The sequence below is a fragment of the Neolamprologus multifasciatus genome, chromosome 15, assembly GCF_963576455.1.
Source record: "Neolamprologus multifasciatus chromosome 15, fNeoMul1.2, whole genome shotgun sequence".
NCBI lineage: Eukaryota > Metazoa > Chordata > Actinopteri > Cichliformes > Cichlidae > Neolamprologus > Neolamprologus multifasciatus.
The window spans coordinates 15,385,227-15,446,174 of NC_140453.1; the positions used below are offsets into that span (position 1 = coordinate 15,385,227).

General features: G+C 40.3%; 1 long non-coding RNA gene across 1 annotated transcript; it reads right to left on the reverse strand.

Annotated features, from left to right (window-relative positions):
* Positions 1 to 14,759: 14,759 nt before the first annotated feature.
* LOC146501813 (uncharacterized) lies at positions 14,760 to 51,349 on the reverse strand. Its single transcript, XR_014869649.1, has 2 exons — positions 51,136 to 51,349; positions 14,760 to 51,102 (listed from the first exon to the last, which is right to left on the reverse strand). It is a non-coding gene; the product is annotated as an uncharacterized LOC146501813 (long non-coding RNA).
* Positions 51,350 to 60,948: the final 9,599 nt, after the last annotated feature.

Here is a 60,948-nt window from a genome sequence, read left to right on the forward strand (position 1 = left end):
AAAAAGCAGCTAATACTTTCATTACCATGTAAACCACGCTGTTTCTTTCTTTTTTTCTGTAACAGCAGCAAAGTCTGAAGTTCATTAACAGAGCCCTTGTGCCCAGGACCACAAATAATGAACCCAAGACTTACTCTGGGGTGCGCGCACACACACACACAGACACACACAGACACACGCACACACGCGCACAAACGCACGCACGCACGCACGCACACCCGCAGGGATTTAGTTTTTGTCCCCATAAGCAAAACACGTCCCTGTAATGTGGCACTATCAAGACATATTGGGCCTCATAACAAGAGGAAAACACACACACACACACACACACACACACACACAGGGGTTGCATGTTTGGCCCCATAAGAACAACACGTTCCCATGATGTGATACTATCAAAAGATATAGGTCCTCACAACAGGAGTAACACACACATACAGGCACACTAACACATGCACACACGCATACACACACATGTACCACAGCAAAGGCGCACAGGCATAAACACTTATTCTAGAAAGCGGTTTCCAAATTCACTGTTGAATAATAAATACCGGCACGCATATACAAAAGCATTGTCACACCCACACTTATTTTAAATGCTTTATACGAATTCATTGTTGAATAATACATCAAAAGCATGGTTTAAGGACACAGAGTAGAAAGCAAGGTCACAACCTCACTGCTTGGTTATCTGTTCGTGAATCATTAAGAGCTACATAAATTAGAGACAGTCTACCCTTATTGCGCTGTACTGTACATTAAAACAAACGTAAGAAGCAGAATACAGGATAAATGAAGAAAACATGCTCCTCTTTAATCCTGAACACTGGTCCACTGGAAGTCACCGACTGGTTTGTGTGCAGTTGAATTCTGCAGATTCTGTGCAAAAGCATTTTTTGTCTCTGTGTTTATTTTATTTTATTTATATGCCAATGTTGGATCAATAACATGTATTTTAATGTATCCTACATAATAATCTCATTGTTTTCATTATATTCACGCACATTTCTACAGGTACAAGAGCTCATTTTTTTCCTTTTCATGCTCACGCTTGAGAAAATCTAAATATTGACCCTACTAATGGTAAAACAAGCTCAGCCCTTATGCATATTTCTAGACATTTTAAGGAACAAATAGCTCCACAAGCATTTAGCGTGCTTGCAAGTATATAGATAACAGCACCTTTAAACAATATACTTTAAACTTTATATTAACTTCATGTTTTCATTGAAGTTGATAGAGCGCAAGATCAGTAAACATTTCAGCTGCATTAGTTCTATATGATTTTTCTGGCTGTATCAGGATGTCATTTTTGCCACTTTTAATCTCACCTACAATAAAAAGGCTTTTGTCTTGCTGATTCTCCAGCCAAGAGAAACAGCCATTAATCACCTGTTTGATCCCGTGAGTAAACAGAGATATGAACAACAACTAGTCGGAAAGCAAGGTTATTGTATTTTTCATCACAGAGAATAAAGCCGCACAAAAATACTATATGTTAGCAGCTGACTTAACGACTTTAATACATGTGGTAAACAAAGGGAGCTGTGTGCTAAATTACATGTTTAAATGAATAATTTTTCTACCTCTAAAACAGCAGGTAGAGCTTGACAAGACTGTGCTTCTCTGCAATCACTCATGCAGGCAGCTTTACTCACACTCCAGTTATTTGTCATGCATGTGTCTGCTGTTTCATGGTTTATCATATCATATGATAATCTGAATAAAGAGAAGACAGTTCTTCCTCTTTATTGATCATAATCAACAGACTGTCACTCATTTGGTAGGGCACCAAACGGAGACAGGCTATGTTTGGACAGAATCTGATGGGATTCACAGGCCCTCGCTTGGTTTTGTGTGCTCGAATACATCGACACATCTCTGTTAATAGATTTACTTAGCCACAGTTAATGTAAGCCGACATTGACCTTAACCAGGAAACAAAGCTGTGGGCTGTGAACTGGAACAGACAAAGGGAGAGAGATGGCAGTGGATAATGGAGAGGAAAAACAGGAAAATAAAGAGATGGACACACTGGAGTATTGGTAAGGAAAGAATAATCCAGAGGGGAATAAAGCAAAGCAAATAAAGAGGAGAAAACAGCCTGGAGGACAGATGGGGTAATAACACATATGTCCATACACACATGGATTGGTCTGAGGCTTATTTCCCCTTAAATTATTAAAGAAAATATAATAACACAATACGGATTCTTTAACTTCCTGTAAAACACATTTCTGAATTAGAGTATATCCTGTTTTACAAAGAACTAAGTCCAATCAAAAATAATTTGAGGGAGAAGCCAACCTTACAAAGCTCACGATGTTAACTATAATAGCTGCATCATAGATGAAGGTGTGTCAGTTGGCAAAAAATCTGTTGGTTTTTTAAAACATGAAGCCAAGGTTAAATTTATTCATCTCTTCCATTTCCTGATCTAACGACAAGGAGTTTAGTCTTCCTGTGTGCGTGTGTGTGCGCGTGTGTGGAGTTGAACGGTTGTGTATTTTTCAAGCCACATCCACTTTTGACTGGTCCAATCCACTCATAGGGATTTGATTTAAATAGAGTTGCAAGTTGGGATAAGCCATTTCAGGCACCCCTGGTTCCAAAAGTAAAAAATCCCATCCACTTTTCCCATAGAAAATGTTTCATGACTCACAGCTTGCGCACTCATACACCTTGTATAAGCATTAACCACAGCAATCATCAGACCAAATTATTAACAACTGTGTTCTAAAATATCTAGTTATTTGATGGAAGGTCCAAGGTAAAAACTTGTGTGCATAACATTTTCAGGGAATGACTCACAGCCCTTTTTGCAAAGAAAGCATGCAGTGAATTGCAAATCTTTCAAACACATCAAATGTTAAACTAAATCCTTTGTTTTCAAAAAAATCTATTCTTATTTCTAATTTGATGGCAGCAATGTGTTAAAAAAAAGTTTTTACAAGAGTAACAAAAAAATTGTAAAAAGTTGTGCAGCGCTAAAGGAAACCGCTTGATGGAACAACAAATGAGGTTAACTGGCAACCAACTTGTAACATGACTGGATATAAAAAGAGCATCCCGAAGTGGCCGAGTCTTTCAGAAGTAGGGATGGTGAGGGGTTCACAGGCTAGTGAAAGAGCATGGGCAAATAGTTCAACAATTAAATAGTAATGTTTTTCAGCATAAGGTTTTGGGGATTTCATTATCCATACTTAATAATATCATACATCATAGCAGAGAATCCAGACAAATCTGTATGCAAGGGAAGAGGCAGAAAACCAGTGTGTGTGATCTTCAGCCCCTTTTGCAGGCTTTGTGTTTAAAACAGGCACAACTCTATGCTGGAAATCACTGCATGGGCTCGGGAACACTCCTGAAAATGCCTTGTTAGTAAACTTCCACAAATGCATATTAAAACCCTACCATGCAAAGTAATGAAAATGAGAAAGTATAAAACAAGAGCCAAAGGCACTTCCTATTTAAAAGGAGATACAGTGGAAACTGTCCTGTGGTCTGACAAAACAAAATTTAGAATTCCTTTTGGAAATCAAGGACACTGCTTCCTCTAGTTCAAAGAAGAGAGAGAGCATCCAGCTGGTTATCAGCCCACAGTGCACAGGCCAGCACCCAAGATGGTATTGAGGGTGCATGAGTGCACATAATGTGGGTGACTTGCAAATATGTGAAGCCTAACTAATGCTGATTTATATTTACAGGTTTTTGAGCAACATGCACAACTCTGCTGGTTAAATCCAATCTGCAAGCTTAAAGTTCTGTGAACTACTAATGCTGAGAGCCGAGTTTGATGTAGACTAAAGTTAATAGTCTTCATCAAACTAAGAGCACAATCTACAACTTAAACAAAAGTACTTTTAAAATCTGGGTCAGATATTTTTCTTTTATTCTTTTCCTGTTTGTGCCAAAGCAGTGTTTGGGCTGTGGCACTGAAGATTTGGACAAAAATGACTGATTTAGGCTGCTCTGCTGGTCTTCCATAGCCAAGATTCTATGCAATTCCCTAAGCACTGAGATTGTGAAGTTAAAAGTGCCTTTCGTGCCGCTGCAAACAGCTGAACGTGAACTATTTTATTTTTTTGATCTATTGTATCTATGCCATTTGTTGTCACTTACTACTTGGACATCTGGTTTTGCATATGTTGGTATGTCCTTTAACACACCATCTTCTTTACCTTTATCTTCTGTTAGTTTATAAGGAACGCTGTAAATGCTGATGTCAACAGAATCTGCTGCATAGAACAAGTCTTTCACTCAAGATTTAATTTAAAAGCCAGAGGTATAGCGATACTTATTCACAAGGAGATTTTCTTTGAAACAAAGGAACTTATTACAGATGTGGGTGGTCTGTATTATCCTCTGGCTAGCTCCTTAATAAACTGGTGACTCTGCTAGTATCTATACCCCCAACTGGGATGATGAAGCCTTCATTTTCTCCAGATTTTCCAGTTTTGCAAACACCTATCCAGACTCATTCAGCCACTGGAAATTGTCCTCTGCCTTAAGCATCTTTATTTCACAAAATTGGCTTATGTGACCCCTGGTAGTTTAAATATCAAGAGAGTTGAGCTTACTCCTTTTTCTCTCCTGTGAACCAAATATTCTCCTGTATTGAATATTTCTTTATTAGTATTACACTAATTTCCCTCAGCTCAAAGTATTATAGCATGTGAATATCAGATCATGCTCTCCTACATAGATTTTATTTTTAAAGCACTTATTTCCAGTGACCTCTGAAGTGGTGGTGGAGAATGTATTTGATCAAGTGTGCTATACAAATAAAGTTGTATTGCATTGTACTCTTTAAAGAGGAGCAAAACAAGATGCCTTCTCCCCCCCTTGCTTTTTGACTTCGCCATTAAACCATTAGCAATTTATTTATGCTGGTGTCAAACGTTTTGACAAGGATACAGCTTACAAAACTGCCTTATATGCTGATGATTGCTGTATGATTGCCAGCAATCCCATGTCCTCAACATCACCAATCCTTAATAATATGAGATCTCTTTGAGTAGCTATAGAGACAGTTTTCTCAGTTCACAAGTCTTTATTGCGCTCAAGGAATTACTTGCACCAGCAGATCTCAACAATGCACTATTTCTTGAGCTGATGCAGGGTGCTGGGCAGGAGTTCATTAGGAGACGGGATAGAGTGATTAGTCCAGGTGAAACTGTTAGGAAGTGTTCAGAGAAATGCACCTAACATGAGAGAGCTGAGTGTGAGAACTGGCTTATTTGTATTCACTAAGGCAATGTCTCTGGTGATGGGCATTTGTTTGCTGGCAGTGGGTGCCGGAGGTCATAGGGGTAAGGCAGACAGGTAATCAATGCAGAGAATGTACTGATGAAGGTTTCCAGGAGGAATGAGCCAGCTTGGTTTCGGCAGGTAAGTTGATCCATCAACGGGGCCCACTCCTTAGCCACACAGAAGAAAGTAGAATGCAAGAGAGAAAAAAAAGACATTAAGCTGAGAAACTAAAGGAAATGCAGGAAAAGCATGGAGTTTGATTATTGGTCTAGGTATGCAGACAGTCTGGTGGGAACTGGATGCAGGAACTGGAACTTAAATACAGGGAACAGGTATTTAAGATCCAGCAACAGGTGTGGAGGCCAAAGAGCGTGAAATGGCAGCTTGACCCTGAGGTGAAACAGTGCCTGCCCAACCGAAGCTGGTCCTCAGAGCAGGAGCAAAACACAAAACACAAGCAAACTAGTGCAGACCATGACAATACTCTGCTTTTGCCTTGAAGATATCAAATATCTCAAATATAACCCAACACCTGTGATCAATAGATGAAAAGAAGATATAGAACAGCAGTGCACAATGGCAAGCTGCATTCATTTGATCAAAATGAAGGTAGTTCCCAAATTTTTATACTGCTTCCAAAATATCCCCACTTTTCATTCTAAAGAAACCATTTGGAATAATTGATTAATTTTTAGATTTATATGAAATGGTCAACAACTACTGGTCAGCAGGAGTTTTCTGGAGTCAGAAGGAGCAGTGTTGGTCAAGTTACTTGGGCTGAAAGATCTATTGCTTTATCACCTATTCAGGTTGTAAATCCTGTTTTTAAAAAGTAACTAAGTAATTAACTAATTACTGATTACTTCCCCCCAAAAGTAATCCCCTTACTTTACTGATTACTTCAAAAGTAATTAATTACTTAGTTACTTAGTTACTTTTTAAAAACACAATTTACAACCTGAATAGGTGATAAAGAAATAGATCTTCCAGCCTAATTCTACTTTTTCTGCATCATCATACAAAATGTAATCAAATGGAAAAGTCTCTTTTTAAAATTTGTTTTATTAGTTTTAACCTTTTAACTTTATGCATCAAGCAAAAATTTCATTATATGCAACATTCTCTGACTGGAAGAAATTTGTTTAACATTTAAACCTATTTTCTGCACATTCCAGCACATAAAATAAAATATTTTTTGTGTTTATACTCACTCTTTCAAATAGATGCAAGTGAAACACAGCAGAAAATAAATAAAATCAAAGACTAGCGGTCCTGTTGCTCTATTTTCACCTGTAAAGCAGGAGTAGGGTAGGCGGAGGTTTACCCTGGTGCAGGTGTGCCGCAGCGGTCAGTTGAAGAATCCGTGAGTTTCTCTGTGAATTTCCCATTATGTCGTAGCGCACTCGGTGCTTGCTTGGAAGTTTAGGAATTTTTTTTGCTGTAAAAAGAAGTTTTCTTCTCACGCACAACGGACACTAATGTTTTTGTCACTTCTTATGGAATCAAACTCAAAGTAAGGTCAGTACTTCCACGCTGAACACTCATACTCTCTCCCGCACTCGATATATTATCCATTGTTGATCTGCACACAGCTGTTGTCACGAACGTCGCACTCGCTTATGTCACTGTCATGAGACATTCTCGCAAAAAAATTAGCAACGCAGTAACACAGCGTTCCTACGGGAAAGTAACGGTAATCTAATTACCGTTTTTGCAATAGTAATCCCTTACTTTACTCGTTACTTGAAAAAGTAATCGGATTAATCGGATTACTTGTAATCAGTTACAACTAACGCGTTACTGCCCATCTCTGGGAAGGAGTGCACTCGATCTCTTGTAAAATGTTCAAAAATGTTTCTTCTGTGTGCATCGGAATATTAGTGAATGCATGTCAGACTGGGGTACAGTGGAATCACATTACTGTTCTATTCATTTGTTAGTTTCTGCTCCTTTATGATGCTCAGCAGAGGGCTCAGTCCATTTGGTTGCAGTTCAGGAAGCATTTTGGATTGCAAAGCCCTTCTGTAATAGGACCTATCATTTTCATACCTGTTGGAATGGATGTGGCTTTCTGTGCCTGGCATGATTAATAGCATACATCTGATTTGGTTTTTTTTCTTTTGACAGCATATCCACATCCCTTGAACAGCTTGCAATGAAATTTAAACTACCATGCACCAACTTTTTAGATATCTTCCAACTGAGAAATTTTGTCAAGAAACAATATGGCTCTTTTCCTAACATGTCCCAGGCTACTCCAGTAGAAAATTCACTTAAGAATAAGGTTATTATTCCCCACGTTTATGGATTAATTAGTGAATCCGGTGCATGTCTCATTGGGAACAGGATTCCTTTCAAATGTATCTAAGTGTTGCTCTTTTAAGACTGTCCCGCTATTACACTAAAGCTAAATTATGCTAGATTCAGTCTAATTTCACCCTATATGTGACAGATATTAAGTTTCTCATGGTAATTCAGGTGAGCTAGATCCTCTGATTGTCATATTTAGCTGAAACCTGAGACTGCTACCCGGTCAAAAAATGTGTGTAATGCTGTTTGTTTTGCTTGCCTTCTAGTTTATCATCTTAGTCTTTTAAACTGGAAAGGTTTTAAGTCGCTCTCCTATGCCAGATGTCTGAAGCATGTCGTGTTCCCTTAGAAAAGGTTAGAAAATAATAAACATGTTCTAAATGGAAAGAAAAGTGAGTTCTGTAAGATATGAGCTCATTTTTCATCATGCTGGACTTTTGTTAGTGGGATAGCAAATTAAAATCATCCATAATAAAGTCTTCTTATCCAGTTCTTGATAACCACATATGAGTCGCTGTAAACAAGTGTTATTTTTTGTTTGTTCTTGCTTTGTTAAGGTAAATGTGTCATAAAATGTTAGGGCATATAGGGCACTTCTAATTACTTTTCAAACAATTTGAAAGAAGAGATTATAGGGAAGGGGATTCTACATTATATTGTTCTTTATGTGTTGCTACCATATGATTAGCACTGTGTTATATTACAGTGGGTCCATATTGTAGAGGTTTAACATTCACCTAACAAGCAAACGATACCAGGAGGAGATATAAATCAACCATATGGAGCTTTCTGCTGGGGCGATCCACTGTGAATAAGGGAGCAGCTGAAAGGAACTCTGTATATTATTACAAAGTTTAATAAAGAGAAGTGTGTGTGTGTGTGTGTGTATACACTTAGTTTCACACTAATTACAGTGAACAAGACAGTTAGAACTCGTGTATCGATTCAAATTTTATTAACAATGGAAAACAGATGCACATACACTCACAGGGAGGTACGCATGCATCATGCTGTTATAAGGCATTTCTCATGGGAAACTTGAGCTTTTGGTTTTTCCAGTGACAAATCTTTTATTTTTGACTCAAATTAAGCTCAAAACTTTACTTTGTTTGAGATCAACAGTTGCTAATTATCATTTTTACATTGTGCAGACATACCTGCAAGAACACCAGATGACACTTTTTCATTGACCAACCCAGCCCTGTCTGCTACCTCATAAAACATTTTTAGGGATCATGGGCAAGTCCTTATCACCAAATATCAGTTTTCAGCCTCACTAATGCTGAATGGGAGCAGATCACCGCAGCCAGGTGGCCAAAATATTGTGGAAAATGTCGATATGGGCTGCTGTGCAGCATACCACAGATGAAAAATCAATTGCACATAGGGGCAATATGGGGGTGTCTACACACTTTTGAACAAATAGCAAGTGCAAAGGCAGGAAAGTAGGAAGAGAAAGAAAGTGTTAAAGACACAATGTTAAGAAGAGGAGGGATACAGTGGGGCAAAAAAGTATTTAGTCAGCCACCGATTGTGCAAGTTCCCCCACTTAAAATGATGACAGAGGTCAGTAATTTGCACCAGAGGTACACTTCAACTGTGAGAGACAGAATGTGAAAAAAAAATCCATGAATTCACATGGTAGGATTTGTAAAGAATTTATTCGTAAATCAGGGTGGAAAATAAGTATTTGGTCAATAACAAAAATACAACTCAATACTTTGTAACATAACCTTTGTTGGCAATAACAGAGGTCAAACGTTTACTATAGGTCTTTACCAGGTTTGCACACACAGTAGCTGGTATTTTGGCCCATTCCTCCATGCAGATCTTCTCAAGAGCAGTGATGTTTTGGGGCTGTCGCCGAGCAACACGAACTTTCAACTCCCGCCACAGATTTTCTATGGGGTTGAGGTCTGGAGACTGGCTAGGCCACTCCAGGACTTTCAAATGCTTCTTACGGAGCCACTCCTTTGTTGCCCGGGCGGTGTGTTTTGGATCATTGTCATGTTGGAAGACCCAGCCTCGTTTCATCTTCAAAGTTCTCACTGATGGAAGGAGGTTTTGGCTCAAAATCTCACGATACTTGGCCCCATTCATTCTGTCCTTAACACGGATCAGTCGTCCTGTCCCCTTGGCAGAAAAACAGCCCCATAGCATGATGTTTCCACCCCCATGCTTCACAGTAGGTATGGTGTTCTTGGGATGCAACTCAGTATTCTTCTTCCTCCAAACACGACGAGTTGAGTTTATACCAAAAAGTTCTACTTTGGTTTCATCTGACCACATGACATTCTCCCAATCCTCTGCTGTATCATCCATGTGCTCTCTGGCAAACTTCAGACAGGCCTGGACATGCACTGGCTTCAGCAGCGGAACACGTCTGGTACTGCGGGATTTGATTCCCTGCCGTTGTAGTGTGTTACTGATGGTGACCTTTGTTACTTTGGTCCCAGCTCTCTGCAGGTCATTCACCAGGTCCCCCCGTGTGGTTCTGGGATCTTTGCTCACCGTTCTCATGATCATTTTGACCCCACGGGATGAGATCTTGCGTGGAGCCCCAGATCGAGGGAGATTATCAGTGGTCTTGTATGTCTTCCATTTTCTGATGATTGCTCCCACAGTTGATTTTTTCACACCAAGCTGCTTGCCTATTGTAGATTCACTCTTCCCAGTCTGGTGCAGGTCTACAATTCTTTTCCTGGTGTCCTTCGAAAGCTCTTTGGTCTTGGCCATGGCGGAGTTTGGAGTCTGACTGGTTGAGGCTGTGGACAGGTGTCTTTTATACAGATGATGAGGTCAAACAGGTGCCATTCATACAGGTAACGAGTGGGGGACAGAAAAGCTTCTTACAAAAGATGTTACAGGTCTGTGAGAGCCAGGGATTTTCCTTGTTTGAGGTGACCAAATACTTATTTTCCACCCTGATTTACAAATAAATTCTTTACAAATCCTACCATGTGAATTCATGGATTTTTTTTTCACATTCTGTCTCTCACAGTTGAAGTGTACCTCTGGTGCAAATTACTGACCTCTGTCATCATTTTAAGTGGGGGAACTTGCACAATCGGTGGCTGACTAAATACTTTTTTGCCCCACTGTATATCAATGAGGAGGGAAGAGGAAGTCTCTGTATGGAATAGAGAAACAGCAGAAAAAAAGCAATGGATGAAAACACGTAGGTGATGCAGATGTTTACATGTATAGATAAAGGGAAAGCAGAAGGAGTGACTATAGGCAGTGTGTGGCCCTGAGTTGTCACAGCAGACTGTGGTGCTGGGCAGCTGTCCAGCAGTGGGGAGGAGAACCAATCCAATCAGCTGTAATGGAGTCAAAGGTCAGTGTTCACTCCTGCAAAATTGCTGTGGCCAACTGCCTGAGCAAGACACATACACACAAACAGATCACTCAGTCTCCCAGCAGCTGTAGTATATCCTGATAACAAGAAGGGAACATGTGGGCATGTGCGTGCCTTTTGTCCTTGTGTGTTTCCATCAAATATAACGAAAAAGAAGCGGAAGAGAAGGAAGGGGGTTTTTTTTATACCTTTTGCCTGCCCACTACAAGCAGGCATTGATCAGATTGGTAGTTAAGGAAAAAATTATATTAAACTTTCTGCTCCTGTAATAAGTATGAACTATTCCAGTACACAGGAAAAAGCACTCTGGCATGATGATTTTTAATCTGTTTTACTACAGAATTAGGGAATTATGCAAACAACATATGATGCTCTTTAAACAAACTTTAAGTGGGAACAGAACGATTGCTGAAGTTTACAAAATGCTTTCCCATTCTTGCTTCTTATAGGGTTTGAACTGTACAAAAGTTAGAGGCCTTTGTTTTATTTTTGCTTTAGAGTGACAGAAATGTTTTTAATGTGCAAGTTTTTTGGACAGCAGGCAGTCTAATTTAGCACCTGGATGAACTTTTAGACACCAATCAACACTCAGCATCTCTAATAGGTCTAAATAATTTAAAGTTTTACCACATATAGCTAATCTGCAGTAAGCCATTCATGATTATTTGGTTCTTTAACTTTGTATTTATGAACTGACCGACCAAAAATAAGGGAATGTGTTTATTTTTAGCAGCGAAATGGAACAATTCCAAGGTTTTTCCTAACTCAACATAGAACAATCTGCGACTGCTGGCTATGAGGCAGCGCTTGACAACAGTGAAAAGGAAGAACTAACTTTTTAATAGGAACTCTCTCCAGTAGAGTCAGACTCGACTCGGAGGGTCAGCAATCTGCTGCAGCCAGTTGGTGGGTGTGGGGGTAACAGAAGACTAGAAAGGGGAGCAGAGAGTTCCTTAGAATGGTTCACAAAGAACTAATAGCCTCCAAAATTCCCAACACGTTTGGGGTGCTCAAAACAAGTCTGATCTATGGAGGCCTCATCACACAGCCCACAGGACCCGAAGGATCTGCTGCCAGCTTCCCAGGACACTTTGAGATGTTACTTGTCCATGCCCACACCAATCAAATCTATGCTGGTGGCGCTAATGGCAGAAATATTAGTCAGTTTTAATGTTGTGGTTGGTGAGAATGACAAAGTTGTTTTTAGTGAGATGTTTCTACTTTAAAAGAGAGAGAGAGAGAGTGAGAGAGACAGATTGCATTAAAACTTAATAGTTAAGCTGTTACATTTTGGTCTACATTTGAACTAACTGACCATTGTACTGCATTCTTTTTCAGTAATTAGAAAAAATTGGACAGCTTTACAACACCCTCTGATCCACAGGGCAGAGGACAACAAGAAAAAGCTTTTATAATAATACATGCGATATAATCATTATGCTTCCCCTTAAGCCAAATTGCATTGCAAAAATAACCCTTGTCGATAGTCCCTGGCCACACCACAGTATCTGTTCTCATTCTGAGTAATGATCACTGAGCTGCAGTGCACTAGAAAAATCATACTGTTCAAACACTGAGCCCAAAGGCGTGAGGCAGCGGGGTGGCTGCGCTCGTGCTGCTCTCATCCACTTTGCCTCTCAGGGTCCAAGAGTCAGAATTTGTCAAGTAATTAGATACTACACTCTGGCATGATGTGCGTCTTCTCTGATTATTATCTGGACACCCCTTGACAGCCTGATTAATGCCTGGTTACACTGCTGCCTTTGTTTCACATGCTTTATCTGTGACTTTGTTGACTTGCCCACTCCTGATTGCATCTTCGGGTAATCTCAGAGTGCATTCCGTGCATGAAATACGGTCGCTTTATTGTTTTTAATTAAAAACACATTTTGCTCAATTTCCCCTCATTACCACATGTAGCGAAGAAAGGAGGAGAGGCGTCGTTTTCTAAAGAGCAACCAGGACCTTTCTGCTCAAGGGTGTCAATTTGTGGTGATTTAAAACTACTTTTGGATTAATGGGGAGAAAACAACATTAGAGGGGTTTTTTTATGAGGCGCTTAAGGGACAAATGGTCTGTTATTTTCAAACTGTCCTATCATTTAGTAGAGAGCAATAGTCCTTGAAGTATCTCAGCAGGGCCAGTAATATCAGGCCTCACAACAAAACCTTAAAAGCCCCTTTATAAGATAGGAGCTTCAATGTCATCTGCACCTCATGAATTAAACTTTTGGAAATTAAAAATCCAATAGGGTGTCTAATTGATCATCCTTTACTGACCTAAAAAAAAGATGCTCAGCATTGCTCATAGTATAAGTGGAAGAGACAGCCAGATGCCCAGTGAGAAGTACTTGGGATAAAAATCAATAGGTCTCAGCATCTATTACAGCGAAGGAGATGGAGAGAGGTGAGAGAAAGATGGGCAAGAGGGACACAGACAACTCAACAAGGCACTGAAAGCACAGGCAATAAGGCTGACACTATCACAGGAGAAAAGCAGGGAAGCTAGGGTTCATAATGAACACATGTATTGTGCAGGGATGCTGCAAAGCCACTGCAAAATGAGCTTCTCTTTATTCACCTCGCCAGTTCGAAGGATAGTTTTAGTCATGAGACACCGAATAAAGGTTAGACTCATCAAGGGATGTTATTGATTTTTCAAGCTCACTAATATCCAGACAAACTACAGTAGTAAAAACAGACAGCAGTGCTCATGATTAGAAACATTTTCATGCGCTGAGAGTGTGAATGTGAGTATTTCTGCCTCTGAAGCAGCCATTTAGCATTCTGAAATTAATAGATTTAGTTAGTGTGAATTTGTGGACCGCCTGTGATTTCCCAGAAGAGCTAAATGAGTTCAAATTGTGGCTGAAGGAAACTAGAAGTTGAAGAAAGGTGACAAAAAGATTAAACTATGCTTATTATGGGTTTCGCTGCACTCAAAACTAACTTGCTGCAATTAAAACACTGCCTGCTTTATCTGCCTACCGAGTCTACTAATAAAAGAGATGGCGAGTTTGAGCCCCAAATGAGATCTCTCATAACAGCTAACATCATTGACTTTTTTCCTCATTTATATTTCAAATACAGAACTGGAAATACCCCAGGGTTCTGTCAATGCTTTATAAACATGAGTGGGACACCTTGGTTGACTCTTTGGCTTTTCTACTATGAAAATTAAATATTGTTGGGTGTTATTTATTTTAGCTCCAAAGTCATCCTTCTCATTCAAGCTTCTATTACAGCTCTGCATGTTAATGAGCGCATGCTTTCAGTAAAAAGAAGGCACGCTCTCCCACATGCAGCTATTTTACTTATGAAATAAGTAAAATAGATGAGTGATTCGCTTACGCTTACGATTCAGCACAGGAGGGAGGGGGTTAGTGAGTCCTGAGTGATTCGTTCGCTCTATGATTCAGCACAGGAGGGAGGGGGTGAGCGAGTCCTGAGTGATTTGCTTATATATATGAAATATAATGACAGTGAATAACATCTCTTACTCTACAACTCCAGCCTTATCTAATGGTTTATCATATGAAAATGAATTGTAGTTTGTTTTATGTTTAGCTTTTAGAAGCATTATCTACTAATTGGATGTCTAGATGGAAAGAGATGGCTTCTGCTCATATTTTGCTTGAGGCCGATGTAAGGTGAACCCTATGGAAAATACATGTGCTGGTTTGTACTGAGATGAGGGTATTCATGTTGTTTGAATGGGCAGCTAAAAATCCGCTTGTTTCAGTACGCTTCACTTTTGAAGAGCTCGTCAGAATTCAAAACCCTGCAATTACATCTTGTGGCCACAGAGGTCACTGTTGCCACTGCTTAACAACATATATACTAGGGGTGCAACGATACTCGTATCGATATTGAACCGTTCGATACAGTGCTTTCGGTTCGGTACGCATATGTATCGAACAATACAAAATTTTAAATTTATTTTATCAACTTTCCTTCTGACGGTGCTGTCTGTGTTGAGCGCTCAATGGATCTGCGCTCGACAGTGCAGCCTAGGCAGAGTAGTCGAACGCAGATTCACTGAGCGCAGGGCAAGCTAGCGATACAGAAGTTAAGCTCTCCTTGCAACATGGCAAATTGAACCTCCCCCACCCTCATTCAGATCTGGCGTTTGGAACTATTTTGGTTTTCATGTGAAGTATGACCCTGAAGGTAAGCGCGTCATGGACTAAAGTAAAACAGTATGTTGGATGTGCCAGCAATACTCAATTACATGGGTGGGAACTAGTGCGTTAGCGCAGTTAGCTCGTTGACGTGTTGGCCGTCCAGCCCCACGCACGGGGTGATCCGCGGTAGCTCGTTAACGGAGATTTGCCTTGTTGTGGCTTTAACGTCATTTCAATGAGATTTACGCTGACAGCACTAGTGGGAACACAACGAATATGACTGCACATTTACGCGACATCATCCTAGTGCAAAGACAAGTGGAAGCAGACAAAAACAACAAGCACACATGCTACAAACTTTACCCGAGTCATTTAGACAGCCGTTAGCACATGATTCTCCTTATGGGGACCTGATATGTTTAATATGCTACTGAGAATATAGCCCAGAAGAAGCGTATAGTATAGCTTTTATTTTGGAAAGAGCCATTTCTCTGTAATTAACTCTCTTTTCCAAAGATGAGTGATTCCTCAATCAGATACAGGGCTTGCAAAATCGCTAGCCCGATGTCCCAGGGCTAGCGATTTTTCCAGTCGGGCTACCAAAATCTATCTCTGCCCTGCCCGTCGGCCTATCGTAGGAAGGAAAAATATATGTCAATGCTTTTGCATTCTTTCGGAAATGTAGCTGGGTAATTATGTCATTGGCATCGGTGAGCCACTGTCAATATGTGACATATTGAAATCGCGTTTGAATTTGCGCTTGTTTTTTGCTTTCACTTTGCAATCGCGCGAACTGTGTATAGAGAGCGACAGCACTGATTGGTGAGTGATGATAATTTGCGCACCAATTCCTCTGACATCGTCTTATCAATCATTAGCTTACTATGCAAACATGACAAGTGAAATCTCCCGCAGCAAGCTTAAACATGTGAGAGGTTGATCGCGCAGAATCGCTGAGCGTTATGTGAGTGCGTGTGTAAAAGCAGCAGGATATATATTTTAGTTCTGCTGAGCCAAATAAGACAGGTCAAGGTGAAGAAGTGACAGCCAAAGAAAAGCTTACCACAAAATGGAAAAGTTATGACAAATCAGACTATGAGGCAAAAAGAAAGTGCAGCTTTATGGTTTCATGGACAAATGAATTTCTGTGGCTGCAATATGACAAGGTAAATAACCAGGGCTGCACATAAGTGGTCCGCAGGAGCGCATTCGCTGTCAAAATAAAAAACACGCACAAGATAAGTTGCAACGCGTGTTTGCGTACATAAGATTTTCAGGAGGAGGACAGACATTTGTTTAGAACTCTTAAAGATGTCGAAGAAGCTCCTTTAAGCAATTACTGTGATGTTCCTCCACCTCCAAAGAAATGTCAAAAGGAGTCCGAACCACAAAAGAAGCGCGTATTCTTGGAAAAGTGGTTGCAGGAGGTGAGCTGGCTTCAAACAAATGATGAACGCAGAGATGTGGTGCAGAATGTGCCATGAAAATTTAATAAATGACAAATTAAAAAGGCATGAACATTTTTTTTGCATTGAAAAAATATCGAACCGTGACACCAAAGTATCGACCGAACCGAACCGTGAATTTTGTGTATCGTTGCACCCCTAATATATACCGCTGCTTTACCTTTTTTATCTTAAAGGCAGTTGTCAATATATTATAATAATCCTCATCATAATGTAGTGACAGCAAATATTTTCTTAAATGTTAATGGACACTTTCAATACACTAGTACTGAAACAAGTTAACAGGCTCTGAGTACAATAGAGCACTCAGAGGTTTGGCCCCTCTGTACATCTCCGACTTACTCACTGCATATAACCCAATGAGACCTCTCATGTCTTTAGGCTAATGTCTCTTAGCTGAATCCTGAATTAGATCCAAGGCTGGTGAGAGTGATTTTAGTCACTGTGCCCTTGCTCTCTGAAACTGCTCGCTCACCCATCACAATCGTTTTCACATTGAAAAGCAAACTTAAGACCTTCCTCTCCCAGTCCTATGAATAATAATTGTGTGTATATGTCTGTGAGTGTTTCCAGAATTAGTAACACATGTGGTAACACAATTTTAACTCATGCATGTCGTGTTAACTGACTTGTCGTGATTGTGCATTTTCAGGCATTTTAGGTTAAATGTTGATGCCACTTTTTCAAAAGTCTAGCGAAAATTAAACCTGCTTGCAAAAATATCTGCAATATCCATACAATTTCTTCAATTTCATTCAAACCTTTCAAGCAGGTTTTAGTGTGTCAGCTCCAACTAGTTGGCAATCCAAGTTTAGTTGAATTACTTTTCACCTTCCTGAATAAGTAAAAACTAGAGTGACATATTTTTACGATGCTGTTTTATATTTTGAAGCCAATGTCAGGCAACGTTACACAAGGTAGACTCACATACCTTTAATTGAGGGAATGTGAATAGCTTGAAGTAAAACACGCTGACACATACTCGAAGTTTCCAACTGAGAAAGCAAGAGAGAAAGACCCTAAAATTATTTCACACAGAATTTGGGTTAACTTAGCTTTCCTTTATTCTATTATGTATTTAGTAATGATGCAAACTCAGAGATGTATTTTTAGAAATTCAAAGAAATAGTTCTGCGAGTTTGAATAACAACATTAGTGCATATAATGACTGACCAATGGGGAGCGAAGTGGGGTTTAGCAAGCTGAAAACATTGAGATCATGAAGCATTTATTCCGTCTTGGGTTCTGAGATGGTGCTACTTGTTCTTAGATCCTGGAGCTGTCTTATTGGATTATTCAATTTTTCATAAGCCAAGTCCGTCTAGTGCATAAGCAATATAGTGTGTTCTTTGAGAAAGCTAACAAGAGACCGTGACTGTGTGAGAGCAAACATTCCCTGCAGATGTAGCAGGTAAACCACTAAAGGTTAGAAATGCTGCAAAAAAGGTCAGCTCCCTCAGTAGAATTGTGTGCTCCTGCTGCTCCCCGCAACACTTCAGTGACAGCCAGTTCTCTCTGAGGTCAGAATACAGCCTGGGCTAAAATCTGGATTTGTGCATGAGAACACGTGTGGCTCTGTCTTTTATCACCTTTGAGCTGTGACTATGTGTGCCCTGTGTTTGAGTGTTTATCCAGTGCTGATGGGGGCATATATATGCATATGTGCAGCAGGTGAAGTTGGACATCAAGTCCTTTCCCAGCTTCCCCATCAGCATTCTGTCTTCCTCCCTCCTGCCACCCCTGTCAGTGATCACCGGTGTGCACTGGTGACATTTCAAGCAGCCTGAGGACAAAAACCACACATCACGCTTCTCTGTCATCCCCATGGGCGGGGAAAAGGAGAATATCTGTTGTTATTATTTTTCCGGTTTTCACTCTTCCACAAACACTGCCTCCCTTCATTTGAACAACAGCCCTGCTGGGGCTACCTATTTGGATGGCGCAAATACTACACTCAAAGATAGCCTCCATGTCTGGTTGATTCAGAATATCAGCCAGCCATGACATTAACAAAGTCTGGCTGAAATGTTTCCATGGCAACAAAAACAAGGTGCAATGACATTTAAATCAAGGCCACTCTTTATTAGCCTCCCTTATGTTTTCACTCCAGGAGATAATAGAGAAATTGAAAAGTGTCCACAGGCCTTCAGCTGTTTACAAGGTTTTTATTACACAAGCAAAAAAAAACAACAAATCTTAGCAGATGTAAATGTAGCAAAGTTAAGTTATGGATATTTGCAAGAAGAAAAAAGCTTTAAAATTATATATATATCAGTTTTAATTCACATGTGTTTGCCTAAAACAAGAAATATATTCATCTAATTTTTCTGGTATACCAATCTTGTTCAGTTTTCTATGGTTTAATAAAATTAAAATGTTAGAGGAACTGCTGGGTAAAAGATCTGAGTTCATCTGGGTGATCTGCACTACTGTCATAAAACAGAAAGTGAACAAGGAGTGGTGCCAAAGGTGGCCAACAAATTTAACACACAACAATTTCAAATTTAAATAAAATTTTAAATGCGCTTTTCTTCTACAATAGAAAGCATGGTTCATACTGGTAAAACCTCGTATACCAATTTTAAGGTAATGCAGAGTAATACAGCATATATAGTATATTAATTTTGTGATTGTAAATGGCCTGTATTTGTATAGCGCTTTTACTTAGTCCCTATGGACCCCAAAGCGCTTTACACTACATTCAGTCATCCACCCATTCACACACTGGTGATGGCAAGCTACATTGTAGCCACAGCTGCCCTGGGGCGCACTGACAGAGGTGAGGCTGCCAGACACTGGCGCCACCGGGCCCTCTGACCACCACCAGTAGGCAACGGGTGAAGTGTCTTGCCCAAGGACACAACAACTGAGACTGTCGGAGCCGGGGCTCGAACCGGCAACCTTCCGATTACAAGATGAACTGCCAACTCTTGAGCCACAATCGCCCTTGTAAAGGGTACAGGGTCTGGCAGGATTCACCAGAGGTAACATTTTCGAGTAAGTTACACTTTAAAGAAAAATGGGTATTGCTAGTGTTTGTGCACCATCACTTGTATCGGCTTTGCAATATAATTTCTTTAATATTTTCACTCATAATTGCTTAACAGAAGTTCCATGAACTGTTACCACAATTAATATGTAGTGCTAATACTGCTGGTTCTGAAAGGTGTTGCCAACACTTCAGATACCTAAAACTTCAGTTCTTTCTAATGGCCAGCAGGAGGCAACCCCTCTGGTTGTAATAGTTTATTTTCCCTTTGTGGGGTGTGTCTGGATCTGTCATAACAAAGCTAAACTCTTACTGATGTCTTTAGACTAGAGGAAATTAGGAAAGAAAGAAAGGGATTGCTGGACTGATGACTGTCCCTGTGTCACCAAGATAGGTGCGATCAAATAGGTGGTCAACTCATTTCCTTTGAAAGATCTGCGAGAAAAAGCCATCCGCTTGGTGATCTCTTTCAAGAATGACTCAGAGCTCTCAAAGCAATTTCTCACAATACAACAGTAATAAGAAACAAACAGCTTAATAATAGCTGTACTTGATTTAAAAAGGTTAGTTGTATGTTGCGAACAAATGGACGGTGCTATTCCTGACACTAAACCCCACCTAAGGGGAACCTACCCATGCTTGTCATACTGTTACAACACTGAAAACTCATAATGAGTATGACCAAAACTTCAAATAAATAGGTCAGTGCATGATATTATAAATTTATCATTTGGTCTCAGGCATATAGCTGAGCAACCCCGTCCCCTCACTTCCTGACTGGGCTGCCAATCAGAAGTAATTTGTCTTAGAAGGAGAGGGAAGTGAGCTAAAACTGCTTAATTTGGACACTGGATGAACGACAGGGCATCCTGTGATAAATAGGGATTATTATGAACTATATGTGTATATGAGGGGTAAATGGGTATAATAGGTATCCTTTAAAGTAACACAAAAGTTGAATTGAAATTTAAGTCAATTAAAAAATTACAGTCAGCATGTTTACATTTAATAGATCTAATATTCAAAAATAACCAGATAAATATTGAAATTTGGTTCAAATTACTTGCAGAGTTATTATCTTTCATATTGTGATTTGTTTTTTTATATAAATACAAGAAAATGAAATACTTTGTAAATAGACCGGGACTTATGTAGCACCTTTTTACTTAATTTGAGACTCATTCATCTAATCACACACACGCACACGCACGCACGCACGCACGCACGCACGCACGCACACACACACACACACACACACACACACACACCAGTGAGTGCACTGGGGGCAACTAAGAATTCAGCATCTTACCCAAGGATACGTCCACACATGGACTGGAAGAGTGGGAAATCATTTAACCAACCTTCCTACTGGTAAACAATATCTCGAGCCACAGCCACCCCAAAAATGTGTAAAAACTGTTTTGGAATATCATCATCCAATGCCAAAATGAGCCCTACTTTTGGATGCTGATCAGGCAGAGAACTTTTAAGTGTGCTGAACCGGGTCTATCAGCACTCAATATTCAGTCTACCTGTAATTTGTCAGCAGCATAAAGCTCATCAGGAAAGTGGAATCCACTCATTACTTTCCTCTAGACTATTTCATTTCTGATTCGAACCTCATTTGTCTCTCAAATTCTAGATACTCCCTTGAGGGGGGCGGGGGTACTGATTGCTTTTTTAACATGATAATATGGAGCAAGTGGACTATTTATCCAGTTTGTCCGTCTTGACGCAACACCGTGCTCGGCTGAAAGGGTGCTTCCTTCTTTTTTCTAACTAGGCAGACGGTGACAGCAATGAGATTCATTTCTAATAGTCCCACCTTAGGAAGTTAATACACCACAGAGCCAAACACAGTGGCTCTTTTTTCTCTCTGCACGTCTTTTCGTTTCCTTTTTTCACATCTATACTTGCTTCCCATTTCCTTACTCCTCTCTCTTCTTTTCTACTCATGTTATTCCCACTAAATCTGTGATTCAGCTGCTGAAATCATCTTCTTTCGTTTCTATTTCTGGGAGCTTCCTTTCTTTCACTGAAGGTGTACGTGGGGAGCAATGAATGGGAAGGTTATTGGGAGCGAGCTGAAATGGAACCGTCTCTTCAGATTAAGATGCATGCTACCGTGGAACGTGCAGTGAATGAGAAAATATTTTATGGCTGAGTTGGTTGAAGGTGGTGTTGGGGGTTATGTGGTGTGCTGACTGCCAGATTGAGGGCAACACAATGAAACATCAACAGTGATTCGGCTGTTTTTTCTCTTTTCTGTGTGTGTGTGCGCTCCTTTATCCATGTGAGCCTGAAAACCTTTTGTTTACTCTGACTTTCAGAGTTCTGTTGAGTCAACCACTAAATGTCAAAGACTAGAATTGAAAAGCAGCTTTTCCCACTCTTCAAAACACATAAAGGTGCAGAGTGTAATATAATCAAGGTGGGATCATGGAGCGGGATTTCACAATAAGGAAAAGCAAACAGCCAAAACAAAATACTTCAAGATTATGCACCAAGGTCAGCCACAGGTGAGTAAGACATGACACGATGTGAAAGTTTTTCCCTCTCAAAATAAAACTGACTTGCTCGGATCAAAATTTGTGCTTTGCTCCTTGCGGTGACTTTTTGATGATATCTGATGAATCATGTGAAACCTGGTACAAGTACAGCTGTCCTGAGTGTGGCTCTTGAATTAATCATTGCTTTGACCAATGATATTTCCCGTCTCGTTACAAGTTGTTCCTTACGGGCCATCGCTTGTTTTACTCATGGGCATGTAAGATAGCAGACTCCACACTGAATGTTTGCAGCCCATATGCTTAGGTTTCCTCCCTGCTCTCTCCAGAGGGAACAACTAGAATTGTCCCACAAAAAGCCAAATTCAAATTGGCACCTGGTTAATGACTGAGCACCAGACGGATGATTCATGGCAGCTGGGTACAGGCTATCAGTCTTTGACTTTCTGTGGCACTCCTGGGCTCAGGGCCTGACTCAGTGATGGATGCGGCGGCACCTCATATGAAAATAACAACAAAATTCTGCAATAAATTGTTTGCTAATGAATATGGACAACATGCCATGGGAATTTATGATTTCTGGGATCTCATCTGTTGGAGCAGGGTGATATTGCCGATGACATTAAATGCGTCCAGCTGCAGCTGCAGCTCACATTAATCATACTCTGGGAGTCAGGACCTGTCAGACCAGATTAGAAGCGAAGCAGAGCCAGCTTCATTCCACCTCTTCTTCCCTCCTAGGTCAAGCAAGATCAAGTGTGGGAGTGTGGTTGTTTGTGAGGTTGCTACAGGCTTCATAAAGTCCTATGATCCCATCCCATAACCGCTTTGAACACCTGATCTTCAGCGGATGACTTTGCACTTTATGTGCTCGTTTTTGTTTGTGTGCCTTCGGTAATAAACCGTGATAGGTGTTCAGTTTTTGTGACACAAGTAGCTGGGAGGGTTTAGGCTTCAATTGGTCTCACCCGGTGAGATGCAGGGAAGCCGATCGACTCCGGCAGCTGTTAGCCACAACCCATCGGCGGGGTGACCTTACAGCCACTCTACAAATTTCACAGCTGTTTTTCGGGTGTCATAAAGATTATACTTAAACACCAGATAGAAGCTGATAAACAGTGATGCCTCATAAACTTCTAACTATCTGATAAACCCCTTGAGGCGAGCAGGATATATTTGATATCGACAAAAAAAAGGAAAAAGCCTTATCCCTTATCATCAGACTGGTTTTTAATAGGGTTGAACTTCAGTGTGATTGACTACAGGGGAAATAGAGTCCTGGAGCTTCAGGCTGTATACTCTGGTGTTTGGAGTTGGGCCTCGGTAACAAATTGCCTTTAAATTCTGAGATGAGATTTTCTCTTGCAGTTATGATAGACACCGTGTCATAGATGGATAGGAGAACTAATAGAGCAATGGGCAGAGAGGAAAAGCATTGAGAGCCATACACCCGAGAAAAGAGCTGCAGCATCGTCGTGCCTAGAATGGCATTCAGTATCTTGATGCAATAAAAGATCAGGTGATTGTTGTGATGGCTTTTGGGCACCAGATGAATTTACCAATATCCCATATGATAGATTGGGAAATATATGGGAAGTTTAATTACACAACCAGAGCCTAGAATATCTAACTAGAGTGCTAATACCAATTATGATATGCGACTAGTGAATTTATCGAGCAGGCTTTAGGCAACAGAAGAAGCGTAGGAGAACACAAAGGGCAAAACATGAATATTTAAACGCAAAGTGTCATGAGTAGATCATTCCGAGACACAAAGCTCGGTTCTTACACTTTGAAATCTTTTGTCACACGTATCAGTGTGTCTTATTCAAATTTCCATTTTTACAAATAATGAACCATTCATGTCCTCAAACATGAAAATTACTGTAAAGCATCAGGAGGCCTTGGCGCCCTCCTCCTGTGTTGCCGTGATGATTCAGCAGTGGGAGCTGACAGATTGGTGGAATAATGAACAGCGGCGTGCTGGGTGAACGCGGGTGTAAGCACATGCCTTCTTTTGCTTTTCAAACTTGGATATGCCAGCTAGCAGTGGCAGTCCATCTTTCCTCCTTCTCCTCTCCCGCTGTTCCTGGAATGCTAGATGCTCATGCACAGAGCCCTTACAGCTCGTGCAACAAAACAAACAGGTTTGGAAACTTCTTCTCCTTTAGAGGCCCTTGGTGTCTTTACCGTCTCTGTGTAATCTGGGCGCCTTTCTTGTTCTGTCGCACTTTTCTTTACTTATTAATCCATCTCTGTCTCCCTGCAGCTTTGATGCTGGTGACAGCGAAGCTGCCCTGATTCTGTCATCGAAGAAGCTCTAAAGGTGGGGTAGTGTCATTGTGATTTGGACTACAAGGGCTTTGGAGAGCCCCAGCGGTGAGATGAAAGGGTGTAAAACAGCCAAGAGTCCACACACACAATTTTCAGAGCAGCATGAGACCTCTGAAGGCATTCCTGCCAGAAAGACGAGGTACATTAACTGACAAATTGTCAGTTAATGTACAGTACAGCTCTGCTGAGCTATTTTGGAGCAACGAGGAGTTTTCTGAGATGTCACACAAAACACACATACACTGGCTTCACTTATAACAGCAGAGCACTGTAGATGAGTGCATTAGACATTTCTCCTCTCCTTGTAATCCCCCCCGTGGACAGAACAGGCTTCGTATTTGTGATTCCAATGAAAAAAAAGCGAGCTGGAAGGACAGAACACATGTAAGAAAGGGTTTGGCAGGACTGTAGCCAGCAGAAACATGCTCCAGAAAGGGAAATAAGTGCACCCTCTGGATGGATTTGCTAACAGTGCTACTCATAGCTATAGGCAGGCAGCTTGTCAAAGAGAGTCCATTGTTGACACAGCACCTTCGTGTCTGAACATGCCATTTGACAGAATGCAGAAATTATTAATGAGTGCAAGTTGTAAATGATTAATAGAGATTGCTTGCTTTGTTTATCTCACTGTTGACAGACAAGTAGCCTCTGGCTAAAATGCATGCAGCTTCTCTTCCAAAAAAAACAAGATGCTATTTCAGGGATGGCGGCCATCCCAGTTGCAAATTACTTTGGAGTGAAGTCAAGGGCCTGCTTGTTTGTGTATATGTACAAATAGACCTCACCCATCTATCTTTTAAAACAGCATGTGATGTTAAATAATTTTAAAAAGCTGAGATTATGCTTTATATTAGAAATAGATCTCCTTCCTTACTGCCTGCCAATCACAGAAATCCACAAGACCTGGTCTATGTGCAAATTTGATATAAGGTCCTCAAGTTCAATATATGTTTTATTTTAGGATTGTTCTAATCGAACAATAAAATTGCAAAATTGTTTGCACTTAACAGAAGAAAAAAAATCAAGAACTAAAGCTACATCTAGAAATATTTATTTATCACTGATAATCACCAGGGAAAGCGAAAATCATTTAACACACCTGATAAATTTAGACCCTCCTGCTATTCACCCACACAGGATTCTTCCAGAGAGTTGACTGGTCAGTATGCAGCATTTTTTTTTCTTACCAAGTAAGAGTTCTCTGAAAGTTTAAACTCGGGTAAGTGTTTCTCCGGGGCTGGTAATTGTAGATGGGAATCACGTGTGCCAGTGGACTCTGGGGTGGCCATGCCTTCTTCTGGGAGGAGGTAAGCAGAGTTAATTCACCCACGTCGACACAGACACGGAGAAAGAGAGAGAAGAGAGTCAGAGAATGCAGGTCAGCACCTGAGTAGACAGGGGGGACCTTCTTCTATTTGTAAGAAAGAACTGGACAGAGCGTGGGTGAATGAATTCGCTCAGGTCACTCGGGGCTGTTTGTCTCAATTTACTGCAAGTTTTATGAAGGAACAAAGTGAAGTGGCAGAATGTAGCATCAACATACTTTAAACGCGTACTCTTGAACCTCCTGGCTGGATTAGAATCTTCACAGTTTTCAAGGCAAGAGATATGTGGATTGAAATATGGATTGTCAAGTCATTCAATATTGATATAAGGGTCTAAATGTTGTCCTAGCAAGGAAATTACCTGCGCTAATTAAAGATCACACATTCACCAAAGGACCGAGCACACAAGGTGGCATTAATTTAGATTGATGGAAGGTGCATATTTGGGGAAGACTGTGTCAAAATGTCAGGCGTAATGGTCTTGTACTGCCGTGACAGTGTACACTAACTTATGTTTAATCAATTAACTGCACGCTGTAAGTGCCTTCCTTGTATCGCAGGTGCCCAGAAAAATCAAAGAACAGAATTATCCTTCAAAAATCCAAGTGTGCCCTTCACGGATTCATCAGCTGTGTAGCTGTGTTACATCAGTAATTCATAATTTTTTGTAGGAGTCAACATGTCAAGGTTGAACAGTTATAGGCCGTGATGATTTGTGAAGAGGCATTTCATTTGTTGGGTCACTAAAATACTCACATCAGTAGCCTCTAAGTGGATTTTTATGTGTAGGCCTAGGTGTTTTATGGTTCTGTTTTGGTATTTTGGCTGTAAGACACTTTTAAGTGGCACTGTGGAGTATAGGATGAAAAATATGATGCTGGAGTGACCATGCAAGACGCTGGGTGCACACAGTGCATATTAGCTTTGATTATGTAGTATAAGACTGACCACACAGAAGTGGATTTGTAATCAAATCAACATGCAAACTGTGAACACAAATTGAAGTGACAGAGTTAATTGCAGAACAGAGCAGTAGCAAAGGGATGTTTCATCCAAACCACAACTTATGATCAAACAAACGCACATAAAAAAGAAAAATCTCCATACACTGAAACAAGCAAAAGTTTGTTTTAATGTTTCCTGTCTCTTTTTGATTCTGATGCTTTAAAGTCTTTGGCTGGTGCTTTTCCCTGATTTAAATGGTGCTCATGTACACTTTCAATTCAGTAGACATTTTACAGAACTGCAGAAGCCGTGTAACAAAACCATTTTTGAGACTGTTAACCACAAGTTCAAAATACATACTTGCTAGCACACTTAGACTGACCTTTAGGGAATCAATGTAGCAAATTACAAGGACTAGAGTTCAAGCAGGGTTCAAAGGCCATTATCTTGTTAAGAGTGCTGCTCACTTATGATCAGGCGGAATTAAAGGCTCTTCAATAGCTCTGTCAGACTGAGAGTGATTAAGTAGATGAAGTGTCATGAATGTGCAGGATCCTGCAGACAGTGATCAATTTTTATGTGAAAAATTACTGACTTCCAATAAACCTCTGCAGGGTCGAGGACTTTTAAAAGTAGTGGGAAGAAAAAGAAAATCTGATTTTTTTTTCTTTAGTTGTGCATTGCACCTGCAACAAGATGACAGTGCTGGAACATTCTTCTGATTTTGTCCTTCTTCTGCTCTTTTTCCCTCAACTTGTGAGGCACCCTCTGAATTTCACCTTCAGCTGCTAAAGCTTCATATTTGCCATCTCAGACTTCTCTCCTGCTGCCACCATCAATAAGCCAATGCCCGCTGTGAATATTTTTAGCTTCATATGTGTTCTTACTGATCCCCCTGACACCACCGACACAGACCCTTTTGCCTGCCTGCACTGCCTGAGGTGCAATAACCCTCCCTAGCATGTCGACATCATTACACACATTGGGCCCCCTATAGAGCCATGGCAATGACACCATTCATACCTCTGTGAACTACCACAGCTCCCATGACTAACCCACCAATGCCTGCTGTTTCTCTTGCTAGCGTCCCAGTCCACAGTGCAGCGTGTGGTTCAGCAACAATATCAGGCGCCATGGATCCAGCAAACCCCTCCTAATTCCTTTGGGAAGAGATGCCAAGCAGGCACAAGATGGGGTAAATTATTAAGACAAACTGTCTGCCAGAATCCCTGTGCCAATTCTTAAATCCCAGTACAAAAAGAGACTGTTAAGCGGAAAATTCTGAGGTTCTTTTATGACATAGACCGTAGGGTAAATTCTGAAATACAGTTCATTTGAATTGTGTTATTCAGTAAAATTTAAATCCATATCTATTGCAAATTATTATTTTTTTGATTAAGATAATGATTTTTTTTTTTTGGGGGGGGGGGGGGGGGGATAGCTGAAGTTGCCTACTGTCACTCACAGTAAAATCTTGGTGACATAATGATTGCAGTCCCAGGGTATTTCATTTTAAATTACTGTAACTGTTCACCCCATACCTCCCAGCTGAGGTTTATTGGTAGTTGCTTCTCATCGTAGTAAAGATTTGAGTGTATTTATAATTTTTCTTACATTATTACATCCTTAACATGACTTAGCATGACATTTGTACAAGTGCTCTGGTGGAATGAACCAGAAGCGGTGATCGTGCCAACACTCAATTGAATCGTTAATAAAGCTGTTATGCTGTAAATCTTTGCAATATACATGTGTAGCAGACCTTAATTAGGAGCAAAGTGACCAAAACTTTTACGTCTTTTTTAATCAGATTTGACAAGTGATTTACACCCACTTATCACTTTATCAGGTACACCTTCATAGTACTGGGTTGGGCCCATGCAAAAGCATGCAAAATGTAGCACAAATTCAACAAGGTGCTGGAACCATAACTCAGAGATTTTGGTCCATGTTGACATGATAGCATAGTCACGCAGTTCTTCTATATTCATTGGCTACATCTTTAAAGAAATACACGTAGTCTGTAACATACTTAAGGTTTTATTTAAACGATGCTCAGCTGGTACTAGGGGGCCCAGAGTGTGCTAAGAAAATATCCCACACTGTTGCACCACCATAAAGAGCCTGAACTGTTGATACAAGGCAGGATGGATCCATGATTTCATGTTCTTTATGCCAAACTCTAAACTTACCAGCAGAAATTGAGACTCATCAGGCTGGCAACATCTTTTGCAGTTCAATTTTGTTGAGCTCATGTGATTGCATCTTCATTTTCTTGTTCTTATCTGGCCACGAGTAGCAGTTGGTGTGGTCTTCTGCTGCTGTAGCCCATGTATGCCAAGGTCTTTTGTGTTGTGTATTCAGAGATGCTCTTCTGAAAACCTTGAGTTGCTGCTAGCTTACTTGAAGAAGTCTGATCATTCTTCTCTGACGTCTGGCATGCATAAAGGTATTTTCACTCGGGGAACTGCTCCTTACTGCATTGTTTCTCTTTTTCTGAGCACTCTGTATGAACCCTAGGGGTGATTGTGTGGGAAATTGTGTACTAGATCAGCCTGTCTAGAACCAGCTACCAAAGTGATTAATCCCCTTTCTTCTCGATTCTGATGCTTGGTTTTGAGCTTTCAGCAGGTTATTTTTGATCATGTCTACATTCCTAAAATGTTGATGTCTTTAACCGTACTTAATAAAGGAGTGAGTGTATATATAGTGAATTATGTTTCAGTGACCAATAAACTTAAAGATCTTAAAACCAAAAACAACATGCCAAGAGCAAAACTTGCTGTGGAAGGACTTTGGCTTAGCTTAGTAATCAATGTGTCAACAAGCTACTGATTCCTGTGAAATAACACACTTTTTTATAGAGCCGTTTATACTTGAATGCTCCCTCCGCTCCTGGATTCCTGCATGTCCATCCCTCCAAAGGTCAGCGCTGTCAAAATGGCATGTTAGATTTGCGAGCAGCACAAATCTGCTGATAAGAGAAAAGAAAGTGGATTTGGTTTGTGAGCAAATCTCTAAGTTTGCCAATTTTACTAGTTTCCGGTGAAATTTCCACTTTTTTATAGGTCACTGTAGTCGAAAGTTAAGACAAAGAAGCACATTTTGAGGGGCCCTGTTTCATAAGCTTTTTAAGAAGAGAATTCAAAAGTTGACAGTAAGCAGTTCATTTATTTATATTTAAAAACTTGTGCTAAGGAAGGTGACCACAGAAATCTTTCACAATCCTTGGTTACTAACAAATGTAGTTTTTTGTCTCTGTGGTTTACATAACAAAATATTTTTATGCTATTCTCCACAAAATTTAAAAAGACACGAATTTGCCAGTTCGGTCATTTTATTTTCATAGCGGGAAACAAAAGTGTGTCTGTCCGTGTCAGCCTCAGAATTTGTGTTTCATATCTGACAGAAATTTACTTCTGGAGTTCTTGTCAAAGCAACTTTATCGGAAAATCAATTCCAAACTTCATAAAGGCATTTTATACTGCTAAAGCAATGTTCATCCATTATCTATGACAGCGCAAAACCACTGAGAATAAAACAGTTTTGACAGCAGGGAAATGTAAATAAGACAATTGTGCACAAAACACTTCATCTTTGGCTACGCTTTACCTTTTTGTTTGCTTTGACATCGGTGCTCATCTCGTCAGCAATCCTGCGAGTGTGAATAGAACGATATAGTAGATATATTTCACACCCCTCTTCTTCTATTGTAGTCCTAAAGAGAAATAAGTTTTTGTGAATTTCTAAGTGCCTAATGTCCATTTTTTACCAGTTAAATAACACTTTCAAGGTCAATTGCTTCATGATTTGACTTGTAACTTTAGTTCACTCCGCCAGCTTGACTTGACACACCTGTAAAATAACATTTTCTATTTTCATCGGCCATCACAGAACATATATTACACATTATTCCATATTTATGACAATAAGCCACCCAGATTAGTTCAAGAATAGGTTTACGTATGTCTTCTTAGGCTTTGATAAGGTGTGTGTGTTATGGACATAAGATGAAGGATGATAGGTAAAAAAGAGAATGTTTCTTTGGAGATAGTGGGAGCAGAACGGTTATGGGCTTTTATCTAATAGCATGGGCGATCGTGGCTCAAGAGTTGGGAGGTCGCCTTGTAATCGGAAGGTTGCCGGTTCGAGCCCCGGCTTGGACAGTCTCGGTCGTTGTGTCCTTGGGCAAGACACTTCACCCGTTGCCTACTGGTGGTGGTCAGAGGGCCCGGTGGCGCCAGTGTCTGGCAGCCTCGTTTCTGTCAGTGCGCCCCAGGGTGGTTGTGGCTACAATGTAGCTTGCCATCACCAGTGTTGTGAATGGGTGGATGACTGGTTGTGTAAAGTGCTTTGGGGTCCTTAGGGACTAGTAAAGCGCTATACAATACAGACCATTTACATCTTCAGCGGCTGTTGAATTCCATTGAACACACCTGGAGAGCACTGAGCTCTGAGAGGCAGGCGGTAAGAGATAAGAGGTTTAACTAATGAAGGTCCAATTTAAACAAAAAATCTGAACCTATAAAACCAAACAAAAGAAAAATATAGTATTAACCCAGTTAGAAATTATATGTTGTGGCACTTAGTCCCCAAAAAGGGCCATTTGGTTAAAATGTCCTGGCTGAGCTGTAGTTGTGGCTACTTGAGAGTAGTTTATGCTGCCAAGAAACCAAATATGGTCTCTTGTGACCTTACTGCTCTGGAGAAAATGGACAAGCTACCCCCTGCCATGACAGCTTCTGGGTAGCCCTCGACAACATGTGGATAAATTTGAAAGCATGTACTAAATCACAGCAAGTGCACTGTCTGCAATTATAAAAATGGGGATCGATGGGGTAGGCCTTGCCCTGTGTCTTTGACTCCAGAAATCATGTAGGTGGTGGAATTACAGAGATCTGCCTCGTCTATATCTAATGGCTCAGTGTCCCAGGATTACTAGCTTTGCCACAGGCAGCGGCATCATTGATTTAGAAGCATTAGTTTGTACATACAACAGCCGAGAGCCTAATAAAATACAACAGCCGAGAGCCTAATAAAAAGGCTCCTTTGCAGTTGTACTACTGTGACCCAGAGTATGACTGAATTACAATGCGCTTACTGCACGAAAGCAACACTGCTGGGACTATTTAATCTTTTCAAGAGTGCAGTAATACGAGGCCTGTGGTCTTCCAGCTTAGGCATACATTTGGGATATCATCTAACTCTTTATAAAAGTCAAATTAAGTTACATATCATGTAATATGAGGCATGTCCCACATGATCTAGTGATAAAGATTTGCGGTGGCTCAGCAGGTAGAACGCATCATCAACACAAGACACTGGAGACATCTGATACTCCTCTGGAGCAACACACTGAAGCTCTGTTGCTCCAGATGGTTAGGCTAGCACTTGAGCGGTAGCATGGTGGTGATTGCGAATACAACAGTGGATGATTTTTTCTTTTTGATAGACGCAGATTAGAAATTGTGTTAGTGATACAAAAGTGTTTTATCTTTTGAATTTGGCATATTGGTTGCAAACACAGCTGTCTGGCAATGTTTTTACAACAACACATGAGACGGAAATCCAGAAACTGTCATACTTCAACACATATTTCACAAGACTTCCATTAGTGTAGCACTTTTGCTTCAGCAGCTTAACATTTATTTTCACTGCCAAATACCATTAAGTCACCATTAAGAGTTAAGTGTTGTGCTAATATTGTTGCTAGTGCAGACCTCAAGAGATTGTCCAAGAGACAAGGCCATTAGTATGGTTCAGGTCCTTTACAAGAAGAGAGCAGCCGTAGGCTACGTTGCATTAGAGCCACAATTAACTGTGTTAATATGTACTGGATCCTCTCCGCTTTCAGCTTTCTGACAGCCAGCAGTGGCCGTGACCCTCATTAACCGAGCCACCGTACCTGCTCCTCAGCTCATATCAATGACCAGCTGCCCCTCACATTTCACAGTAATAATGTTGGACAAAATGATATCTGCAGAAAGTATGTTATTCAAGAGTAGATGGGGAAAAGAATGTAATTTCTCATTTATTCTCAAAATTAGAAGACAGGCTTTCAAAACCTGCAGGCAATGACACACCAATGACTGCGTATATATTTAATATTTAATTTTTTTAAAAGCAAAACCCTAAAAATTAAAATTAGCAGTGTTTTACCCACTGGCAGGAGCAGATGGGAGAAGGGAGAAAGCCAGGAATTTGCTGAAGCAAATAATAATAGTGTGAAATAATGAAGCACTAGTATGTCATGTAACATCCATGTTACCGGTGAACAAGCACAATTATTTTTACTATATTATTATATTTAAAAAAGCCTTTGATAATTTAGTTTTGTATTTAGTTTAACAGTTACAATGAAACTGCACTTTTTTCCCTTTTATTAAAAAACAAAATCTGAAATTATACTCGCACTGAGCCAATAACACACACTCTCACTGCTTTCAAATCTGATTTATACACTTTGATCCATAACAGCAATACAAAGCAGACACGTGAATTCTTGTGTAGAATAAATCCATTAGCTTGAGGCATGACTGAGTGTAAAGGGGGCACAACATAAACCAGGTTGGCAGGCTGGACACAAATTCTGGGAATGGATGCCTAGAACTTGAGCCAGTGGACACGAGATCAGAGCAGAAGAGTTGCCAGTGAAGTGGACAGCCGCTGCCTTTCAATCCCCCGACTCCATCTCCCCCGCTTTTTCTGCTCACTTTTTTCTGCTCTTTCACGTCCTCTTAGGGGATTCATCTGCTCAGCTGTCTGTCTGCAGTTTGTATCTGACAATCTGTTCGGTACCTTTTACTCGCAGTCTCCTCACATCTGTCTCTCTTCAGCTGCACGGCCCGTTCACGGAGCCGACAAAATAGTAAGCGAGAAAAGCAACATCTGGCTTTTAAATAGGAGCAGCTCACGCATCTAAAAGCCTTACAGAGTGATCCTGAATAATGACTGAAGTGTAGGGATGGGTATCGTTTAGGTTTTATCCGATACCGGTGCCAAACCGGTACTTTTGAAACGGTGCCGGTGCTTAAACGGTGCCCAAACCGGTGCTTAAAGAATGGAAAACACAAAATTGGTCCAAAAACCTCTCATGTTCAGCTGTTTTTTTGTAAAAAGATAACAATGTTAGCCTTTTCTGCAGGTGTAGGGCATATATGGTATCACTCTGGGCTGGAAGCAGTGCTTAAACAATGGAAAAAACACAAACTTTGTCCAAAAACCTCTCATGTTTAGCTGTTTTCCACTTTTTCTTCGGTCATTTTAGCCTTTTTGGCCAGGGTGAAGGGAGTATCTGCCATCAAACAAGAAGACAGCCGCATGTAGCTATGATGGTGTTTGCTAGTTCACGTTACATGCATTAATTTAATAACGCGGTTAGCTTACTCAACGTAAATTACACACGAACAACATTAAGCTACTCACGCAGAGAAGAATGGCTGCTGCTGCCATCATCATTTCTGCTACACTGGCAGGGCTAGGTTCATCGGATTTAAAGTGTGACCTCCTTTGACAGTATCTGCTTAAAGCACTTGTTGCAGGCTGCTGAGTTTGCATCTTTTGCTGTGAAGTACAGCCAGACTTTTGACCGCTTTGCCTTGGGCATTTTTAATCTGTAGCTCTGCTCTAAAAGAACGTACGTACCTGGACCCGCCTACTATCCTCGAAACGTAAAATGATTGGCTAGAATCTAAAGTGTATCATTCCATACCAGTTGGTGGCGGTAATGCACCTTTCAGTTGTTTGCCAACCGCCAATAGAAATGTAAGGAAGAAGAAAGTGTATCACAGCTCAGGAAAAAAAAGCACCGAAATAAAGCACCGAAATGCGCGCTGCTTTTCGGTCTGGTTACTACCGTTTATGTCAGAACCGGTGCCATGATGGCACCGGATACCGGTACCCATCCCTACTGAAGTGTTCTCCCCTCATATGAAAATGGGTGCCACATCATTTGTCTCTTCGTTCACCACCCCCAGCTGGACACACATAATTCTTAAAAACCACACATACACACTTCACACGCTTCTGCCTTCTGCCCAATTGCTAAACCAGGTGACTGCGATTAGATAAAAGCAAAGACTAGCGAGCAGAACTGATTGTTATTTATGCATAACAGGCTCTTTGAAACCAGCACAATGATGTGGAGATGTGGTCCTTGACCCAGTTAATTAAAACACTGGTGGAGAAGTAACACAATAATGCCTTTGAAGTTAAACACAGCAGTCCTATTCATGTTCCCATATTAGCATTCCTTTCTCACCAGTTCCATTCAGTTTACCGAGGACCCGAAATAACATTGCTGCTTGTTGCACTGGCTCTACTGATGAAGTAACTGACAGGAAGGACCAGTATGGGAAAACAACACATGTAATTAAATCTGAACTTGAAAAAAAGAAAAGAAACGTTAATTAGAAATAAGAACACAGGGTTTGGTGCGGTTGTTCAGTCGTGTTTCGTCCAAACTACTGGGCCTTTTCCATAAAAACATTTTGACATAACGGTTTGAAAAGCTCAGGTGAAAATCAATTAATTAATCATATTATGAGCGTGCATGCTGCGTCCTGGATTAGTGGGGCAGCTGAACAGATCAGACCCATTGTTAATTTTATAACAAAACTCCTGTGCTTTTTGCCACTATAACAAGCCAAAGTCTACCGTAAAAAACGGAAAAGAGAAATGTTTTATTAGCTTTCTGGTGTGATTGCGTCCTTACATAGTGTACAAGCTATTTGATTTCCACAACAGGCACTGGCCACAGATTTGCTGCTTAGTTAAATTTTTTTCCCAAAGTGAGCGCTGTAGCACCCTTGGGATAAGGTTGTCATTTATCTTGAGTTTTTAATCAGGTTCCGCCACATTAAGGAAAAAAAATGTTGACATATCAATATATATGACTTTCAATCACACCATGCCACAGAACAGAAAAGCTATTAATATGAAAATTACCATATTAAAAGTGCTTCATGTGCTGTTATGTCTTGGTCACTGTGCTTTCCAGCTTCCACAGCACTTAGAAAAGCAATAACGATCAGAGCTCTGATGGAATGATTTGACAGCACGCAGCTTAAAGGAATTCAAAACGTAAGCACTCACATTATATTGATTTTAGGTTAAATAAAACATAACTATTCTCATTCATTTTAATGTTCAGTATGATTTAAGTGGAATTATGTCATGTTAAAGGCTAACAGAGCAGCAACAATGAAGGCCAAAAACTGCAGTTTCTCAAGTGACCACTTGAGGTTGGCTCTAAATAATAATAATGGATTGTATTTATATAGCTCTTTTTGAGACCATCAAAGTGCTTTACAATTCCACTATTCATTCACTCTCACACACTGGTGGAGGCAAGCTACAGTTGTAGCCACAGCTGCCCTGGGGCAGACTGACAGAAGCGAGGCTGCCATATCACGCCATCGGACCCATTGGCCAACACCAGTAGGCGGTAGGTGAAGTGTCTTGCCCAAGGACACAACGACCAAGACAGACAGAGCTGGGGAATGAACCGGCAACCTTCCAGTTACAAGATGAGCTTCCAAACTGCCTGAACCACGGTCGCCCCATAAATGTAAGTCTTCCATCTTAAATGCCAGGTATCTGCGTTATGTTTGAGCCCCAGGGGTCTAAAACTTTGTACAAAGCTCAAAGTGCACCCTCAGCTGAATTGTACTGACATACTTTTACAACTATGTACAATTAAGTCATACAGTTTAAGAAAGGAAAAGATGGACTCAAATCATAAAATAATTATTATTTAATGGCCTGGTGCGTCTGCAGCAGTCATGGTAGCATCAGTGAGTGGGACACTGATTTAAAAGGGCCTATGCACATCAGGTTTTGGGAAACACTCCTCATCCGGACAGAGTCAGTGACCCCAACTGTCCATGTGTGTGGTGAGCAGTGTTGGTCAAGTTACTTGAAAAAAGTAATCAGTGACTAATTACTGATTACTTCCCCCAAAAGGTAATCCTGTTACTTTACTGATTACTTATTTTCAAAAGTAATTAATTACTTAGTTACTTAGTTACTTTTTAAAAACACGATTTACAACCTGAATAGGTGATAAAGAAATAGATCTTTCAGCCCAATTCTACTTTTTCTGCATAATCCATCATACAAAATGTAATCAAATGGAAAAGTCTCTTTTTAAAACTTGTTTTATTAGTTTTAGTCTTTTAACTTTATGCATCAAGCAAAAATGTAATTATATGCAACATTCTCTGACTGGAAGAAATTTGTTTAACATTTAAACTTATTTTCTGCACATTCCAGCACATAAATTTTTTTTTTGTGTGTGTTTACACTCGCTCTTTCAAATAGATGCAAGTAAAACACAGCAGAAAATAAATAAAATCAAAGACTCAGCGGTCCTGTTGCTCTATTTTCACCTGTATAGCAGGAGCGGGCTAGGCGGAGGTTTACCCTGGTGCAGGTGTGCCGCGGCGGTCAGTTGAAGAATCCGCGAGTTTCTCTGTGAATTTCTCATTACGTCGTAGCCCACTCGGTGCTTGCTTGGAAGTTAAGGGTTTTTTTCGCCGTAAAAATAAGTTTTCTTCCCACGCACAATGGACACTAATGTTTTTGTCACTTCTTATGGAATCAAACTCAAAGTAAGGTCAGTACTTCCACGCTTTAAACGCTGCACGCTCATACTCTCTCCCGCACTCGATATATTATCCATTGTTGATCTGCACACAGCTGTTGTCACGAACGTCCCACTCACTTACGTCACTGTCATGAGACACTCTCCCAAATCACGATTTTAGTAACGAGGTAACGCAGCGTTCCTACGGGAAAGTAACGGTAATCTAATTACCGTTTTTGCAATAGTAATCCCTTACTTTACTCATTACTTGAAAAAAGTAATCGGACAAGTAACTGCCCATCTCTGGTGGTGAGTTCATTAATCCAGCATCTCTCCGGTTTTATACACTCTCCCATCTAAGACAGATATTTTTGGACTTTTATAACTGAGATTTCCTTTCTCTTTGAGTGTTCTATATGCGTGTGGGTCTAATTAGACACCGGTTAAAGATGAAGTTTAAAACTAGCTGTTCATGCTTGAATTTGTTGTGTATAGTCAGTAAAAATTGGCCAAGGTATAGGTTATAATTATGTACTGTTGCCTCTAGTGGTGCTTTTTTTTCTTAATCTTAATGAAATAGTAAAGTGAGTTAACCCAGATGCCCTGTTTCAAAATTGGTTGCCTGTCAAGCCCATATGGTCTGGCACTGAGCCTGTAAAAGCCCAGTGTTACAGCAGAGATAAATATATTTAATTATATGCCTCATATAAACAAATACATTTGGTCATTGACAGTGCTGTAAAACAGTCATTTTTTTTCTATAATATAATAACATATATATAATGTAATAACAGTATATAATAATAGTTTGTCATTTGGGTCATTCAGTCCATTAACTGCATGGAGATTTTTGACCCATATGATTATGTTTTTATGTGTGCAGGGAGCCAAAAGGAAGTCAGCTATTTTGGAAGCTAGTGGGTCTGTGAGATGCAGACTCAAATGGCTCAGCTGGGAGCAGGACTGTCATGCAACTGCTCTATGGGTCCATATACGCAAATAAGGCTAACTTTTTCATGTGGTCAATGAGCTCCTTCAATAGAAACCTTTAAAGTTCTCATCAATGCTTTTATAAGTCTCATGTTTGCTTAGCTCTGTACGATCATGTGATACTCCATATATTTCTGATTATAGAAGACAACCAGTTGATCACGCTGGGTCTGTAAAAGAGCCATTAGGGCTCAGAAAGTGTTTAAATTATCTTACTGAAAACAGGATAAACCCCAGGAAGTTGGGATCGATTTAGCGTTTGAGTTAGAAACTCACTTCCAAAGTTGTCAGTGTTTCTTTCAGCAGTGCTGGTTTTGAAATGTCAGTCAAGCGCTGCTGAGATAGAACAGAGAGACAGGGTTTAAGCTTGTTTACAAAAATAGTGTCCAAAAGAATACTCTTCAAAAATTGAAATGTATGCACAGCTGTTGTGTGGTTGCAGGATTGTTGTAGTTTATACAGCCTTTATAGTGAAAGTGAAGAGGATTTAAATTGTGTTTCAATCAAGGTTTTGACATGACTTATCTGCTCCTACAAGTCCTGCAACTGTCCCAGCAGTGGAGCACAGTGGAGCTGGAGAGCAGTATCTATCAACTATAAAACCATATGTGAAAATTACTGGGCGTGGTAAAGTTTTGAATGGCGGTAAAAAGCCATGGTGTCCAAACTTTGAGAAAATGAGAGAGGGAGTGGAAGTTACAGGAAGGTGATGGGGACGGTTCTCCCTGCAGATCGATTGTCTTGTGACACACAGAGGCTGCCCTCCACCTCTCTCATCACAAGTAAATAATAGAACAAAGCAATGAACAAAGACAGCCAGGAGAGGCTGAGTCTCTGAGAGCCGTTACTCAAAGAGCATCGCCATTTATCAGTGTCACAACAGACATTTCATGCTAGCCAAACACACAGAAAACACACAGTGTACACATATCAATTATGACCGCAGGCAAACAGGCAAGGGCATAGAAATAGATTTACTCTGGCTTTAAGCAACTTTCAGCAAGAAACACACAAGGATCTTCATCCAGCACACGATGACATGCTACGAGCGCAGTTAAAAAAAAACGTGGCAATTCAACGTGAAAAGGAAAGTAGGAAGAAAATGCAAATGAGGTGCTGATTATGCAATCCCGGAGGTTTTTTTTTTTTAAAAAAAAGTCTAACTACTGAATAAAACTTTTAAAATGTGATTTCTATGCAGATTTTCTAATCATTGCTTTAGAAAGGATTTTTATTATTCTAAGTGATGAAACTGGAAAATAATGACACCTACTGTGTGTAGCTTAGCGTAACTCACTTATACTGTCAGCACTGAATAATCAAATTTACACTGTTCCCACTGCACAAACCAGAGCAAACAAGATAAAGAGTTTCATAGACCCTTCTGAGTCACAGACCTGCATACACAAGTGTTAAGTAAACACACATCTGACATCACAGCATTAAATAAAAACCCAAGGCCTTACTGCATGGCACTTGCCCACCCAAGCATGGCAAGGTAATACATTAATGATATATTATTTCCATATGCTTAATATTTATCCCTCCGAGCATTCACTTTCCAATGCAAATCTCATTGGGTGTGACCTCTTATATACTATACAGAGCCTGATAACGGGAGTCTTTTCTCAATATAAGTGACAGCTCAATTCTGTGTGACACACTCCCGTCTCGTTGTCTTTATGCATCTACCTCCCCAGGCGAACGGCTGACAGTTTCAAAGCAGCTACAAAAAAAGTGCAGCAACCCACACTGCCACACCAGTACAGCAGCCACTCCTTCCTCTTTGCCTGACACCCAAAACACAGAGTAAGATTGAGAGACAGTGCTCTGATATGTGAGGCGAGGAATATACTGACATTGTGTGCAAGGAGTGGAAAAAACAGAAAAGATTTTCAATATGGGTCACCGTTTGTCTTCAGGATAGCCTTTTTGCTTCTATAACTGTGGGCGGTGGATACTAGACGTTTGTCAGTTCAAGCCTCTGGTTCACAGGCTTCCACATCCTTTACCCCTGTAACTGTTAGTCAAAAGTTCACTGATGATTACATTTGACACGGGAGGCTGTAAACAGTGTGGGGGCACCTTGGGTCAACAGAATTTGCACCTCGGGGTGTCCATGCTTCTTTAAAGTTTTGCTGATTCTTTTTTTAACCAAATCAGACTAAGGGACTGACTCGCTAAATAATAAAAACTTCACCCAAGTTCAACCTGAGGAAAAGTCTAATCAGTCAGCGAGATCCTGTGTGGATGCAAAATGGAAATGAAATGGAAGCAGTATCCTCAGTCTTTGGGTGTTTGTTTTGACTTCCTTGCTGACATTCCAATTACCAAAAAGAAGAAATTGAAGTTTGATTTATTTTTGTAATCGTGTCCTGTTAATGGTATTCTCCACGGGGCATTAATTTTTGGTTCCAATTTCTAAACCGTCATTTGATTGGTGCAATATTTGTGTGGGCCGATTGTAATATCGTCGCCTACATCTATCTTTCCACTAAGTACTTTGTGACATAATCTAGATAACAGTTAAACGCGCGTACTGCTGTCATTATAGGAATGCATCTTACTGTGAGTTGACAGGCTGGTCATTTACCATCACAACAACGGGGTTCATAAATGTGAGGTGATTTACCCGGAAACCCCAACATTTAACAACGTGGCACTAACAAAGGAGTGGGGGGAGGAATTTAAATCGTGATGTGTACACAGGTGTACACACAGTCAGAAGGATACTACTTACTTTCAATATGTCTGTGAAGGTTCTCAGTCATCCAGGTTATCGTAGTCAAAGGAGTTTGCAAAGAAAAGCGTCTGGACTTCTTTAAGTTGCTTGGACAACTTAAAGAAGTCCAGATGCTTTTCTTTGCAAGCTCCTTTGACTACTTACTTTCAAGATGACTGAATCTTTTTGCTTTTATTTTCATTTTTGTGTCCAAAAAAAGCTTCAACAAATCCCCCAAAAAAGAAAAGAGCACAATAGCTCTGGTATCAAGTTTATACTTGTGCGGTTTCACTTCAACAGGTACACACCGATACCCTATTACTGAATATATTGTTGACAGCATTGGACTCACACTGTGACTGAGACACAAATGAAATGGTTTGCACTTATATATAAAGCATATCTCTTAGTAAATACATACAGTATCTGGGAAATGCTTTTTCTGCAGACTGTTATCATAAAGTAGTGCACAATGCCAATTTTCCTTAAGCCATTTTGCCTGTTATGACAGTGTATTTTTTGCTGTGTGCATGTTATGTAACACCATGCATTTGTGAGAAATGACACCCTAACCGTGTACCTTATCTTAAACTTGGCCATTATCTAAGTGTCCATTATTTTTTGGCGCAGACGATCATCAGGTCTGCAGAACTCCTCAAATAAAAAAGAACTTCTGTGCATCAGAAAACAAACCCTATCCTCCTCAGCACGTCCAGCTACCAGTGACTTTGATTGACCAACAAGGGAGAACAGAGGTTCAATGACACTTTCTGTTAAAGACTAATAAGGTCTTGCGGTTCAGGCGGGCAATGTAGAGAATGTCCCCTCTTCAAAACTAAATGGGTTTATTGGCAGGTAGCTGTCATTCAGCAGCAGGGAGAGCGTTTTAGACAGACTGCTGAAGGGACACTAGAGTGTCACAGTCATTCACAATCTGATTTCTGGGTCCCAGTTCAGGAAAGCGTCCAATTGGGAATCACTTATGAAGTGCCTGGTGATAACAAGCTAGGCCAAGGCTTCTATCAGGAGCAGACAGATTTGCACTTGAAGCCACCATCCAAATGAAAACCCTATTCTGCTCAGAGGAAAGACTGAATCCAAGCCACTATTAGTATAGATTGCTGGCTTGTGGTATTCCATATACTCACGGGTGAAATAAAGCAAAAGGAGAAAGAGACCTAATCATTGGGTGTAGGCTCATAGCACATTTTAACAGAGCGATTCCAAGTCAACGTTCTCATGATTGCCTCTTTTGGGACCTTCAATCAAAACTTGCCTTCAACTAATGGAGTCTAGTCAGCTGGAGATGGCTCTGTTGGCAATTTTGGCTTTAAGTTTGTTCACTTCATTTTTTGATGTGTGCTTTGTCATGAAGTGTGAAAGAGGAGACTTAAATGTATCTTCAAACTTTTAAATATGTTGCTATGTGTCATTTTCACTCTTGAACTCTTGGCAATATTGTGAGAATCAAAATACAGGCGTGGTTTAAAGTAATTGCATGACTGGAAATAATCTCTTTTAGGTTAAAGGAGTCTCCTTCTAGAGCTTGCCAGATGCAGACACATGACACCAGAGAACTCTCTGGACAATTACCTGCTTTGTTCTCACATATTCAGACTTTGCACTAGAGAGCTGGCAGGGCAGGCTGTTTAATATTCAAACCAACTGATTTGTTCTCTTACACACAGCTCTTCTGTGTAGATCTAAAAAATGTTATGGCTATACAACTGAATGCAAAGGAAAAACCCACTGTGTGAGCCCTGAGTGAGATTACTTAAACACACACACAAACAGAACAGATTGGCGGGTAGTTGCTGGAGGTTGCTGGCCGATGCTAGCAAACAGATTACCCTACCAAAAAGCTCCTTTGATTGCTTTGGTTCCTGGCAGATTGTTGCAATCGTCCATAGTTTGCACCACAAATGCTATCTGCAAACACTTGAGATTTACTCTCCAAGCTGCAGTGCGATGCAACCTAAAAAACATTCACCTCCAGTGCAAAAAAAAAGTAAAAGAAAGTTGTGCCTTACCACTGCAACCAACACATTTCAAAAGGTACAACTTTTAATTTGATTACGAACAGACTACTGCTTGAACCCTCAGGCCAGCAGGGATCCCGAAAGGGTGACAAACTTTAAACTACAGCAATGGCGATGTGAAAAGTTTGCAATGATAAAAGAAGAAAAAAGATGTCTTGATGCATTCTCAATCATCCAGGGAAGTAAATCTCCAAAAAGCTGATTCTGTTCAGTCTCAGACTGAAGAAGTCACTTGGATGAGTGACGAAACGTTTCTCCCACAAAACGCTACGTCCAGATGAACAGAATCAACTTTTTGGAGAAGAAAAAAGATGTTGAGGGGGAAAACACAGTGGAGAGCGGAGTAGTTTATAACCACTAAGTATAGTGCCTCAAAACTAAATGCTTCTACTCTAGCCTTCCTTGTGGGGGAGAGGAATTTGAATTTTTTTTCCCCACAAGCACCATATTATTTATTTTGTTTACTTTGATGTTTAATGTTGGTTAAGTTAGCTAGCAGAGCAGCTGATCAGGTTTTTGTAAGTGTTTATGATGCAATAGTGATGTACGCTGGTTGAAGAGGTCCCCAGTGTATTTTTGCCAAAATACAATCAATAATGATGGTTTGTGAATCTTTGCAGACAAATCTGCATTTTCCATGCAAACTACAGATGACCAGAGCAATTGCAAGGAGGGTTTTGATGCCTCTGGAAATCCCTGACCAACACACACTTTTCCTTGGCAACCAGGAAATCACCTACCTGTCTCTTGGCCTGTTTGGCTTGGGCTTTAGCAATTGATTTCATATCAACTGCCAGCAACCAGTCTGGGAATACACATTTTCCCCTTGCAACCAGTTGTTGACAGATGGTTGCTAACCCATCTATGCCTCTGCCTCTCTATGCCTGTGTGACTGACGCCTTAGTGCACTTTCCAATTTATCATAAAGCATTTTAGATGGAGCATAATTGGTTAATTTTCACTAATCAGACTGCCTCCTGCTGCTCTTTTTCCAAAGTAAATTAATTTGCAAATAGAGATAGAACTAACAGATGCTATTTGCTATTCATTTCTATGTAATAAGAGTCCTTTTCATTAGTTTACCAATCCAGACAGTCTTAAATATCACAGGAAGGACTGTTAAAGAAGAAACACACACTAGAAAAACACAAAGTCTATGAGTGTTCATAGCCCTGAACAGGTGCCCCAGTCCTATTTGTAGGAGGTATGATTTTCATTTAATGCTGAGTGCTATTTTACCCTATTGTAAAATATAATGTAATCCATTTAGATTTAATACACAAATCTAATTGAAATAGCTATGAATGCATTCAGACTTTTAAAAATGCGGAATGACCAGCAACAGCTCAAGTATAGCAGTCAAAGTAATCTTTACCTGTAGATCTATCATAGCCGTGCCATTTCACATATAAACTACATTCAATCACAGCTGTCATTAAAGCTGTGTTTGATGGCCACCTGCATGCCTGCCTGACCTGAATTTGCCATTTGGCGCTCCCGTCTGAGCCCTATGAGAAACAAGACGAAGAATTGAGAATAAACCGGCAGGCGGGAGACAGAGAGTAAGGGATAGATGTGACTGAATTGTTGATTTGTGCACATCACAAGGAAGAGTTTGGATGGATACAGAGATGTAAAGGGAGAGAGTTGGTGGATGCAAAGAGACATCCCAGACTGGGAAACTCTTGCATCACAGCTTGAAGTCCATCAGAGCAAAAGAAATAAGGCAGTCTTGAAATGAACTCGAGGGAGACAGAAAGGGGGGAGAGTCAAAGGATCAAGATGAGTTGGAAGATGAGATGAGATCATGGGGATGAGCATCACTCGAATGTGTAACTAAGAAAAGTTGTATTTGGCCTTTTAAAAAAGTTGTTAAGTCAGCTCTTACTAAGCTAAGGAAAGTCTCCTATTCAAGAGAGTAGGGTTGTGCGATATGACCAAAATCTCATATCCCGATATAAGAATTCTATCGTCCCGATAACGATATAAATCACAAAAATGTAACATTTTCTGTAAATTCTGTGAATCTCGGGCAGCTCGACTTGCGGGAAATGTTTCCAGCTGCGTGTCATGTAGCCGGAGTTGAGTATTTTAACAGATGCATGAAACTATACATTTTTAGACATAAGTTGTAACGGCCGCAGTTTTCTTTGTGAGTATTCACAAAGCACGGCGTGCTGCGGGTAAAAGCCTGTTCTAATGTTTGAGTCTAAGGTTTATTTTTTAGCACCTGGCAGCTCTTGTTTTGCTTCTCATCCATAAATAATCTGCTCTTTCACGTGATTCAGTTTATTTTGAAAAGTCTCAACAGGATCTTGAGCTTTATTGTGAAAGGTTTATGTGGAACATAAACAAGCGGACACGCAATGGTGTTACAGTCGTTGGTAACCGCAACGCATAAAGACAGGCACTTGTCCTTCTGTAGTGTGGTTATATAAAATATAAGAGAAAGAGAGAACTTTAAGAAATGAATATAGCCACTACAGTGACCATCAAAACGATGAAAAAATATTGCCGTAAACAGTTTATTTTGCGACACCACGAAACAAACGATAGCGTAAAATGAAACGATAGACGTTTTTATATCGTCCTCCGATATATATCGTTATATCGAACAGCCCTACAAGAGAGTTATTTAACTTCTCGTATAAGGACTCACAATGTGAGTTCAGGCCATACAGAAATAGCAACAACCATTTTTTAACCAAAAATATATATATATCCAAGCATCACTGCAGTCTTGTCACTACTGAACACCACTTATCCTGACTTAACACCATGTTGAGCCTTGTCAAGCACCTCTAGTCCGCGTCTGAGTGTCTCTGGGGCTGTGATTGGAGTGTCAGGCCGAAGCACAGCACAACACTCCATAAAGTAGCTATCTGGTGCTCCATTTGGGAACACTTAAGACTCTCCCTCTCCTAATTACGTGGCTCTAATTAGCTTGCGGGTAGAATCCAGTAAATGCCTAATTGTCTATTGACATTATGCAATGAGCTGCAACAAAACCCTCTATCTCTGTTACCGTATCGCCTGAACAGCGAAAAATATAGGCTGCTGAAAATGTCAGTCTTTGGGGTTTGAAGTGCACTTGCACAAGACGGCACAAAAAGGAAAGAGAATCCCAATATTCATATTCAATATTCCAATCATGACTTTTCAAAGTCAGTGGAGATATGAAAGACTCAAGTCTGTCAGAGTAAGGCTGAAATATGTCTCCATTTTTTTTCTGGCTCTGCCTTCCAGTGTGTATTTATTCTTTTTATCAAATCTAAATTAAGAGCTTTATTGGTGGAAAATACTCATGAGCAGCAAAAATAACAATTTAACACAATGAGCAATGCTCAGCTGGCAAATAAAAAAGAGAGGGCATAAATTGATTAATGGTAACACTCACTCATGCTATTGCAGGAGATCCCACGGGCATTTTCAGGATTCTCCAAAAACTCACATGCCTGTATAGAAAGTGTGAAAGAAGGGATGCTATATAGATGTAACCATTTGAAGATTCAGCCTTTTCTGCTTTGGGAATAAGCACATATTCAGTACCTTGTGTGTAACTGAAAGCACTTATGCCTAAACCTTTTCAAGTAGAAGAATTAACACTCCACAACAGCAGTAATTGATGCATGTTATTTATGCATTTAATCCAGTCTCTCTGGTGTGCAGGTGGAACATTTGAAGCATCAGCAGGAACACGGTGAATGGTCAGCTTTCAAGGTAACATTCACCAGATGTAGTCATTTCAGTCCTCTTTTGATGTTGCGAGCAAAGTGAGGATGTAGAAAATGGATCAGGGTATTTTGATGTGCCACTTGAAGCATTTAATGTCTTTATGAAAACAACGACTGGTGCATTTTAGAGCCTTTCTCCTCTTGTCATATTTTGTTTGTGTATCGGACAGAAAATTGCTCCTATTTCAAAGCTTACTCACATTCGTGGAGGAAGTACATCCTGTTCAGACAGACTCTGATGAGATCCAATTATCAGAGTAATAAACACAAAATGTAAAAGAAAATGCACCTTATCAAATAAAATTCTAATCTTGGGTTTTTCTGGCAAAATGAATCTTGTGTATAGCCTGTATTAAATGACTGACATATGAATATTACTCATATTTGTTGCTAGCTATTGTCTATAAAGACTAAAGAAAGACAGAAAAATTACTCTGCAATGAGAAAACGTATGTTTTCTTGGGCTACAAGCTTCTGATGATGATGAAATGTAACTGAAATATTTAAGCACATCGGCTGCCATGCTAACTAGCCGATCATTACTAGTGAATTCAGACACTGGGGGAATAAATGGTTTATATTCCTGTTGCTGTTGTTGTCTCCCCTTTTCTATCGTGTTAACAGAGGAGCTCTGAATCTAATTCAGTGAGTAACACAGAGGAGTTGTTTCGGGTCATAACGTGTCGAGTGTTAGCTGACAGGCGCAACCGTTGGCTCATAATATTCTTCTCACACATTACATTCTGTCAGACGAGCTGCAGGTTGTTAACAACACTCATGACATGCGTGGCATCTGTCTTCTGGGAAACACGAAAGAAAGTCAAGACCCCAACAGTCTCTGCTGTACATATTGCATCTTGCAAAAGTTGGCAAGCTAACATGTTGAAATAAAAAGCTAAAAGTGGTCGGACTTGTGGAAACACAGATTATACTTGAACTGTGCTTTCATGCTTGTTTACACCCACAATATTATTAACATTCTTGCTATAGTTTCCTAGATACAGTGGTTCTGACCCTCTCTGGCCACCTTGTACATTTTAGCCATTCACCATGATTGTTGGACTTCAGATTTTATCTCTCTAGCAATTTCCTTATAATGAACAAAGTAGCTCCATATAGCCATCCAGACTCTTCCATTAGCCTATCAGATCTGTACATTGACAATGTACAATGACAGGATGTTCACAATCTGACATCATGGTGTGTGAACAATAACTTGGTCTTAAACATGACAAAGACCAAAGAAACTATTTCAGAGTTCAGGAGTAAAAAGAAAACCATAGAGACACGCATACCTCTATACATCAATAGCACATCAAAAGCAATTTTCCTGCACCCCAGCAAACACAGGTAAGGTTCAAATAAGGATTCCTTATTTCTTAAGGAGGATATGCAGAGCAAACCTCGCCCCAAAAGCTGCTTTTCAACTTCTACAGATGCACAACAGAAAGCATTTTCACAAACTGCATGACAGCCTGGTACAGTAGTTGCACCAAAGCTGTCAAAGGCCCTCTAGCTTGTTGTGAAAATGGCTTAAAACATCATTGGCACAGAGCTACTGTCTTTGGAATATCTATACATCGGCAACTGCGTGAGGAACGCCAACCAAATTATGCAAGACTCTACAAACCCTGGACACCATTTGGTTAAGCTCCTCCCATCAGGAGGATATTTCAGATATTTCAGACATTTCAGATATTCTGCTGATGAACTTGCACTCTTGTGATCCTATTTTAATGATGTTAATTGTAATTGTAGTTTTTCTTTTTAAATGTATACTAATACTCTCTTTATCAGATTTATGGATATGTGTCACACTTTATTTCTTACTCAGTTTGCCACAGCAGAGAACTTGATGTATCTCATTTGCTAGATTTTTCTGCTGGATGCCCCTCATGTCACAAAGCCCAAGGCACTTGTGCCTTCTCCCGGGATCAAACATTTGTTTAACTGTGTAAACCTGCACAGAGACTACAGAACCAGTATCCTGAATCTAAAAGAATTAATCCGTAATATTTGACTAATAAGAATAATCTGTGAATTTATAGGCTTCATCTAACACATTCAGAGACAAGTTCGTATGTATTTTTACTGTATTAAAAAAAAAACATAGGATCCACTAAATTGCTACTTTAAATACCAGTTCTTACAACCTTTCTAGCATAACCTCTTTGGAGAATCAGACATTTTCATTCTGTACACAGGCAAATCAAATAGAAGCAAAAAATCGCTCTTTTTTCCCCCTCTTCAAAAACCAATTCTAATTCATTTTGTGCTGTCAGGGGCTTCTCAGGACTGAGATTACTCACTATGGCAACAAACTTAAAAAAAAGGCTAAAGCCTAAAGAATGATACTGGCAAGAATTACTGACACTTCAACTGAAGTCACCTGGCAAGTGCTACTTGTTACTGTGGCTTACTATCTTTATCCCAATCCCTGTTTGAGGGCAGGGAATAACAAAAAGGATATCATGTAAGGAGAGTTTTGCCCAGTAACAGACAGTGCAGTGCGAGCATGAGAGAAAGTTTCTTTTGACAGAACCATTATTAATTCATTGAACTGTTTAGTAAATTTTATTGAAGCCTTTTTTTTGCTAAAGCTCACAAGCAGCCGTCTTGTGCTAATGTGTGTGAGCAGGTGCACTCATGATAAGTTTTTTTATAAATTTCTGTGTGTGTGTGTTGGCTTGTTGGTATCACTTGGGGCCAAAACAACAGTTTCACTGAAATACAAACACAGCAGCTCTGCAGAAAACTGCAGAGAATTACATAGCTGCAGGTGTTGTTCATGGTATGGAGGGTCCGGTGAGAGCATTTCTGTCCATCAGTAGGCATGTGTGCGCATGTTCAAGAAGATGTGTGCATGTAAGGCTTGTCTAGGCGGGGTACATGAGGAATATCATGCGAACCAGTACCTGAGTATCACATCGGTGCATAGACTTTGGAGAAAATGTTACTTTTTTTGAGATACTAAAAGCACTGGACAGTAAACACAACATGTTAGTAGTAAGTGCAGGTTGGGCAACATCTCTCCTGTAACTAGCAAGCAAGTCATCTTTATAGGTTAGATTTTAGACAATAAACAATTACACAGAATTTAAGATGAGGGAATAAGTGGTTGATAACTTTACATAAAAAACAAACACAATATTTGTATTTTGAATCTGCCACTCCCTGGCTTTCAACAACATACCAGAAGTCACATGCGCAATACAACTACAGGAGCTGCTCTGCTATGGAAAACTAAGCTATGAAGCTTCTGGCGGACAGTGTTTGTCCTGATGTTTATGCCAGAGAAGGTTTGGAAATGTGTAGTTATTGAGTCAGCAGAGTTTAGCACCTCAGTACATCGTGATCATGGTGTACGATTTGTACATAAGTTGCTGAGGTTTCAAAATTCTTGAAATTTTTTGTGTGTTACTAAATACATTTGTCTTCATGCTTTTACTATTTTTAAATATAGAAATGGCCCATCTTATAATCCAGCCTGTGTTTGTGTGTTTTGCTATTCTCTGCAAGAGTGGAATTCTCTCTCTATTTTACTAAAGCAGTGGTTCCCAAACTTTTTTTGCTGGGCTCCCCTTTGTTTTACAAGAAAAATGTTTCGCCCCGCGTGCACGCACGCATGCACACGCACACATCCTCCAACCATACACACCCATATTTTGCTCCATTGCGGTTTATTTCACACCTCAAACATTTAGTAAACAATTAAGCAAATACAAGTAATCTGTAATAAATTACAGGTAGTAAGAAAATAAACTAACTAATTTATGCTACGTCCACACCTACATGGGTATTTTTGAACACGCAGCTGTTTCGTCCACACGTAAACGGTGTTTCGAATCACCGAAAACTGAGATTTTTTTTAAAACTCCTTTTTTGCGTTTACGTGTGGATGAGGAATACAGAGTTCGTCACGCAACGTCAAAGGTATGTGCCTTTTTTCACGTCACGCTGTGTGCCACGTTATTGTTTACATGAGATGAATTGCAGAATGGCAGATAGAGACAAAGTACTGTTAATCTGACTATCTGCAGTTTTTACACGCTTACATATACACACGCAGTTAATGTCCCTCCATTTACAAAGGCAGAGGCATCACGGTGTGATTATTTTACGTGTAGTTGTTTTTTTCCTGTGTAATAATATTCAACATTGCTATCAATACATTTTTCAAAAAATGCCTCTCTATGCAAAATAGGTTTAAAAACATAAACAGCTGTGGGATACTGTTTGTCCGGGATTTGAACCGGGGGAACAAATCGTGGCAGGATCAGCCTGATATTATTTGTATCCCACTGTAACTTTACTGTATAAAGTATAGTATAGTATGTATATCTCCAAAATGTCAGGAGTAGTTAGTCATTACAAGAAGTGTTTGTGAACTAAAAATCACGAATGTGGGATACTGTTTGTCTGTTATTTGAAGAGCCCAGCGCTGCTCCCGACGAAGGGAAAACCAATTCTGCAGGGGAGACCTACCTCGGCACTTGTGCAGGTGAAACCAAAGGGAAGATTTGCTTCACCATATTCTCTAGTCTTTGGCTTAGAATGAAGTTCGTTTGGAAACATATTCAGCGATGCTTCATCTCCTGCTTTGCGTTTCTGTAGGCACCCGTGCTAGCAGTGTCCAAGCGTTTTGTTTTTTCCCCCCCCCCTTTTCATCCCGCAACACCCCCCCCCCCCCCCCCCGCCATGGCTCTGCACCCCCACACTTTGGGAAGGTCTGTACTAAAGCATGAACTGCAACATATCCTTGCTTTAATGTATTGACCTGGTGTTAGAAAATAGTAAAAGTTTCAACAAGAAGACTTGAAATATTTCAGAAGTTTGCTCTAAAATTCTTTGACTACTTTTCACACCTACACAGTTTCACCTCTACCATATCTGGGTCGATTTCTGTTGCTTTCCTTCTTCTTCTTTTGTCTCCATAAACACACAGCACCCCCACATGCCTGTAGGATTTATAATTGAGGCCTGGTGTTTGTCATGATAGAATAGTATTAGCTGTATTATTTCTCCTTTTTGAACACCGTGCCAACAAATATACTCCCAATTACCTTCATCATACTGTTACTTCAGGTTGCTGATACTGTGATGTCCCTTTATCTTAGTAAAGTTGGCAGACATGAGCTTGTTGCGTCCAGCACTGTGTGCAGTAGTTCAGAAAACACAGGTGTTTTGTCACAGGCTGCAGATGTCACCCCCCCCCCAGGCAGTAGCCACTGGTCATTCGGCACAACTCAGACTTGGCACATTCTTTAATAGCAAGTACCAACTCCTCAGTATTTCTGGGAAAACTGGAGCTGTGTTAAGTTCAGAAATCTGCCCTGAAACCTTACCATACTTTTTCATTTGGAGAACAAATACCTCGAAACGCTCGCGGAAGCACACATGAGTACTCCTGGGCCCTTCACTTTAAAGCGTGATAATAATTCAAAGTAATTACCGAGGTGAGGTGTCTGAAAAACTCCCTTTTAAGCAGCTTTTTCCACCAAACATCAGCTCTCAGACATAATCACGACAAGCACTTAAGGTACATTAATAATCATGGGCTGAATGACTGATGGTGCACGATTATCACATAGTATTCTGTATCTGTATGTGACGGGGCGTGTGGATCTTTGATACAAAGACACAAATGGTTCAGTAAAGCGCCGATATTGGCAGCAGGTATGGCAGCTGCATGTCAAAGGGGTTGCCATGGTGACTGTGCACAGTCAGCTCAGCCATCCCCTCCCTTCCTCTCTCTGTGTGCCTCTTTCACTCACTTTTCTTTTTTTTTTTTTGGTCCTAGTTATTTCGTCTCATACCAGTGGGCAGCTTTGCTTTGCTGCGGTGGCCTTGTGTTGCAACTGACAAAAGCATCACAGCAACATTCGCAACATCACGACGCTCGTCATTAGCATGCAACAACAGAAGATCTCCCAGAACACACATTTGCAGGAAAGCGACACTGGAAATGGCATCATGCCTTAATATCCTGATAGCTCTTTCCCTCAGAGCACAGTAATTGGGGAGGAAAAAAGCCTGAGCGAACCCAGAGCTGATAATCACATCCTGACAAGAGAAATTATCGTGTTCAGTAGCAGAGCAGGGCAGTTGCGTGTCTCAGACACAAATGTCACACTGCTTTATGCTCCCCTGCCTTATATGCTGAGGTCATCAAGTGCCTGTATGTTAATTGCTTTCCCATGGACTCTGATTCGCAGAGAGTGCAGACCCCCTCTCAAATCTCTGGAGATCACAACCGGCACATTTCTTCATAATCTTAGGTTTTCTGGCTAGACCCATTTTGCAATTTCGTGCTGGCCTCAACCCACACCACTTATATATTAAACCTTCCTTTCCTTCAGTGTATTCTCACATCACTAATTAATGCAGCTTACGTAGTCTTGAAGCCAATCATTAATATAGTCGATTAGTGCAGAGAAGCCAGAGCAGGAGAGAAGATGCAGATTATAATGGTTAAATGTCACCAATATTCTCACTGCGATGTGCGCCCATAATGACAACGAGCTCTGAAAATAGGAGCGATTGCTTCTGATGGGAGTCTCATGCAATGACTCAATGGGTTCTTTGTGTTTGAGCTTGCATACAGGAGCTCGGTGACACACATACACAGGCATTCGCCGTGCAACACTAACATTTAGATACACACACACACACACAAATAAACTCATGGTCACATGCCAAGCCTTTTATTTTAGTCTTGCAATGAGCGATGTGGAGCACAAACACTGAGTCATGAAGTCACACACAAAGGGAAAATGATACAGAGTTTAATGCAGTCAGCACAACCACTTGCTTACAGAAATATATTACACGTATATTCAAGAACCTGAGCCATAACGTGGACATATCCCCCCCCCAACAAATTGAAGCATCTGACATATTCTCTCCGTTTCTTCTCTTTCATAAAGAAGGGAGCAGCTTGCTAAGAGAAATCTTTCTTCTTTTACAAATAAGACTGTGGCTTACAGAGCAGTGGGGAAGAACAGTAAGGTACAGAGCACTGCCACAGAACGTCTTTTGGAACAGGATTTATGGTGCAACCAGCCAGTATTTGCCATCACTCCCATGTTTCTAGGGTTTACAGACAGCACAGTGTGTAACGAAACAGCCTTCTGTGCCTTCAAGACATTATCCATGCCCTGCAAATCCACTTCACAAGTTGTTTAGAAATGTAAGATGATGTTTCAGGGAACCAGTAAAATCAGCACTTTAAAAAACAGGATTAACGTCAGGTTTATAGTAAGAGTGCGGTCCCTGGGTAAGTGTCTTAATCAAAAACAGCCAGTTAGTTTTAGCATTGAGGACTCCAGTGAGACTCAGAAGTGATTCCAACTGGATTACTAATTTGATGTCTAACACTTGCCATATTTTCCTTTCAACACAAATTTCACCTTTAGACCAGGTGGCAGAGCTGTAGAGACATTGTTTGCTTCCTTGGATGTCTGTGAAGAGTAAAAATGGGCTAATACTAATGTTTAATGTCCAGAACAGGAACTGCATTATTATGCTGCTACACAACAAAGAATAAGGCTGTTTCAGGGTCAGGAAATATTCCTTAAATCAGTAGTTTTGCAGATGTATTTGATTTTGAGTTATAACAGTGGTAAATTATGGATTGTATTCATAAAATGTCTCAATAAAAAGGAAGGTTAAATTTCTCAAACTCACATGGGCCCACCCCTGGGCAAAATTTTACCCATATCACCTGCCATCTTTATTTGATTTACCTTTCACTTTGAGTAAGTTCACATCTGTAGCTCTCAACTCTCACTGGATGTTGGACAAAGAGAAGCTTAATAGTTGTTTTACCACTAGATCAAGGGGTTTTTAAAGTCTGGCCTGCAGGCCAGTGGTAGTTCTTGGTAGCATTTTACGTGGTTCATGACCTTGACAGGGAAAGACATGCTGCTGTATACTTTATAAATTCATAGTACAGTGAAAAACAAGACCAGAGCAGGGCTCTTCTTTCATTTCCACTCTTCTCTTTGAGCCATACAGCCGACAAAACCTTCATAATGGTGACAAATACATTTTGTGCGTAAACAATATAATATAAAACACTGTCTTCTCAAAGACATTACAAAAGCTGACTAAAAGTGTTTGGGTGCATTTTCAATGCAAACCTCTATTATGCTTTGGCTCCCAAATCGGTAATCAGTCATAAAAAATTTAACAACGTCTGACCTACAGTTGAGGTCAGAAGTTTAAATACATTCACCGTGGGCATGGATGTCATGAATGCCTTTGAGCTGTTCTTTTTTCAGGTTGGAAAGATGATACAGCATACATCTTTAATAACTTTGAAAACCAAATTACGTGCACAAGTCTGAATTTGTTTTGCATTTTCTCTAATCTACGCGGGGTCACAATTATACAAACAGGCTCAAATACTTACAAAGATTTACTGAAGTCTTTTAATAAGTGGTGCTGAAGGTTCTACAGTATTTTTTGATTTGACAAGGCCAAGGCCTCTTAACTTCTCTTTGGTGATCATGATTGACTACAACTGGGAGTGTCGTAGTCCCTGTGTCTCCCCGGTGGCTCAGCGTCAGGCCACATGCTTTTTTTTTATTATTGTTTTTCTCCACTCTCTCTCTCTTTTGTCTCTGCCTGCCTGGGTGGAACACATTACGGGTTCCCGCCATTGGTACACACACACCTGGGCTGATTAACCACCTGCTGCTTGTTAACCTGGTTTCCTGGCCACTACCTCAGCCAGTGGCTCATGGCTTTTTGTCAGTGGATCGTTGATAACCTTAGCTAGTGCAGCCCCGGCAAATCCTAGTCTCCATACGAATCTCTTGCTTGTTTTCTTGTTCTAAATAAACTTTTGACTTTTCATTCTAAGAACTCTGGGTCTGCGCTTGAGTCCATTTGGTTCTGTGACAGGTAGTTTCTCTTTGCCAAGGTGACAAGGATTTGGCGCACTCACCAAACTGACCACTACAATGGGAAAATTCAAGAAAATTTGCAGCAGCCATTACAGACAAGCCAAATCCCATTTGGAAAAAAAACATTTTATGGTCAGACAAGACAAATATTGAGCTGCTTGGTCACAGTGACAAAAGGTATGTTTGGAGGAGAAAATGTGTCTTTTAAACTTCAAACAACTGTACTAAATATCAAGTACATTGATAGGTATGTTGCACAAAGTTATTGGAATAATGAGGAAGGAGGACTACCTCCAGATTCTTCAACTTCACCTCAAACCAACAGCTAGAAGGCTGAAACTTGGACACAACTGGGTGTTCCAACAGGAAAAATCCTAAAATACACATCAAAACTGGTTTTAGAATGGATAAACAGGCTAACATTGGAATTTGAGGAAACTGACCTCAATCATGTTAAAAAATTGTGGACCACAGCCACAATCTGCACCAACCAACCAGTTTAAATGAACTCTACCAATTCTAATATCCAGCCGAAATTATGCCAGAAACGTATTGTTCACTATCAAAAGGATCTGGTTGAGGTACAACTTGTTAACAGACTTTAAACCAAATGCTGGGACCTAATTTTGTGTGTATTAGAGAAATTTCAAAATTAATTCAAACTTCTACATCCAAGTCATTAAAGATGTATGCTGTACAATCATTCCACGCTGGAAAAACAAACAGTTCAAAGAAATCATTAAAAGCCCTGGATCACCATGACATTTGGGCCCACGGTGAATGGATGACCTGCCGATGAACATTAAGGTGAGCTAGGTGTTAGCTTGTTTTCCCTGTGTAAGTCTCAGGCTTATGTTTGTTGAACAAGGGTACTTAGAAAAGCTATCTTTCAAATGAAATGTGTCCACTGTATGCATACTGTTTTGGTTTCCAGGTTTTTGTATTAACCTCTTTGTCTGACTGAGCTAGCCACCTTCACACACAGAAATTTTTTTTTGATAGGGTCTAATGGCTTCAAGTTTGATACAGCAAGAGCAATTACTGAGTGCTGAGTGCTCCGTGAATTGCCAATTATACAGTTGGCTCACCATGTTTAGGTCAGCCCAACCACACTTTAAAAGTTCAACAAGTTATTTCAGCCCAACAGATGGATAGCCTCTTTGGCTTCACGCAACATGACCGGTTTAGCTTTCTAAAAGGTCTTACATTCACTCCTTACACTTTGTAGTAGCATTACAAAAAGTCTTTCCTCTATTAATAATTAAAAGTTCATGCACATTTTCCTTTAGTTAAGTTGCATCTTTACCAGTTAATAAAGCGCTAACAAATGCCATGTCAGTGACAAGCATCTTAAAATGAGTAACTGGAGTTGTGGCTCAGGTGTATGTGAGGCTTGTCTGAAACTCCCAGCCCTCTTACTGCATCCCAATCACCTGGCATTCTTGCCCAGTGAGACTACCCACACAACAGGACAATCATGCCAAATCCCCTGTTCAGCCAGGGGCAACCGCGGCAGGTAAGGCAGACAACAAAAGGGAAGAAAAGAAGGTATGTTGTAGGGGATCTAGTATCAAAGGATTCATTTTGTAAGGAATTTATGGAAGTGATTTCTGGGGAGGTAACCATATTTCTTGGCTATAACCCCCTGCTCAGCCTCCTTTATGCTCAGTGGACTTACTTTCAAGGTTCATCCAGCTCAGCTGCTTGGACAGATGCCATGCTGGGAGGTTGTGAAGCCACATGTTTATCTCAGTTGATGGCCTGCACATCAGTCAGGAGCCCATAGTAGGATGTCATGGGTTGTTTTCCATCTTCCATCTCTGAGCCTTATGCTCATGATTCACCTGACAGTGGATCCATCACATGTTATTCAAGTGTGTGCAAGCATTTGTTGACTTCCTGTGTTAAAAAGGGGTTAAGAGTCATCTATTAAACTCCACTATAGCTTTTTCCTTCCAACTTCTGGGGATATTTCCTGCGCTAGGCTGGCGCTTGTACTTTAAGCAAGCTTTGATTGTCAGATGGGCTGATAACCCTTCTGCCTCCCTTCCCAGCATCTGTCAATCACTGTGGAGCCTGTGAGCCACAAGAAGCATAAGAAGCTACACAGCCAGAAGGGAAGAGAGTGACACACAGAAAGAATTAAACAGGAAACCAGATTGAAACACACACAGTTTTATACTGTATACAGAAAGGAGAGACTAAGGAAGCTGCTTTGCCCCACTACAGGTTCAAACCAGCAATGCACTGGCTTAACTCAATCGAAGCCTGTTTCAGCATTTCTGATCATTAAACCAGTGCCAGAATTAGGGATGGAACAACATCCCCCATTGCTGCCATTAATCTATTAGTGTTTATTGACTGTTCTAGTTCTTTGCCTGGAGATAATCATGTTTCCACAGTGAGCCCCATTTACTTTACTTCCTTTGCTGATTTGACAGATTTACTTGTTGCTGAGAAAAGCTAACATCCACAAACTGTCACACACTGTGGCACTGCTATTGCTGGGGTTGTGTCCTTTACACATCATACTCTGAATGCTGCTGATTAGTGTGCACTGAGGCCTGAGAGCTGAAAGATACTTTAACCAGTATAATAGCTTAGAAATGGGGGAAGAGTCAATGGGTTCAAATGTAATTAAACAAAGAAAATCTCCTTTTTTTATTACATCTCTATCATATTTCTTTATCTGGCTTGAAATACTGTGTTTTGTTTCGATTTTGTGTGTTACAAGTCTGTAATGAAAAGCTGATTAATTGATATATTTATTATATATTTTTAAAATTTATAGTAACAAAGTTTTACTTTGTAAAAAAATTGTTGGCAGACAACAAACTTACGCTGCATCATTAGGCTGTTTTAAGGAAAGCCCAGGCTATTGTTGCTGATCGTAAGCACCCTCTTTATTCTGACTTTGAATGAATGTCGTCAGGACGACGTTATAGGATGCCAGTATCTAAGGAGATGCTGTGATGTTATTGTTGTGTTAAACATTTGTATATGTATATGTTTAAATGTGGGTTAATATGAAGTGACTTGATTGATTCCTTTATGACTTGGTGAGCCGAAGGCAATTTTCCATTGATGTGGATGATAAAATTATTATATTCTATCCTATTTATGTGAATAAAATAGTTTTTTCAACTAATCTAATGTACTTTAATGGCTCATTCACACCAGCGTTCAGACAATGCAAGCTCAATGTTTTTTAGATTACAAAGACTTTTAAGACTACATGATGAAAATCATGGACCATTTAGCAGCTGAAGTGACAGGTAGAAAGATGAAAAATGCACTTAAACAGTGATCAATGTTTCATCTCTATTTAGTTGACGGCATAAAAAACACAATTCAAGTTGACCGACAGTGAATTCAGCGAGTTAAACTTTGGTGTATTTTGACACATTAATTTGTGCTTTTTGCAAACAAGTGGCAAAGTGTCTCAACAATGCTGAACCTTTCTGCGAAGAGAAGGCATCAGTCAAAAATCCTGAGACGGGGCTGTATTAGATTTCTGCCACGATTCCAAACTTAACTTTCAGACCACGAGGCAATGTCAAAAGAGCTTTCAGTTCCTATTGATTTTGTCATGTATTAAACACACAGCAGTGGCAGCCAACTTCAGAACTGTAAAATTCAAACATGAAGAGAATATACTCCCTTGAACACACAGCAGAGTAAACTAATTACTTTTAATCAAAGTAGAAGGCTGAAATGGGTTTTTACAATACTTCAATTGGTTGCAGTCGCAATCTTTCTTGTGAACAGATTAATGAAAACCTTTTACATGACACCTCACCAGCCAGAACCTGTTTCAAACAGGTATTTTTGCCCCACTTCAGCAGCTGCAGCCGCAGTAGAAGGTAATTTCTGTAAATTAATGGTTGCACGATGCCTTCATGACACCTGCCTCTTCATCAAATTCCAATGACACTATTGTGAGAAACCCATACAGGATTATACAAACAAAGAATGGAGGTGTGATGATATGTCAGAGCAAAAAGAACTGATCATCAGCATGTGTCAGACACCCACCTGTAATTATGTAACACTGTGTGTGTGTATGCGGATCTTAATTAAATCCACATATATGTTTAGTTATGCAAGCATTTGAGTTTTATTGATGTGCGCATCTGCTTTTAGAGGATTTGAGGACATCCATGCATGTACGGGAATGTGCATACCTCTGAGCCTGTGTGTGTGTGTGACAGTAATAAATGTGGTGAGAGGGAGGTGGCAGAGGAGAGTGATGGATCGCCTATGCGCTGCAGGCTGAGTCTCCAGGGAGGGACACTGCTACATCCTACCAGGGAGGGACAACTTAGAGTAATTGGGTCACTGGTGCTGGGAGGAGAGTTTCCACCCAGCCATGCTTTTAACTGAGAGAGCAGCACAGAAGGTAAGGAGAAAAGAGTAGAAAGCAAGGTAGGAAAAGTGATAAATAATGAGAATGTGGTCTTTGTGAAGGGAGCAGGCAGAGGCAGGGAAAAGCATGAAAAAACAAAGGCTAAAAACGGAGCAATAAAAAACAAGCAGAAGAATCACAGTTGGAAAGAAATGAGCCGCTACTTTGGTTTTGATATCGTCTAGAAAAGCTCCAGTGATTACAGGGAGCCATGGATTCAAAGTTTTTTGGCTTTTGTGCAAGCAGATTTCATCCTGCATGGCATGGCCTCATGTTGGGAAGTATGCAATATGTAGAAAACAGGCTGAGGTAGCGCTTATGTTCATGCTCTGCTTCTCTTCTTCCAGTGGAGCACAGCGGTTAAATCAGATCAAACTCTTCTTTAATGAACAGAAAGAGGTGCAAAAGACCCATCTGGGAGTCTTCAGGCCGCTTATGGCTTCTGAAAGAGAGACTGAAACACACAAGAAGAAAGAGGCAGAGATGGAAGGAGGGAGACAGAGAGGGAGATGTGGGCGTCCTCTTCTTCTCTGGCAAGAATGAAAGGTCAGAGATTGAGTATTGTGTAAATCTATCACTACAATGCCGGAAGGCTAATATGCTAGAGCTGGCTGCCTCCCTGCTGATTCTGTTTCTCCTGCACTAACCTGAATAGTTTATGAACCTATACCTGATATTATATGTAGTTTTGTTGACTATGCATCTTTTTAATTTGTTATGATAACCCAAAATATTTTGGCTTAATATATAAAATAAAGGCTGAAATAAGTGATTTTTGACATCGCATAATTAAAAAAATAAAGTTGTTAGACACTACTGAGGCCAAAAAATGTAATACTTTCATTGTGATATTTTAGCACTGTTGGTACTGCATTTTAACAATCAACTTCAAGAAACTATAGTCCAGTTACTATATTTCCCCAAACTTTTTTGGTCCAGCTCTACTGACCC